Here is a 69,949-nt window from a genome sequence, read left to right as displayed (position 1 = left end):
CTTTCGTCTCTGTCTGGCACTTTCGGCCGCCGAAGGTGCCGCCGAATCTACCTGAGTTTCGTCTCTGTCCAGGACTTTCGGCCGCCGAAGGTGCCGCCGAAGGTGCCCTGTTCAGCCATTTCTTGCATGTTTTCATGTGATGTTTTCAGGATGTTTTAGGGGGTCTTTGGGGAGTATTTTAGAGTCATGTTCATGTATGTTTGGTGCCTCATTTGAGTCCACCTGTGTAGGTTCGGACCCGAGGAACCGAGACCCCAGGTTGTGAGATAGTCGTTCAGAGTTCGTTGTTAAAGCTTCAGTTACCATGTGAGTGGAACAACCCCTTAAGTTTTAAAGTAAATGAATAAATGAACGAATCATAAAGCATTGCCCATGCATCACTATGCCATGCAATATTAGGTTGTTTGCATTAGAATTCACGAATATGTTGCATTGCATACTTTGTTGTTGATGTGGATGAATGTTGAATGATCCATTAGCCCTTGTATGTCATGATAGCCTATGTGAGTCCAGGTGTGCCTGCTACGGCTCTACGCCCCTGGCACTATGACAGATTATGGAAGTCCGGGTGCGCCTGCTACGGCTCTACGCCCCCGGCATGTATAAGTAAGAAAGATAGGGGCTAAATGGTGACAAGTTCATCCTTGTTGTGAAATGTTTGTGTTATGGCGCATACATGAAAGCATGAATAAGAAAAAGTTAAATGATAATAATAATAATAAAATGAATAATAATATACCTAAAAATGGAGGAATTAAAACAAATGTTTTTAGTTTCTGCTCACTGGGCTCTAGTAGCTCACCCCACTCCCTTTATCCCCAGAGTTGCAGGTACAGGATAGATCAAGAAGTCGGCTAGAGTGAAGTCAAGTCATGTATGTTGTAATAGATAGTAGTGGACATGAACATGATGTAATGAGTATGTATGACCATGTAATGTAATGAATGATTTGATGATGTATTGAGGATTATAGTAGTGCTTGACCTAGAGGTGTGTGAATCCCCATTATGTACAGAGTGTTTAATGAGTAATGATGTTAATGACCATGATTATCCAAGCTGATATGTATGATGATGATACCCCATTGGAGTATTTGTTGAGGACTCCAGTGTGGGGTTTATGTATGATTTTGTGCATGCACAGGTTTTGCTTGGATAAGAGAAAAAGAAAATTTTTACAGACCATGTATATGTTGTTATGTATGGGATTCCACAGGTTTACAGCAGGTATGTAGGCTTGCTACGGGTCCCGGCGGCCTTAAGCCGATCTGGATCCTAGCGCCGGTAACGGGTCGGATTTCCGGGTCGTTACAGTTAGCATGTCAGAAGAAGAAATGGGAGAGTCCCAAGGAGGCACTCAGGCCTCGGGATTTGTTCACCCACCCCACTACCCACACTTCTCACAACATCCCGGGTATTCGATAGGAGGTACATCGGATTACCCTAGCTTCACCCCTTATCCCACACAGATGCCATACTCACCATACTACCCACCATATTCACAATACCCAATGTATCCACCCCCACCATACTATCCAAATCCAGCAGACCCTACCTCAGAAAATGTTGCACCACCTCCACCACCTACAGAACCAGCAACCCCAGTTGCTCAGCCATCTAGACCTAACTCAGCCAGTGGGAGCAAGGTTAAGATGACTGACTACATGAAATTGGGTGCTCCCCAGTATGAAAAAGGGGATGACCCATTTGTATATCTTGAAAGGGTTAAAGTGATCACAGAGGAGATTGGGGCTGATGACAGTAGAGCCATTCAGATGGCTGGGTTCACGCTTAAGTGCAAGAAGGCACGAGAGTGGTTCAAGAATTATGTGAACCCGAGAGTGGACAACATGTCTTGGGAAGAGTTTGCAAACGAGTTTGCAGGATGAGCTTTTCCCGATAGTTCAAGGGAGCTGAAGATGATAGAGTTTGAGCAGCTGAGGCAGACAGATGATATGAGTGTAGAGGAGTACACCGACAGATTCTTGGAACTGTTGCCTTTTGCTGGGCAGAGTCTAGATACAGATTCGAAGAAGTCAAGGAGGTATGTCATGAAACTTCATTCCAGGTATTCCTCCTTGATTCAGTCCGTGGACAGGGAAAGCTTTCATGCCATAGTAGATATGGCTAGGAAAATGGAGGCCAGTGCCATCATTCAGGGGACAGTTAAGCAGACAGTGGCACAGCCTTCTGGTTCTAAAACTCCGGGTGGGGGAAGATTAGATCCTTCTACCCTGAGTGCAGCAGCTTCAGGCAGTAAGAGATGGGGTAAGCCCAAGGGTAAGAAGAATAAGTTCTGGAATAAAGTCAAGTCCAGTCTGGAATTTGGGAGTGGCTCAAGCTCTGGTGCGGATAATGCAGTTTGTGCGAAGTGTGGTAGGCCACACAGGGGAGTATGTCGGTTTGGGATGAACGCCTGTTTCAGATGTGGTCAGGAGGGGCATATGGCTCGAGAATGTCCGAGAGCAGTCCCGATGGCTCAGTCCCAGCAGACAGCCTCAGGCAGTGTAGCGCAGCCAGCAGCTCCAGCCATGACTCAGGCCAGTGGCAGAGGCAGAGGGAGAGGGGCAGCCTCTTCTTCAGCGGGTTTCAGAGGTGAAGGTCCATCAGCTCCAGCACGGATCTTCACAATGACACAGCAGGAGGCAGATGCATCTAACACCGTAGTGGCAGGTAACTTAATCATTGGTTGTTCAGATGTGTATGCCTTGATGGTCCCTGGTGCATCTCATTCTTTTATTGCTCCGAGAGCTGTGGGGAGGTTAGGTCTGATGACTTCTGGGTTAGAGTGTCCTCTCTGGGTCAGTGGACCCAAGTGTGATCCATCAGTGGTAGAGTCAGTCTGCCAGTGTAGTCCTGTGTTTGTTGAGGGAAGATGCTTGTCCGCCGACCTAGTGGTTCTAGATTTGACAGATTTTGACGTCATTCTAGGGATGGACTGGTTATCTGCCCATGGTGCTACCTTGGACTGCAGGGACAAGGTAGTCAGGTTCAGAGGTCAGGATGGGTCTGAGGTTGTCTTCAGAGGAGACAGGAGGGGTACACCTAGAGGTCTGATATCAGCTCTTCAGGCTCGTAGGTTGCTCAGGAGGGGATGTCAGGGGTATTTGGCTCATGTGAGAGAGCTTAGCAGTCAGGTCAGAGAGCCCGCCTCAGTGCCAGTGGTTAGAGAGTTCTTAGATGTGTTCCCAGACGAGCTGCCAGGTTTACCACCTGCTAGGGAGATAGAGTTCGAGATAGAACTAATGCCTGGAACCCGACCGATCTCTATCCCTCCCTACAGGATGGCGCCAGCAGAATTGAAAGAATTGAAGGAGCAGTTGCAGGAGCTGGTAGACAAGGACTTCATCCGACCGAGTACCTCACCCTGGGGTGCTCCAGTTTTGTTCGTGAGAAAGAAGGATGGATCCCTTAGACTTTGTATCGACTACAGGCAGTTGAACAAAGTCACTACCAAGAACAAGTACCCTTTGCCAAGGATCGACGATCTATTCGACCAGCTAGCGGGAGCGGGTTGTTTCTCCAAAATAGATCTGAGATCTAGGTATCACCAGCTAAGTGTAACAGCCCGGAAACCGAACTGCCACCGGCACTAGGATCCAGATCGACTTAAGGTCGCCGGGACCCGTAGTAAGCCTGCTATCCTGTCTGTATACCTGTGAAATTCCATACATGATCATACAATTGCTGTAAAAACATAAAAGTTTTCTTCATTCCAAGGCTTAACCTGTGCATGCACTCTCTCTGTTCTCTACTCATCCCTACTAGAGCTCCTCATGGCTCTAGGCGGATCACACTCATAATGTTAAGCCTGATTTTGCTCATAAACATACAACAATATATGTAAACACAAACTGATCATGTGAAAAGAACAAGGGATTACAACGCTTATAGTCAAGCACCATTCTATACACTATACATAAACCTTATCTCTTTACATTTACATGTCCACACTAGCTATTACACCACTCTGTACTCTTCCTGTACTCTGCTGAGTTCTCTCTGACCTCTGAACCTGCACAACTGGAGTTAGGGGAAAGGGATGAGCTACTATAGCCCAGTGAGTAGAATAGTAAGAAAATCACAGGTGATAAAACATGCTCTCATGGAATGCAACACATATCACATCACCTCGGCCGGACGGATCAAAACTCCCTCTATCTCATCTGGGGTACCGGAGTACCATTTGCCTGGTCCCCGTAGGGCTGTTCCAGGTCTTTGTGTGCCTGGTCCCCGTAGGGCTGTTCCAGGTCTTTCCTCTGAGGGCTAATGAATCCTCACGAAGTCCGTGCCGTCTCATAGAAACAATGTACAAGGAGCAGTGCCAAGTACAAGGATAAATGCAATGCATCATCTTTGTGTACACTAATGCACTCACCCTATAGCATAGTCATGATGCATGAAGCATGATAAAATATGCAATTTTCATATTAAAACATTAAGTTAAGTTCCACTCACCTTTCGTTATCTCTGAACTGACTCTGCAGGTTCTGACACTGGACTCACTGCTGATTTCCCTGATTCCTCTGGTCCGTACCTACACAGGTGGACTCAAATGAGGGACCAAACTCACGCAAGAACATCTCTAAGAAACTCCCCAAAACCCCTCTAAACAATCCTCAAACCATCACATAAAACATGCAAAAGAAAGCTGGACAGGGCACTTTCGGCGGCAGGTTCGGCGGCCGAAACCCTACTCCAGAGACGAAACTCATGCATGTTCGGCGGCACCTTCGGCGGCCGAAGGTCTCGTCCAGAGACGAAACTCACACACTTTCGGCGGCCTAACTCCCTCTTTCGGCGGCCGAAAGTCCCTTTCTAAACCGAAAGCCTCTTTCTAAACCGAAAGCCTAGCTTTCGGGGGCAACCTTTGGCAGCCGAACTGCCTCCACAAGGGGTTCGGCGGCCGAACCTTCCTTCGGCGGCCGAACCTGGTTTTGCCCGAAGGGCAGAACCCTGCTCTGTTTCATGCAAACTTTGCCCAAAAACCTACAAACATGCATATCAACTACTTCCAACTAGCATATACACATATATATGCACAAAGGGGTCTAAAACTACCCTAAAACCCCAAACAAACATAGCACATAACACTTAAACATGCTAGAACACCACAAATCACCACAAACCTCACCTAAACCTAAACATGCATACTACCCATACAAACTTCATAAAACCTTTCAAAATCATCAAAGAAGCTCAGGATCTTCACTTACCTCTTAAAGAACTTGAGGATGAAGGATCCTAACGTGGAGATATGAAGAAAAGCTCTTCCAAAGCTCCAAGCTTCAAAACTTGGTTCTTTTGCTCAAAACCTTCATAAGTCACCAAAACTCTTAAAACTCTTGAAAGATTTGATGAAAATCATGGAAAACATGAAAGTCAACGTGGGAGAGGCTGAAACTCACCTCTGGCTGCAAGTGGAGGAGAAATAACCTCCTTCCACCGACCCTTGGCCCTTTTATAGGTGGCTGGCCAGACCACCTTCGGCAGCCGAACGTGAAGCCGCAACCATGCAATGTTCGGCGGCCGAAAGTGACCTTCGGCGGCCGAACCTTTGCATTTCTCCCTTGTTGCTTTTCTTTCAAAACTCAAGTCTTTTAACACTTCAAAACATGAAAACAAGTGAAAAATACCTTGGAAAACATATGTTACCCTTCTCGAGGGTTCCGACACCCAAGATTCCACCGGACGACATGAATACCGATGCCGGACTCGAGCCGGGTATTACATTCTCCCCCCCTTAAGAACATTCGTCCCCGAATGTCCCTAACACAACATAAACACATAGAAAAGGGGAAAAACTAACCTTAAAACAGATATGGGTATTGCTGGAGCATGGACTCCTGAGTCTCCCAAGTGCACTCTTCTAGGTTGTGGTGGTTCCACAGAACTTTCACCATTGGTATCTCCTTGTTTCTCAGCTTTCTGATTTGGGTGTCAAGGATCCGCACTGGCTGCTCTACATAGGTGAGATCACTTAAGATTTCCACCTCAGGTTCACTAAGAACCTTCTCTGGATCTGACACAAACTTTCTCAACATAGAAACATGGAATACCGGGTGAATTCTTTCCATCGAAGCCGGTAAATCTAGCTTATACGATACAGGCCCGATCTTCTGCAAGATCTCAAAGGGACCAATGTACCGTGGGGCCAGTTTACCCTTCTTTCCAAACCGAACCACTCCCTTCATCGGAGACACCTTGAGCAATACCATATCCCCCTCCTGGAACTCTAGCTGCTTCCTACGGATGTCTGCATAACTTTTCTGTCTGCTTACAGCTGTTCTGATCCTCTCTCTGATGATAGGCACTAACTTGCTGGTTATCTCAACTAACTCTGGCCCTGCAAGAGTTTTCTCTCCTATCTCTTCCCAGCAAACAGGTGATCGGCACTTCCTCCCATACAGAACTTCATACGGAGCCATCCCTATGCTAGCATGATGGCTGTTGTTGTAGGCAAACTCCACCAGAGGTAGATGCTGCCTCCAAGAACCGCCAAAGTCTACCACACACATTCTCAGCATATCTTCAATGGTCTGGATGGTTCTCTCTGACTGACCATCTATCTGTGGATGGAAAGCAGTGCTGAAATCCAACCTTGTGCCCATTTCCGTTTGCAGACTCCGCCAAAACCTGGAGGTGAACTGAGGTCCTCAATCTGATACTATCGACACTGGAACTCCATGCAACCTTACTATCTCGTCGACATACACCTGCGCCAACTTGTCCACAGAGTAGTTACTCCTGACTGGAATGAAGTGAGCAGATTTAGTGAGTCTATCCACAATCACCCATATGGAGTCTAGTCTATTAGACGTCGCCGGTAACCCCACTACAAAATCCATAGCTATGTTCTCCCATTTCCATTCTGGAATCGGCAGTGGGTTAAGCATTCCAGCCGGCTTCTGGTGCTCTAGCTTCACCCTTTGACATGTCTCGCAGGCTGACACGAACTGTGCCACTTCTCTCTTCATTGCTGGCCACCAATACACCCTTCTCAGATCTTGATACATCTTGGTGGCTCCAGGGTGAACGCTATACCTCGCATTATGAGCTTCCCTCATAATGTCTGCCTTCAAACTGCTATCATTTGGTACACATAATCTCTTACCGTGCCGAAGAATCCCCTCACCGTCAAATCTGAACTCTGAACTGTTGCCAGACTGAACAGTCCTGGCAATCTTCACTAACTCGGGGTCTTCGTGCTGTTTCAGAGCCACTTGCTCTAGAAACACTGGTGTCACTCTCATCTGTGCGATCAAAGCACCTGTACCAGATAACTGCAACTGTAACCCTTCTTCCACGAGCTTGTAGAAATCCTTCACCACCGGTCTTCTCTCTACTGCAATGTGGGATAAACTGCCAAGTGACTTTCGGCTTAAGGCGTCAGCTACAACATTAGCCTTGCCCGGATGATACTGGATCTTACAATCATAATCACTGAGCAATTCTACCCACCGTCTCTGCCTCAAGTTTAACTCTCTCTGACTTAAGATGTGCTGCAGGCTCTTATGATCCGTATAGATCTCACATTTTACCCCATAGAGGTAGTGCCTCCACATCTTAAGTGCAAAGATAACAGCTGCCATCTCCAGATCGTGTGTCGGGTAATTCAGCTCGTGCTTCTTCAGCTGTCTAGAAGCATAAGCTATCACTCGGTCATTCTGCATCAACACACAACCTAATCCCACTCGGGATGCATCACAGAACACTGTGAAATCTTCATCACTGATCGGCAGAGCTAACACCGGTGCTGAAGTCAATCGTCTCTTCAACTCTGCAAAACTCTCTTCACATTCCTCTGACCACACAAACTTCTGATTCTTTCTGGTCAGTCTGGTCATAGGAGCAGCTATCTTCGAGAAGTCCTGAACAAACCTCCGATAGTAGCCTGCCAAACCCAGAAAACTCTTGATTTCGGTCACTGTAGTGGGTGTAGGCCAGTTGGCTACTGCCTCTACCTTTTTGGGATCTACTGCTATACCTTCCTCTGATACAACATGTCCCAAAAAGGAAATGCTTCTTAGCCAGAACTCGCACTTGGAGAACTTGGCATACAAGCCATGCTCTCTCAAGGTTTGCAGTACTATCCGCAGATGCTGGACATGGTCCTCTGCATTCCTGGAGTACACTAAGATATCATCAATAAAGACAATCACAAAACGATCCAAGTACTCCCTGAAAACCCTGTTCATGAGATCCATGAATGCTGCAGGGGCGTTAGTCAACCCGAACGGCATCACAAGGAACTCATAATGCCCATATCTGGTTCTGAAAGCAGTCTTGGATACATCTCCTTCCCTGATCTTCAACTGATGGTATCCGGATCTCAGATCTATTTTAGAAAAACAACCTGCTCCTGCCAGCTGGTCGAATAGATCATCAATCCTGGGTAACGGATACTTATTTTTGATAGTGACTTTGTTCAACTGTCTGTAGTCGACACAAAGTCTAAGAGGTCCATCCTTCTTTCTGACAAATAATACTGGAGCACCCCAGGGTGAGGTACTCGGGCGGATGAAACCCTTAGCTACCAAATCCTGTAACTGCTCTTTCAACTCCCGCAACTCTGCTGGTGCCATCCTGTAGGGAGGAATAGAGATCGGTCTGGCACTGGGCATCAACTCAATCTCGAACTCTATTTCCCTATCCGGTGGTAGGCCTGGAAGCTCTTCAGGAAACACATCTGGGAAGTCTTGAACAACGGGTACTGAGGATGGTTCCCTAACCTGACTGTCTAGCTCTCTCATATAAGCTAGGAACCCCTGACACCCCTTCCTTAACATCCTACGAGCCTGGAGGGCTGATATCAAACCCCTAGGTGTCCCTCTCCTGTCTCCTCTAAAGACACACTCTGACCCATCCTGGTCTCTGACACTGACTACCTTGTCTCTACAGTTCAGGGTCGCATCATACGTAGATAACCAGTCCATCCCTAGAATGACATCAAAATCTGTCAACTCTAGAACCACCAGGTCAGCTGGAAGGTATCTACTCTCTATGCACACTGGACTGAACCGACAGACTGACTCTGCCCAAGATGGATCACATTTGGGTCCACTGACCCATAGAGGACACTCTAACTCAGACACCATCAGACCCAACCTCTCTGCAGCTCTGGAAGAAATGAAAGAGTGAGAAGCACCGGGGTCCATTAAAGCATACACCTCTGAACACCCAATGATGAGATTACCTGACACCACCGTGTTCGACGTGTCTGCCTCCTGCTGAGTCAGGGTGAAAATCCGTGCTGGGGCTGACGGACCTGCACCTCGGGAACCCATCCCTGATGAAGAGGCTGCCCCTCTTCCTCTTCCTCTGCCACTGCTTGGTGGTATGGCTGAAGCTACTGGCTGTACTACACTGCCCGTACTCATCTGCTGGGATGGTGCAACTAAAGTCGCCTGAGGACATTCTCGTGCATAATGTCCCTCCTGCCCACATCTATAGCAGGCGGTGGATCCCAACTGACAAGCTCCTCTATGCTGTTTGCCACACCTCTTGCACACTGGAAAATCTGTGCCAGAACTGGAGCCGCTACTCATTCCCAGACCCGACTTAAGCCTGTTCCAGAACTTGCCTCTCTTTCCTCTGAATTTCTCCCATCTCTTCTTACTTGCACTTGCTGTACTCTGTGAGGAGGAACCGGGTTTAACACCAGAAGACTGTGCCTTGACTACACCTTGACTTATGGCGCTGGCCTCCATCTTTCTAGCAGCATCCACAATAGAGTGGAAACTTTCCTTCTCCGCATGAAGAATCAAAGAGAAATACCTGGGATGAAGCCTTGTGGCATATCTCTTTGCCTTCTTCTGATCTGTATCATATGCCTGACCGACATATGGCAACAATTCCAGGAACTTATCTGTATATGCATCAACGCTCATCTCCTCCGTCTGTCTCAACTGCTCAAACTCCACAACCTTTAGTTCCCTAGAACTGTCAGGAAAAGCCCATCCAGCAAATTCGTTGGTGAACTCTTCCCATGTCATACTCTCAAGTTTCGGGTCCACATAGTTCTTGAACCATTCTCTAGCTTTCTTGCACTTTAACGTGAACCCTGCCATCTCAATGGCTCTACCATCATCAGCTCCCAACTCACTTGTTATCATTCTGACTGCACTGAGATACTCAAAGGGATCATCTCCTGTATGGAATTTAGGAGCATCCAACTTTAAGTACTCGGTCATCTTCACCTTACTTCCCCCTGAAGAACTGGGTTGCTGTGCTTCCACAACAGGGGCTACTGGTTCAGGAGGTGGTGGTGGAGGAACTGGTTCTCTCACTTCAGGCTGTACTGGACTTGGATGAACAGGTGGGGGTGGATACATGTGATATGGTGGATAGAAGGAAGGATAGGGCATATATGGCATGTAGGGTGGATATGGGGCAAAACTGGAGTAATCCGACGTGCCTCCCATCGGATACTCTGGGCCCTGTGGAAAGGGTGGATAGCCAAACCCCGAGGCCTGCATGCCTCCCTGGGACTCTCCCATACCTTCTTCTGACCTTCCTACACCCATGCTTACATCTCTACTCTGATCCTCTTCCATCACACCTCTTTCTTCTACTGCCCTTCCCCCTCTGCTTACTCCTCTCCTGCTCTCGTCAGAAGACCTTCTAGGGTCTCGTGACGTTCCTTCCCTGCTTGACCTGTGAGATCTTGCTCTTGGCAAGGCAGGTGGACGAGCAGCTGTACCCTCACTTACAGGTGGGACTCCAGTCAATCTCGCGGATCGACGAGTTCCTCGCATCTTCACTCTCTGGGAAACAACAAATCACATAATACATAAGCAACACATCAAAACATGCACATGCAGAAATCATGGCATTGCACATCAGTATAACATCCTATCCTCGTGGACATGTTTTCCTACGATGCTTGACCTGCTAAACCTCTCTATGAGCCCAACTCTCTCTCTAGAGGTCCGACCATATGAACCTAGGGCTCTGATACCAATCTATAACAGCCCGGAAACCGAACTGCCACCGGCACTAGGATCCAGATCGACTTAAGGTCGCCGGGACCCGTAGTAAGCCTGCTATCCTGTCTGTATACCTGTGAAATCCCATACATGATCATACAATTGCTGTAAAAACATAAAAGTTTTCTTCATTCCAAGGCTTAACCTGTGCATGCACTCTCTCTGTTCTCTACTCATCCCTACTAGAGCTCCTCATGGCTCTAGGCGGATCACACTCATAATGTTAAGCCTGATTTTGCTCATAAACATACAACAATATATGTAAACACAAACTGATCATGTGAAAAGAACAAGGGATTACAACGCTTATAGTCAAGCACCATTCTATACACTATACATAAACCTTATCTCTTTACATTTACATGTCCACACTAGCTATTACACCACTCTGTACTCTTCCTGTACTCTGCTGAGTTCTCTCTGACCTCTGAACCTGCACAACTGGAGTTAGGGGAAAGGGATGAGCTACTATAGCCCAGTGAGTAGAATAGTAAGAAAATCACAGGTGATAAAACATGCTCTCATGGAATGCAACACATATCACATCACCTCGGCCGGACGGATCAAAACTCCCTCTATCTCATCTGGGGTACCGGAGTACCATTTGCCTGGTCCCCGTAGGGCTGTTCCAGGTCTTTGTGTGCCTGGTCCCCGTAGGGCTGTTCCAGGTCTTTCCTCTGAGGGCTAATGAATCCTCACGAAGTCCGTGCCGTCTCATAGAAACAATGTACAAGGAGCAGTGCCAAGTACAAGGATAAATGCAATGCATCATCTTTGTGTACACTAATGCACTCACCCTATAGCATAGTCATGATGCATGAAGCATGATAAAATATGCAGTTTTCATATTAAAACATTAAGTTAAGTTCCACTCACCTTTCGTTATCTCTGAACTGACTCTGCAGGTTCTGACACTGGACTCACTGCTGATTTCCCTGATTCCTCTGGTCCGTACCTACACAGGTGGACTCAAATGAGGGACCAAACTCACGCAAGAACATCTCTAAGAAACTCCCCAAAACCCCTCTAAACAATCCTCAAACCATCACATAAAACATGCAAAAGAAAGCTGGACAGGGCACTTTCGGCGGCAGGTTCGGCGGCCGAAACCCTACTCCAGAGACGAAACTCATGCATGTTCGGCGGCACCTTCGGCGGCCGAAGGTCTCGTCCAGAGACGAAACTCACACACTTTCGGCGGCCTAACTCCCTCTTTCGGCGGCCGAAAGTCCCTTTCTAAACCGAAAGCCTCTTTCTAAACCGAAAGCCTAGCTTTCGGGGGCAACCTTTGGCAGCCGAACTGCCTCCACAAGGGGTTCGGCGGCCGAACCTTCCTTCGGCGGCCGAACCTGGTTTTGCCCGAAGGGCAGAACCCTGCTCTGTTTCATGCAAACTTTGCCCAAAAACCTACAAACATGCATATCAACTACTTCCAACTAGCATATACACATATATATGCACAAAGGGGTCTAAAACTACCCTAAAACCCCAAACAAACATAGCACATAACACTTAAACATGCTAGAACACCACAAATCACCACAAACCTCACCTAAACCTAAACATGCATACTACCCATACAAACTTCATAAAACCTTTCAAAATCATCAAAGAAGCTCAGGATCTTCACTTACCTCTTAAAGAACTTGAGGATGAAGGATCCTAACGTGGAGATATGAAGAAAAGCTCTTCCAAAGCTCCAAGCTTCAAAACTTGGTTCTTTTGCTCAAAACCTTCATAAGTCACCAAAACTCTTAAAACTCTTGAAAGATTTGATGAAAATCATGGAAAACATGAAAGTCAACGTGGGAGAGGCTGAAACTCACCTCTGGCTGCAAGTGGAGGAGAAATAACCTCCTTCCACCGACCCTTGGCCCTTTTATAGGTGGCTGGCCAGACCACCTTCGGCAGCCGAACGTGAAGCCGCAACCATGCAATGTTCGGCGGCCGAAAGTGACCTTCGGCGGCCGAACCTTTGCATTTCTCCCTTGTTGCTTTTCTTTCAAAACTCAAGTCTTTTAACACTTCAAAACATGAAAACAAGTGAAAAATACCTTGGAAAACATATGTTACCCTTCTCGAGGGTTCCGACACCCAAGATTCCACCGGACGACAGGAATACCGATGCCGGACTCGAGCCGGGTATTACACTAAGGATCAGACATGAGGATGTGCCAAAGACGGCTTTCAGGACCAGATATGGGCATTTTGAGTTCCTTGTGATGCCGTTCGGGCTAACCAACGCCCCTGCAGCATTCATGGATCTCATGAATAGAGTGTTTAGCCAGTACCTGGATCACTTCGTTATTGTCTTCATAGATGATATCCTAGTGTATTCCAGGAATGCAGAGGAGCATGCCCATCATCTGAGGTTGGTTCTACAGACCTTGAGGGAACATGGCTTGTATGCCAAGTTCTCCAAGTGTGAGTTCTGGCTGAGGAGCATTTCGTTCTTGGGGCATGTAGTGTCAGAGAATGGGATAGAGGTGGACCCCAAGAAGAAAGAAACTGTGGCTAACTGGCCTAGACCCACTTCAGTGATGGAGATCAGGAGTTTCTTGGGTTTGGCAGGTTACTACAGGAGGTTCGTTCAGGACTTCTCGAAAATAGCAACTCCTCTGACCAGACTAACCAGGAAGAATCAGAAATTTCTGTGGACCGACCAGTGCGAAGAGAGTTTTGAAGAGCTTAAGAAGAGGTTGACTTCAGCGCCAGTTTTAGCTCTGCCATCTAGTGATGAGGACTTTACAGTCTTTTGTGATGCGTCCCGTGAAGGACTGGGTTGTGTACTGATGCAAAGTGAGAGGGTGATTGCTTATGCTTCGAGACAGCTAAAGAAGCATGAGTTGAATTACCCCACACATGACCTTGAGATGGCAGCAGTAATCTTTGCACTCAAGATGTGGAGGCACTACCTCTATGGGGTAAAATGTGAGATCTTTACAGATCATAAGAGCCTGCAGTACATTCTGAGTCAAAGAGATTTGAACTTGAGACAGAGGAGATGGGTGGAGCTGCTGAGTGACTATGATTGCAAGATTCAGTATCATCCGGGTAAGGCGAATGTCGTGGCAGACGCCCTAAGCCGGAAGTCACTAGGCAGTCTATCCCACATCACGGCAGAGAGGAGACCAGTGGTGAAGGAGTTTTACAAGCTCATTGATGAAGGTCTACAGTTGGAGTTGTCTGGTACAGGTGCCTTGGTTGCTCAGATGAAAGTGACACCCGTGTTTCTGGAGCAGGTGGCTCAGAAACAGCATGAGGACCCAGAGTTAGTGAAGATTGCCAGGACTGTTCAGTCAGGCAAGGACAGTGAGTTCAGATTCGACAATAAGGGGATCCTTCGCTATGGGAGTCGATTGTGTGTACCAGATGACATAGGGCTAAAAGGAGACATTATGAGAGAGGCTCATAATGCAAGATACAGCATTCACCCCGGGGCCACCAAGATGTATCAGGATCTGAAAAAGGTTTATTGGTGGCCAGCTATGAAGAGAGAAGTGGCACAGTTTGTGTCAGCCTGCGAAGTGTGTCAGAGGGTGAAGCTGGAACATCAGAAGCCGGCTGGAATGCCTAACCCGCTACCTATTCCAGAGTGGAAATGGGAGAATATAGCTATGGACTTCGTAGTGGGGTTACCGGCGACGTCCAACAGATTGGACTCCATATGGGTGATTGTGGACAGACTCACCAAATCTGCTCACTTCATCCCTATCAGGAGTGGCTATTCTGTGGACAAATTGGCGCAGGTGCATGTTAAAGAGATAGTCAGACTGCATGGGGTTCCTGTTTCTATAGTGTCAGATAGAGGACCCCAGTTCACCTCCAGGTTTTGGCGGAGTCTGCAGGATGCCATGGGTACCAGGTTGGATTTTAGCACTGCCTTCCATCCACAGACAGACAGACAGTCAGAGAGGACCATCCAGACCATAGAAGATATGTTAAGAATGTGTGTGCTGGACTTTGGCGGTTCTTGGAGGCAGCATCTACCTTTGGTGGAGTTTGCCTACAATAACAGCCATCATGCTAGCATCGGGATGGCTCCATATGAAGCTTTATATGGAAGGAAGTGCAGGTCACCTGTTTGCTGGGAGGAAGTTGGAGAAAAGGCCTTGGCAGGGCCTGAGCTAGTAGAGATCACCAGCAGGGTGGTACCCTTAATTAGAGAAAGAATCAAGACTGCTGCAAGCAGACAGAAGAGTTATGCAGACATCCGCAGAAGGCAAGTAGAGTTCCAGGAGGGGGATCTGGTATTGCTCAAGGTGTCTCCAATGAAAGGAGTGGTTTGGTTCGGGAAGAAGGGTAAGCTGGCTCCGCGGTACATCGGACCCTTTGAAGTCCTACAAAGGATTGGGAATGTATCGTACAAGCTGGATTTACCTGCTTCAATGGAGAGAATCCATCCGGTTTTCCATGTTTCTATGTTGAGAAAGTTCGTGTCAGATCCGGGCAAGGTTCTTAGTGAGCCTGATGTGGAGATCCAAGAGGATCTCACCTATGTTGAGCAGCCGGTACAGATTCTGGACACTCAAATCAGGAAGTTGAGAAACAAGGAAATCCCGATGGTGAAAGTCCTTTGGAACCACCACATTATGGAAGAATGCACTTGGGAGACACGGGAGTCTATGCTCCGGCAATATCCTCATCTCTTTTAAGGTTAGTCTCTATGTGTTTTATGTGTATGTTGTAATGACTCTATGCATGTGCTAGTTAAGGAACATTCGGGGACGAATGTTCTTAAGGGGGGGAGAATGTAATACCCGGCTAGACTCCGGTATCGGAATTCCTACCGTCCGGTGGAATCTCGGATGTCGGAAGCCTCTAGTAGGGTAAAACCATGTTTTTATGAAATGTTTTAATGTATTTTATGTTTTAAGCATGAAAGAAAATGAGTTTTTGCATGAAAATAGCTTTGGAGGAAAACTCAGGTTCGGCCGCCGAACCTCAAGTTCGGCCGCCGAACATGCATGCGTTGCGGGTGTGCTTTAGGCCCCCGAAAGCATAAGTGAGGGAAGTCCAGGTTCGGCCGCCGAATCTCAAGTTCGGCCGCCGAACATGGCATGCATGCGGAGGCACATTCGGCCCCCGAACGTGGTCTGGCCAGCCACTATAAAAGGGTCCCTTAGCCGAAAACGGGCGAGCTTTTTCCCCATTTTCGGCCAAGGTGAGTCTCCGCCGCCCCTCACCCATCTTTGGCGTCTTTCCTCTAGATCTTTCAAGATTTTCATTTGTTTTAACTTTATTTTGAAGATTTGAGCATTTGAGCAAAGTTTTGGAGCTTGGAGGTTCAAGAACTCAAGCTCTCCCAACTTCGAGTTTAGGTCGTCTCTCTCTCGGTCTTCAAGAGGTAAGAGCCGATCTTAAGCTCATTGCATGTTTAAAGTAAGTTTTAAGTAGATCTATGGGGTAGAATGCATGTTTAGGTTATGGTTATGTTTATGGGTATAAATGTATGTTCATGAACAATGTGAGTTTCTTGATGTATTGTAGATGGGGTTTATGTTGGTTTGAGGCCCCTAGGAACATGTATGCTTGTGTTTGTGTGTTGTAGAATAGGTTTGATGCATGTTTGATAAGTTTGGAGGCGAAATGTGCAAAGGGAGCCAAGTTTCTGCCCTTTGGCAGAAACCAGGTTCGGCAGCCGAAGGATTTTCGGCCGCCGAACATGGCTAGGGAGGCAGCCTTTCGGCTGCCGAAGCTTGCCCCCGAAAGGGAGACTTTCGTCTCTGTTTGGCAGTTTCGGCCGCCGAAAGTGCTGCCGAACATGCATGAGTTTCGTCTCTGTCTGGGAGTTTCGGCCGCTGAAGGTGCCGCCGAACCTGCCTGACTTTCGGCTCTGGAGGGACTTTCGGCCGCCGAACCTGCCGCCGAAAATGCCCTGTCCAGGCCTCCTTTGCATGATTTTGTATGGTTGTTTCATGATGTTTTAGGGGGTTTTTGGGGAGTAGTTTATAGTTATGTTCAGGTGTGTTTGGTCCCTCATTTGAGTCCACCTGTGTAGGTTCGGACCCGAGGAACCGAGGACCCCAGCAGTGAGTTCAGCTGCTTCGGTATTGTCAGAGTCAGCCAGAGGTGAGTGGAACTAAACTTAATCTTTTAAATTAAATGTTTTATCATGTTTCATGCATCATGATTATGCAATAGGATGATTGCATTAGTTTCACGAATATGCCGCATTGCATCGATTGTTGTTGATGTGGGTGAATGTTGGATGACCCAATTAGTCCATGACAGGAAGACCAGGACCCCATTCTACGGCCTGGCACAGAGTAAGGAAAGACCAGGACCCCATTCTACGGCCTGGCACGGTAATGGGACTCGAAGACCAGGAGCCCAGAGGAGGCCCTAGGATAATGGTAAGTAATGTATGTATGACAGGAAGACCAGGACCCATGCTACGGCCTGGCACAGAGTTAGCTTGGACTAATTGGTGACAAGTTCACCCAACCCTTATGTGAATTGTCTGTGTTATGATGCATCTCATTGGAGCATAGTGTTATTATGTTTTATAGTTCAACTCACTAGGCTTTTAGCTCACCCCTCTTCCTTTTACCCCAGGCTTGCAGGTACAGGATAGAAGAGGAGGTCGGTTAGAGTAAAGCTTGTGTATGTAATAGATAGAATGTGGACATGACAAATCATAGTACGATGTAATGTAAAAAGTACAGTATAGTTATGTAATGATGTTTATGGATGTTAGAGGTGTGCTTGACCATAAATGGTTGTTATCCCTTTTATTACATGATCTTAGAGATTTTATGATGTTTATGTAAACCAACTCAACATATGTTATGTCACCCATTTGGGGGCACTGATGAGATCCCACAGAGGGATCAATGTTTATGATTTGTGTTATATACAGTGCATGCACAGGTTGAGTGTGGTTGATGTATATGGAAAGAAAAGTTTTAATTTTTATGTATGTTGTTGATCATGTATGGGATTAAGCAGGTTCACAGGATGCATGTTAGGCTTGCTACGGGTCCCGGCGGCCTTAAGTCGACCCGGATCCTAGCGCCGGTAGCGGTCCGATTTTCGGGTCGTTACAGTTAATCCCTTTTGTTCATGATCATTATGTAATGTTTTAAATGTTAAGAAATGTTAAACCAAGCTTGATGTATGATATGTTGACCCAACTAGAGTATTTGATGAGGGCTCTAGTATGGGGTTTGTATGTTTAATGTTATGGTGCATGCACAGGTCAAGCTTGGTGAATGGAAAGTTTAAAATTTTTATGTAAATGTATGATCATGTATGGGATTTATCAGGTATGACAGGTTGTATGTTAGGCTTGCTACGGGTCCCGGCGACCTTAAGTCGATTTGGGTCCTAGCGCCGGTAGCAGTCCGATTTCGGGTCGTTACACTTATGGTGATGACTCGGCCAAATATTGCTTTTGCAGAAGTGTTGTAAGCTAATTCATGTCTGTACCTACGGTGAAACATTGGGCCGCTCTAGAACAAATTCCATGCTATCTAAAAGGGACTTCTGGACTCGGTAGACTTTACAGAAATCATGGGCATACTGCACTTGAGTGTTTTTCTGATGCTGACTGGGTAGGATCCAATAGTGATAAAAGGTCGGCTATAGGCTACTGTGTATTTGTTGGAGGAAATCTAGTATCTTGAAAAAGTAAGAAGTAAAATGTGATATCCAGATCCAGTAACGAGTCAGAATATAGGGTCATGGCTCAATCGACTTGTGAGATTTTGTGAATAAATCATCTACTGAAGGAAGTTGGTATAGATGTTGCATCACCCGCGAAACTTTGGTGTGATAATCAGGCTGCTCTTCACATTGCTTTCAATCCAGTATACCATGAACGGACTAAGTATATTGAAATTGACTGTCATTTCAGCCTAGAGAAAATTCAAGAAAATTTAATCTCCACTAGTTATGTGAAGACAGGAGAGCAATTGGGTGATCTATTCACCAAAACTTTAAATGGGTCTCAAATAGAATATTTTTCTAACAAGTTGGGCATGATAAATATTTATGATCCAATTTGAGGAGGAGTGTTATAGGTTATAGGAAGTAAATATGTTAATATAGGAAGTAAATATTGATAGATGGATTAGTTACTTAATCTTAGAAATTGTATAATCATAGGCTTGATTTTTCTGTTTAGATATCGTCTCTTATGTATAAATAGGTTGTAATCTCTATTGTGAAATACAGTAAAATATTATCTTTCTACGAATAATATTAACCAATTACACTCTCAAGTTATCCCGTACATATACATGTTAGGTAGCTAGTTGGAAAGAAACCCAGTACAGGCTACAAAGTAAGGGGCCATGGCCAAGTGTTGAGAAGGAAATTGCTAAAGGACCACTTACTTTTGGCTACGTATGTAACTAACATATTGAATGTGCTCAGAATATGCCAATAATCATGCAGAATACTAGATTTCTGTTCTCATCTTCTGTATAAATAGAGATAGAGATGGAGTTTTGACACTGTTCATCAACGAAAGTGAGTTAACGTTTAACTCTTAGTTGTGTTATATTGGCCGGATAAAGTCTAAGAGGGAAGTTGAGAATCTAGCCCAAATGCTTATTTGGGTGTAAGCCCAAGTCTGAAATATACTTCTTTGCTTTGCAACATTATATTTATTTATTTCTTTTTTTTTTCTTAAAGATTAGATCCATTATAAAATCCATGGAGACCCAAATACAACCAACCACCACTCTCTTAGATTCCAAATCTACTACCGAAGGAGTAAGTGCTAAGAGTGATTCATGAGAGATTCAGTTAACAGTTAGCCTTATTTGACTGTCATAGCCTGATGAAACTATTGAAGATAAACGTGCTATTTTATTTTTAAATTTATTGACAGAAGTCTGCTGATCTGTTCTGATAGATCAAAAGAGTAAGAATGGATAGAGAGGGAATCTATCAATAATAAGAGGAAATCCCCTAGTTCAAACCACACCAAATAAGGAAAAAAGCCTAGCCCTGAAAATCCGGCCCACAGCCTACAAGTAAATCAATCCAAGTCCAAAGCCTAACCTTACCTTGCTGAGGGGAATAAGGGTCAAAGGCAAAGGCTCATCAAGTCCTTTGTGCCTCCAATATTCAGCAAGTACAAATGTTAAGTATTATTATTTCAACAATATCAAAGAAGGATATTAAAGAATCTTAAAATGATCCTTCTCACTCTTGCGATTCTCTTGGATCATGATAATTTATAAAGATCAAATCGTTGGATTTTTTAAATCGTATGGGTGAATTTATAAATTTGTATAAACCTTGAGGAGGTTATGGTAAAACGCCCAATATTTTATTTACTATTGACTAGAGAACTCTCCAGTAGCGACTGTGATAAATCGCAGCATTTCAGCTAACTAGAACACATAAGCGCCGTTTCGCTTCCACCTGTCAAGCGTCTATTGGCGAGGTCTCCTGAAGAATGACCCTCGTGCGGCAAGAAACACGTGGAAATTGTTTATTCATTTTTTTCTAAAATGGAAAAATCTTTGAAGAAATCATAGTTAGCCAGAGCAGACGCACCATCTCAAAATAATGAAGAACCCAGAATGATTGATTCCTGAAGATCAGAATATTCCTTAAAACAACCTCAATTACCATAATACCCTTTGTAAATTCAAATAATAAAAAATAAGTCACACTTCTCTCTTGTTGACGTGGCAATACAACTCGGTTTTGAAGCTGAATAATTCATTTCACATGCCACCTACTTGTCATTTTGTAATTATAATTAACCATTAATTATTAATTTTTTTGAACTTATCTAATTTCTCTTTCACACTACAGGGCAGAGGGTGCAGTCTGCAGGCCATGTTTTATTTTTACATGACATTGATATTATCTAACTTATTTATCATATGCTACTGATACTCTACTGGAGAAATTAATCATATAATTTAATATTTTATTTAATTTTATTCCTCTAATTTCAAATCCATGGAATGCAGCACTTGGTTTAGTGACAGTATGTCTAAAGTAGTTGCACTAAAAAATCTTTAGAAAAAATAAGCTCATAACAAAAAAAACCCATTTATATAATGTAAAATTCTTTTTTTTAATTTATATTTAATTAGAATTTGAATTCAAAATTTCATTTTTCTAAATAATTTTTATATTAATTACAAATTAAAATTCATAAAAAATTAATCTCATCTACTATGATAGAGATGTGATGCGAGATGGTGGCTTCCAATCCATCAGCAATATCAGCCACATCAGAATCTGGTAGTTTCATCTGCTAATATCCACGCTAATAATTTCTCTGTCCCACAAAGCTGCAATAATTTAATTTTGCTTCGTGTTTAAGCCACGTCATATCTTTGCTAAACACGTTCCAATCACTTTACTTTCCCGGAAAAGCAACTCACGCGGAAAATAAAAGTAAAAAAGAATGACCAAAAGCAACTCGGCTCCAAAATTAAACGTGCAATTATTAAATTTTGAATCTTTTGGGTAATAAGTTGGGATCCGAAGGGCAATTTTGATTGCGTTTCGAGTATTTATAAAGTCCTCAAGGGCTAAACCCACACCTTACGCACAAGTTGCAGATTCCAATTGACCTCTGGCTTGTTCAATAGCCGCCACGCCATTGATGGAAGCGAAAGAATTTATTGAGCTCTTTGATTCGTGCTGGTTTGAGATGGAAATCTTCAAGAAACAGTCATGTTTGTCAAAATCATTAGGTGTTGATGCTAACCCAGATCACCGAAATCAGGAAGAAGCACCAAAATCGGAGCTTTACAGAGTCCCAACCATCATTTCAAGGTCTATGAGCGATGAATTGTGGCCCAAAACGAGGTTTGGTTCTGATCTCTCCCTCTCGCCGGACTCAGTCCTCCTCACGCCAAAGCTCCATACAATCCTTTCAAGCAAGGAGATCACAGAAGAAGAGGGAGCAAATTTGATGTCGATACAGACACAGAGAGTATATGTTAAAGAGACACCTACGATAAAGTCGAGAAGCAGGAGAAGAGCGAAGAAGAAGTTGAGCAAAAGCTTGTCAGAATTGGAATTTGAAGAGCTAAAAGGGTTTATGGATTTGGGTTTTGTTTTTTCCGAGGAAGATAAGGATTCAAGCCTGGTTTCAATAATTCCAGGGTTGCAAAGATTGGGAAAGAAAGAAGGGGAGGAAAATGGTGGTGTTGACGAGGCTACAGTTTCAAGACCTTATCTTTCTGAGGCATGGAATGATCTGGAAAGGAGAAAGAAAGAGGATCCACTTGTGAATTGGAGAATTCCTGCTTCGAGCAATGAGATGGACATTAAAGATAATCTTAAATGGTGGGCTCAAACTGTTGCATCAACTGTTAGATAACAGAGATTTCAGATTCAAAGGTTGACAGTTTTGTTTCTGTAATCAGATTGATTTGTTTAGGCAAATGTTGTGCTATGATTTTAGTTGTTTTCTGCAGCAGTTCTACTACTTGTAATTGTAAATAAAAGTAGATTGTTGATCATTTCCATTTCTCCAGAAATATCTCCAAGCGGTAGTTTGATGAGTCAAATAATAAGAAAACAAAAGAATAAAAGTAGCAACAATGATTGGGATTTGATGTACAAAGCAATTGCTGAATTGGGATTTTTTTTTTTTAATTGCGCTTCGTGCAGGCAGAGTTTACACTTGTTCAACTGGTCTTGGGTTGTTTCAGTGATTAGGCTCTGGATGAGAAGGGAATGGTGGTGATAGAGCCATGAAGGAAGCAAAACATGCAGCATGTTCGGATGTTCCACCTTGGTGGTGGTGGTGATGTTTGATTTGGTGGTTTCTGTAGCTTGGGCATAACCAAATACGCATGTTAATCACACGTTATAATTGGTTGTGTGGTCCATAGATTGAAGTCCAGCTGCTCGATCATTGTCAAAATTCTCTAAAACAAGAAATAAGCAAGAGATTGAGAGTTCATTACAAGGGAAGATTAGTGAAGCAGTACTTATTTTGTGCCCATTATCACACAAATTAAAAAAAAAAAAAGAATATTATTTAATTTTCTACAATGATTGATTGTCTGACATTAACATCTCAACTCAACCAACTCCAAAAACAATTATTAATGCAGAGGCGTGATGGGATTAATATATCCCACTAATCTCGCGTAAAATATGTTTCATTGACTTATTCAGAAACATGATTTCTAGAATTTTCCTTAATCTCAGAGATTCGGATCCTGGATCGGGATAATAAAAGCATCAAAATAAAATATCTCCATTCAAAACCTCCCTAACTTCGCGACTGCTGTTTTAAATTTTCCGGTTGTTTTTTAATATATATTTAATTATACAAGTTGCTCTTCTCAGGTTCCCAAAATACAAATAAATATTAATTAATTTTAGACTTTATTTAATTTAAATTGATTATTTTCTAAATTTTTTTTAAAAAAGTATTTTAATTAGATAAAAGAAAATAATTTACTTTTCTTCAGGAAAGAAGTCAAATAAAAATACCAATTAAATAAGCACAATTTTAATATTTTTAAAAAATTAAAATTATCTAATTAAATTATCCTCGACTAAATAAGGAATTAGCTCATTAGTATTCTATTTTTTGAAATTAATTAACAATAAGTAATTTAAATTTGTATATATAGAATAAATAGATTCTATAGTTATAATTATATATAATAGAGTAAATTATATTTTTATCTCTAAATTTTAAAAAAATTATCATATTAGTCTCTCAATTTTTAAAATTAAATACTTAAATCTTTATATAATACAACTACCTAACTATACAGTTATTTTTTCCATTTTTAAAATAAATTAATGTTCAGTTATTGACTTCTTCCCTTAATAATTGAATAAGAGACTTGAAGTGATATGTATTTGATATTTATCAAAATTTTTCTTTATAAGTAGTAGGGATAATTTTCATTTATGGTCATTAAATTGAAGTCGCTATTTTATTACAGTCACTAAATTTCAATTTGTTTCAAAAGAATTATCAACGTTTAAATATTTACCTGAAATAATTACTCATGTGAGTTTCTAGCAAATTTTCCAATGAAACGCATATATGACATGTCTTACATAGCTAAAAAGAAGAAAAACAAAATCCATTGCCATGCTAGAGTTTTTCAATTTAAATTTAACCATCCAAATCTCTCATTAGGACCTATTTTTCGACAAGTTGACGTCATTCTTATTCTCTCCATTCTGCAACTACGGAAATGTCAGTTCTCCTTTCTTCGACTCTTTAACGGTGCTCCATGATTACCTTCCATCAAACGAGTCGAACTCGTTGAGCGATGACTTGGACTCGCCTATGGATGCTTTATTCTATGATCATGATCATTTCGCATGTATGAGTTCAAGGTGAGATGATGCGCATGTGGGAGATCACATAGCTGGACGGAATGGCTACTAAGATCCTTGCAAGTATCATTACTTTGTTACGGCTTACCTAGAATTTCGTAAGGGTGGATGCAAGAAAGAGCATATGCAACTGCAATGATGGTAGAGGAGGCAAAGGATGAAGTCAATGCTTTAATACAAGGAAAGTTGTAGACCATTCATCAACAAACAACAGAGTATTTGCCTTAACGATCGACGGTCACAATTTCTTGTGCCCCGTCGCTACCATCCCTTCTGGACCCATAACCAGGTTCTTTGTTGAAATTGAAGATGACGACAATGAAGTGGCAGATGGAGACTAGCGAGGATATAATTGCTTCAGATTGAAGGAATTACCGAAACAAGAGAATAAAAAGGGATTGCAATCACGAACAAGATTGAATGGATTGTAAAAGGGTTAAATAATTATGTCATGTCCAGGTTACCAGCCTCACTGACAAATGAATTATTTTTCCTTTTTTTTCAAAACCATGTAGGATATGTTATATGTGTGTTTCATCGGAAAATTTATCAGAAACTCACTAGGAGACTATTTCAGATAAATATTTAAATATTGATGATTTTTTTAAAACAAATTAAAATTTAGTAACTGCAATGAAACAATGACTTAAATTTAGTGACTACGAGTGAGAATTACACCAAGTAGTAGAGTGAATGAAGGGTATTTCAAGAATAAAATATTATTTTCATAGGTTTTTTACTATTAACAGTTTTTAAATTCACAAAAAAGTAGATAAAAGAACCGTGTTGTTAGATAAATCTATTATATAAAAATTTAATTGTTGGATTTTAAAAACTAAAAAATCAATTTGTTAATTTACTTAAAATTCATAAATGAAAGTGTGATTTACTTTATATAACAATATAAGCTCAATTTTTTATGTAAAAATAAATTTCAAACATTTATTAGATTAAGTATTTTTAAGAGGCCCTTCCATTTTACCTGATTGGTTCCTTTTTTTTTTTTTTTTTTTCCTATTGGAGTGATACACAACATATGATGTTCTCCAAATATGACAACGAAATGAAACTACAGAAGTTAAATTATTTTTCATAAAAAAAATGAAGGAATACCTAAAGACATTTATAATACTTTAAAAAAAAAACTTATAATTACTGTTTTTATAAAAAAAAAACCTTGTAAATTGCCTTATTCCACCCCACCTTTTGTTTTTTCTACTAATAATAACTATTGAATAGGTCTTGTAAACGATTTTTATATGTAATAATTGGATAATCATGATAAAAATATTATTTAGTTTAGATTTAAATACGAAATAAATAGGGAGAATGAAAAATAAAAGAGAATCTTCACTTTCTTTTATTTGAAAAATATTTTCTCATTTGGATGAAAAATAAAACAATTTGTTTTCTCTTTCCAAATACAAGAGATAAAATTATTTTCCTTTTCCCATTTTCCTTCCTCTCTTTGGAAAAAAATCAAATGCAAATTTATATAAAATTATTTCAGCCAACAATATGTTGTGGCTTTGGCCGAGTGGTTAAGGCGCTTGCCTGCTAAGTAAGTGGGGTTTCCCCGCGTGAGTTCGAATCTCACAGGCCACGTTTATCATTTTTTCTCTCTCTCTACTCTCTGGTCTTGTCTATTATTGTCCATTTTTTGGAATAATAAATGGAAAAGGTCGAACAGATACGACACTGCAAATAATCAAAATGCAGGCTTTAGCCTTTTTACCATGTCTAGTCTTCCCAAATCAAGTTCACATGCAAATTGCCTTATCATTTCTTCTTTTGACTTTCTAATTTGATTTCTTAACAACCACAGCAAAACGACACCACCTAGCTTATGAACCAAACTAAATAATGCCTTATTCTTTCCACGCATGTCGTTTCTGCTTATTTTTAGAGTCTCACGTTGAGTAAATGAACCTTCTACGTGAATCACATGACAAATCACTGTTAACTATTTCTAATATTATAATGCCAATTATGATAATAAATTCAATAATATAATTATTTGATGATAACTTCTAAGTTAATTGCTTCAGTTCAACTATATTATTAGCATCCATTTATTTGCAAAAAATAATTTATATTTTATAAAATTATTTAAAAAATATATAAATTAACTTTAAAATGTGGTTATAAATTACCATTAAAAGGAATTGAGGACTATTGTTAAAAAAAACAGGGCAAAAGGGTTTAGGGCAGTACTATTTGATTCAGATTGAAAAAATCGACTAAACCGAATTAATTTAAAAATTTAGTTTGATTTTTTATTTATTTCGGTTCAGTTTGATTTTTAATTTCAAAATTTTCGGTTATTTTGGTTCGGTTCGGTTTTAATCAGAAAAAAATTAAAAAAAACTGAACCGAATCGATTTAGTAATAATAATATGTTATTTTCAATAATAGAGAGAAATTAAATCATATTAGCATTAAAATATTTTAATTAAATTTTAAAATATTAAAAATAATGTGTAAAAAATAAAAAATTTATTAAAAATTGAAACCGATTAAATAGAATTGAATCAAACCGAATCAGACCGATTCAGTTCGATTCGATTTCTGATCAAAATCGATTCGGTTCGGTTTTGATAAATACTAAAATTTTAGTTTTTGATTTATTCAGTTCGGTTCGATTTTGAACCGAACCGATCGAATGCTCACCCTTTAGGTTTGTTAACCGGATTTTAAGCCCAAATAGGCCCAAACCAGTCCTCTTTGGGCCCAGTTCACTTCTCGCTGCAACACTGAGGCCTCGGCAACGAAGACGAGAAAAAGAGAACGAGGGGCCAAAGAGTGAAGACTGGCGGCAACCAAACCTTTGGTTGATCGAGAGAAAAGGGTGAGAAGTAGCCATGTCGGAACCAAGACGCTTGAGAGGTCACAAAGCCACCGCAACTTGCTGTATCGCCTCACGTGACCGTCCTGGCATAGTCGCCACCGCCGGCGAGGTACTTTATTTGTGCCTCACTTGCCTGATATTGCCATGAAAGTTTAATTTTTTTTTTTTCCCCCCAATTTTGGAATTCACCATTTGAGGTTTCGAGAATGATGAGTTATGACTCTGAATATGAGTAAATATTTTTTTGGTTCTTAATTTTGCCTTTCTCATTTAATTTGCATAATATAATTAGGATGGTTGCATTTGCTGGTTTGATATGCGATGCAAAGACGCACAATTCGTTATGGAGGTTGGACCGGAACCTGTCTCTTCATTGTGCTTTAAGCCAGGTGATTACTCCTTCCATTGGTTTACTTGCATTTTATATTAATATAAATGACATAAGTGCAATCTGTTTAGATAGTGTAGATGGGTATAGCCACTGGCGGTTGCATACCTGCCCCAAAGTGCCATCATTAGGCTGGATTTCCAATACCTGCTCTCTTTCCCCCTTCTATGTATCCAAAAAGAAAAGGAACTTGGATATTTTGAAGAATCCTTTAGTTGTGTGTATGAAGTCCTAGAAGGCTAGGATTTAGAAATAAGAGCTACAAGGATGTTTGGTTGCAGGGACATTGCTTACAAACCTCAGGATATTTGTACATCCATTCAATAGAATTTTATTAATTTAAATATCAATATGGGACTTCCTATGATTTTAGCAAATATGTTATCTATTCACTGGCTAGATGTATATACCCAGGTGTCTGCAAGAATTATTCTTGGTTGCAGTTTTAAATTGAGTGGGAATATTTTTATGAAAGTGTTGTCGTGTGTTATCTACATTGGCAATTCAGTTGGTTCATTGGTGCATTTTGAAAAATTTCTTTTCGGTTCCTCCCTTCTTAATCAAATGATTAATTAAATTCTCAGGAAATGAAGACATTATTTACGTTTCCTCAGGAAATGAAGTCAAGTGTTTTGATGTGAATATGGTAAGCTTTAGACAATACTTTGTTAAACCATTTGCCTCATATTTCCTTATTTCTCAGTATTGAATGTTAAACTCTTGTAACTTACTTCAAAGAGCTCATTTGTGTCCTGTTTTATTTTCACTAGAAAGCATTGCATGTTAAACTCTTGCAAATTATTCTAAAAGCTACGTATGTTCCATTTTATTTTCATTAGAAACGTGAATAGCGCAAGGTACAGGAATCGTCTAATTTGTCAAATTGTTGGTTCATGTTTCTTCTTTCTTTCTTTTCACTATAGTTTTTATTTCACTTTATTTTACAATATCAGTAATCTTGGTGATTATACCTCGTGCAATTTTTACTTGAAGGCTACGTCACAGAAGCTGTTGCAGAGCTACCATTACAACAAGGAGGAAATAAATCAGGTAACTTTTGTTATCATATACATCAGCTTTTTAATTTATGCTCACTTTTATAATTATGGCCAGATTTGACTTTATTTCATCTGATTATTGGTTTTATTTGCATTTTAGTTTCTTATCGTAGCCAGTTTTAGCAAGTGGTTGCAGTCAGGACATTAGTTTTTTATCATTCTTGTTTGAATGATCCAGGCCTTTCTTTATGTGGTTGCTAATTCTTTGAGCCAAAAAACAACTTCCTCCTTCCAGTTACCTTAAAGCATTTAGTCAAATTTATTCATGACATTTTATAGATTTTAGACGTGTAGTCAACCTTTTCTAGCAAGTAAAAAAGCTTCATATTTCATATCTCTGCAGATTGCTTGCAACTCAAAGTCAACATTTCTTGCTTCTACAGATGATAGTGGTGATATTAAGGTACTATGCGTTCCTCAATTGATTACTTCCCATTTTCTATTGTGGAACAAGCCTGTGCTAGAAATATTTATGTTCTGTCCTTTGTAAAAACTGGAATGAACTGGGAAAAACTGTAAAATGAAGTTGGCTGTGTGGAATTCTTTTCGAAAGCAGCACAAAGTGCTTCCGCATGTGTGATGTTGGATAATTGTAAAGTCACAAATACAGAGACAGAATATCCAATCTCCTAAATCCTGGGATATTTCAGCTATAAATAACCTCTAGATGAAGAAATGAACTTCATTAGATGCAAGATTGAAGAATAAGGATGATTCCAGTAATACTTACCCTTTTACCAACAACCTAGCAGTTAGGGTGACGCACCCTCCTCCTCCTTTTCTAAACTAATAATAGGTGGTCAGACTCTCAAGGAAAATAACTCCTGCTAAAATTGTTTATCACATTCGTGCCAACTTCTGAAATGAAGTTCTCCACTACATTGGGATGAGGTTTAACATGTAATTTGAAGGATGGCATGGAATACGTTATTTATCAGGCATTTTGATCATGCTATGACTACCTTTTGATACATCTTTCCATAAAATTGGGATGCATTTAAGATCTAAAGAGAGATTTTGTTTCTGCATACATTAACTGCCTTCTTTTTGGTAATATAGGAATATCTTGGTATTAGTACTCCAAGTAAAAGAAAGCAGTAACTTGACTTTTCTTCTTCCCCTGCTCCTTATGATCTGCCAACTTTTGTAGCTTTTTCTATGCCTTTACTCTTCCTTCATTAGTTTTTTCATCTCTTTCTCTCTCTCTCTCTCTCTCTCTCTCTCTCTCTCTCTCTCTCCATCTGGGGCAGTCCTCTTATATATATATATATATATATATATATATATATATATATATCCTTCTGCTTCTGTTTTTTTTGCATTTTGGAACATTAACAGCTGGTAATCTAATCTTTGTGGCAGATTATTGACATGCATCAGCATTGCCTTTATAAAACACTGAGAGCTGGTCACACAAGCGTATCCTTCCTTATTATTTGACAAATTTTGAAATGACTTTCAATATATGCATGGAAGTATGATGTATGTGCTTTAAGCTATGCCTTATTTCCATACTGTGTCAAAGCTTCTGGCTAATTCACTGTCAATCTTCAACCTTTAGAGACTCTTAACCATGCCTTAGATTTGTAGCAGTGTTCAGTTCATTCCTTGGAGAGCTTGGGAAGGTATTTCTTTAGCTCTTAGTTCTTTTGGTTTGGAGATCCTGATCCCTCTTCCCACCTTTTTTCTTCCAAGATGAATACACTGCAAGTGTACTTGCTCACGGCCAAAAGCCCAACCATGCATATGTTCATGGATAGCATCAATGATCAGATAAATGAAGTAATTTAATGTCTATTAATTTAGGTGCTTTTATCAAGTAGACTGTACACCATACATTCATCTGCTTGAACAGTGATTACATGGTTCATTGTTCAACGTAATGCCTATAGAAGTATGTAACTGGGCGACTAACCTGCCAAATTGGTCTGTTATATATGATGGAGCAGAAGACCAACCAGTGAAGGAATATTGATGGGAGAAGTGGTGGTATTCTTATGGACAAGCTTAAATCGAATTGTGGAGGCTTAAGAGTAGGTGCCCGCTTTTTGTTAAGACAATTGGAAGCATAAACCTCAAGTCTATCTTACCTGGTGTATGATGGAAGTGCATGAGAATGTTGCTTTTATATGGAACTCTTTTTTAATACCTTTATTAGCTTGATAATGGTGATTATTCTTGCTTCTATTAGGAGCTTTCTTGTCCCGGGGTGTATTGATCACTAATACAAATTTTGACAGTTATTACTGGAGGACTTGACTCAAAGCTTATCATTTGGGACTTCTCCAAAGGACGTCCAACCAAAATTGTGGATTTTGGTGTGTCTCCCTTGTTCTGTTTATAGATATCTTATTTTAGCTCAGGCATGACTCAAGCATATTGTTCTTTCACCTGCTAGATATGATTGTTGTTTTTTCTTTACTGCAGGTTCACCTAAAATGAAAGGAACCAACATGGCACAGAGTTTCAATCCTGCATTTGTTCATGCTATAGCAGTTCCAGATTATGATATGTTAGACACGTCAGGCAATATATGTGTTGTAGCTAGGGGTGATGGTGCCGTTGATGTGATCAACATTGAATCAGAGCTTGCTGCTACTAGGTCAAAGAGTACGACCAAAGTTCATAAAGGATCTCAATCAACACCCCCAGTTGCAGAAGGAAGCAGGTTGCATTTGGATTACACTTTGGGTGGTCATGTTGCTGCTGTGTCCTGTGCAGCATTCTCACTTTTTGGAGAGAGGGGGAAGTTTATAATTACAGGCGGAAATGACAAGTCAGTGAAAGTATGGGAGTGCTCCAGATATCTTGATGTTGGGCAAAGTGGTAGCAATAATAACATTCTTCATCTTAACATCAATTTGAGCAAAAAGGTAAGTTCCAAATAGCAATAACAACATTCTTCATCTTAGCATCTATAATCACTTGTTCTAACATTTAAATCCAACTTCCATGTTGGCAGGTAAACTGGCTATGTACCACTCCGACTGCATCAGAAAATCTTGTTGTCTGTGATACTACCAAAGTAGTAAAAGTGTATTCTGTTTTATAGATTAAAACTTGAAATCTTCATTCCCGAGTCTCTGGGAGGGCCAGCCCATTTCTGGCGCAGGACATCGTTTCCTTTACTCTCTTGTGTCGCGTCCATGCTGAAGAGTGTGCTTGTTCATCCAAAGGCAACTTCACTCTCTTGGGATTAATGGTTATTTTGTGTGCCACTCTCACTTGTTGAATAGTTTTATTTGTTGCAATATCTTTTTGGAATGTAAAAACTATCATCTTCATCATGATATGAGAATTAGGGGTGTCCCCAGTTTTCAAGAGTTTCAAAATGAACGAAAAAATGGTATTATTTTGATTGAAACCGTATCAAACTATTTATTTTGCTGTTTTGCTTCAAGGTTTCAAGTTCGATCTTCGCTTCTGTTGCCCTTAAGTGGATTTTAAATAATAATCAATGTATGAGATTTTATAATAACTTTTTATATAAAATTGATAGAAAAGAAGCATTAAACATCATTAGAAATAAAACATTGAAAAATTAAATTTGAACCATATAAAAAATTCAGTTCAGTTATTTCGGTTGAATTTGAACCAGATATATATGGATTTTCAGAGTATTGTCAGTTCTCATATTTTATGTTGTATCAATTTGAATAGTCTCATTGGTTAATGTTGTGAATTGTGAAGCATACTCCAAGTTTATTCTGCTTCAGATTGACTATCAACTTCCTCAAGCTTGTTATGTAGTGAATTTACTGAGTGTAAAAGAAATATTGCAGTGCTGTTGAATATATTTTAATTCCTTTTAGTTTTAGCCATATGAGCTCTTTGCTACTGTAATAAAACTTTATTTCTGTTGAAAGAAAGGATACATTCTGCCTCTCTCCTAGTGGATTCCACATCATACTCGGTCTAACCTCAATGATTAATTGATTCCTTCGGTTAACATGTCACTTTCTTAGCTGCTGACAAGGACCAAGGAGCCATGCTTGTTCAAGGACTATAAAAGATGCAGCTATCCAGTAGCCGGAATTTCTATGGCTCCCAACGGTCAGTCACATGACCATTGTCCTGAAATTTTACCGTTTCTTCACCACTGAAATGGATTGTTACACATGGAAAATTTTTTCTAACACCTGTACTTTTTTTTCTTTTGAAAGGTAAGGTCAGCATTGATACAAAGAAAAAGGTATTAAATATTAGGAAAAATTACTTTTTAGTCTCTGAGATTTAACGTAATTAACACTTCTATTCCTCTATTTTGGCGACCCAGCACTTAAGTCGCTCACTTTCTTTTCTATCCAAATTCGTAGTCCTTTTGTCCAAAATAGCCGTTTGAAACATGTGAATTGATAAAATTAACCCTCACTAAAAATCCTGCTATTTCAAAATCATAAAATCCAAATCCAAATACCTCTTCCTCTTCTTCTTCTTCTTCTTCTTCCTACCCTTTCTGCAACTTCTTCTTTCTTCTTCTTTCTTCTTCTTCCTACCCTTTCTTCTTCTTCCTACCCTTTCTTCTTCTTACCCTTTCTTCTTCTTCTTCTTCCTACCCTTTCTGCAACCGGAGAAAACATGAAAAAGAAAAAAAAAAAGAAATTTCACATTGAGATAAGGGTATTTTTGGAAAAAATTATCACCTCTCACCTTTGACTCTTTGACCAAACGGTTTAAATGGATGGAAGGACTACGAATTTGGACGGAAGAGAAAGTGAGAGACTTAAGTGTTGGATCGCAAAAATAGAGGAACAGAAGTGTTAATTACGTTAAATTTCAGAGACTAAAAAATAATTTTCCCTAAATATTAATGTTAAAAAACTAACCCAACTCAGATAGGCTAATACAGATCAAGACCAAATCCCATGGTTTTGTGAGAGAGAGAGCATAATCTAACATGCTGATATAAATGAATCTAACGACTTTGATTCGATTTTTTTGTAAGAAAGATTTCTGGGGTCCAATTCTTTTTCCATTTTTTATAAAAAAATCTATTTTAGGATTCAATGGTTTCTTTGGGAAAGTTATTCTTACACCCTTTCTCTTTCCTTTGCGGCAATAAATGCTGAGAGAAACGTAAGACCAAGGAAACCAAAAAGAATCCCAAAAACTTGGTTCTCACTGCTAAAACCTAAAATCAAGAGGAAAAAAAATACATGCTTGCTATGGAAGTTTCATACCTACATATGTATAATTGGGAGTGATGAAATTAATTTTGGGCAATGTTAGTTATTTCGGTTGAGAAAGTGATTGTTCTATATATGTAACCCAAAAATTATTAGTATTTTTTCCCCTTATAATTAGTTATAGTTTTTCTATTCTTAATTATTATTTATTATATGCTTCCATTTATAAGACGAAAAATATTAGATAATAATTATAAGTGATTATAATTAACATTTTTAAATGTCTAAATTAAAAAAAACATTACTCTTAAATATAATTTGACTAAATCTATAGTTTTAAGATTATATTTAAAAATATTTTTTTAAAAAAAATAATAAGTATTTAAATGTTTTTTTTTAAATTTAGGGATTTAAAAGTAATTTTATTTTTACAAAAATTATGTGTTTATTAAATTACTATTAAAGTTGAAGAATCTGATGGATAAAAATGTTAAAATATAGATGTATAAATATGTATTTAATCTTTTTAAATTATTTTTTTTGTATTTAATTTAATATATTTTAAAATTTTCATCAAATTAGTAAAAAAATATTAACTTGAGTGCAATTTATTCAAAAATAAGAAATTGAGAAATTAGTCTTTTTAGCTAAATCAAGAAATTTACTCCAAGGGTGAAATAGATTATTTAGTCATATGAAAACAAGTCTTGATTGAAAAGAAAATGAAGAACTAAGTAAGTCTGGCCTAGTAAATCAATATCTTTCTAAATAAATATGAGGTTATGCACGTAAATAATAAAACTAAATAATTTTAATTTTTTAATAATTGATTTTAACATTTTTAAAAATTTAAGTTTTTTTTTTTGTAATTTTTTAATTAATTAAGTTAGTTTTTGAAAGGTTTTGTTGGAACCAAGTAAGGAGGAAAAATAAAAAAGTATATATACATACAGAGGGGGAAGACAGCCAGAGCCAGAGCCAGAGCCAGAGCCAGCCTATGAGTTATCTCGAAACTGATTATGTCGCTTATTCTTTTATTACTCTCATTATGAGCAGAGTAAGCTGAGAACTTTGCTTGCTGGCTACTTGAATCTGTGTTGTTCTGGCAATTTATTTGGCCAACTTCATGTCGCCCATGGGATTATCAACTATTTACAATTTTAGTACCAGCATTTGTCTTGGCAGCCCACAAGATTAAATTGCATTTCTGCAAAATTATGACAAATCCAAGGGCATAGAAGTACTCTCAACTCTGCACCCTGTGAATCTAATCTTGTTCACTTCCCCCTGTTAGCTTCTTCCACTTGCAAACAACAGTGGATTCTAACATACCTCACAGCCTCAAACTCCCATCAACCTGCTTCTCTCTCCACAATGTTACCCTCATCGTCACCACCAAAGCCACCATTTTTCCTCTCTCTCTCCCTCCTCTTCCTCCTCCTCTCCTCCTCCACTAAAGCCGCCAGCAAAACCAACACCACCACTACCACTGTTGTCTCACCCACTCCTTCCCCTATCTCCTCTCCCACTCCACGTTCCACCACTTCTTCTCCTACCTCCGCCCCCACTACTCCCTCTCCTTCTACCCACTCCACTTTAGACCCTAAACAACTCAGAGCACTGCAAACTCTAGACATTCCCACTTCCAAGGATCCTTGCATTCAGCCCTCTCCTCACAACTCCACCATCTGTGACTCTGCCTCTCCCTTCCGCCACCTCGTTTCTCTCCGCCTCTCCAACTGCTCCTCTGACGTTTCTTTCTCCTACACTGCCTTAAAATCGCTTTCCACTCTGCAATCTCTCACCTTCACTAACTGTCCCATCACCCCCATTCGCTTCCCTTCAGATCTTGCCTTATCTCTTCACTCCTTTACGTGCATTAACTCTCTCAAACGACTCACTGGTGTCTGGCTCTCTCACTTTGTCAATCTTACCGATCTTACAGTGAGTAATGTGCCAGTCAATGCGAGCGGTCTTTATGTGATTCTTGGCAATATGGACGAGCTTAAGTCTCTTTCTATCTCTAATGCTAATGTCACTGGCTCCATACCAAAACATCTGCCTTTCAATCTTACCCATGTGGATTTTTCGGGTAATAAGCTCAAAGGAAGGATACCCAGTTCTATTTCAATCCTGGAAAATCTCGAAACGCTCAATCTTTTCTCTAATGCTCTAACTGGGGAAATGCCCACTAATTTTGGTGACTTGATTTCATTGAAGAATGTGTCTTTGGGGTCTAATTCGTTATCTGGGTCGATTCCAGATTCTTTGTCAGCAATTCCAGGTCTGGTTCATGTTGATCTAAGTTCAAACCAGTTCAATGGGACAATACCAAGATTTTTCTCAGAAATGAAGCATTTGAGGTACTTGAATCTTGCGAACAATGAGTTTCATGGTGTTTTGCCTTTCAACCTTACCTTTTTGAAGAGATTGGAAGCGTTCAAAGTTGGTGGGAATAGCAATTTGTGTTATAATCATACAATTTTGTCATCAAAATTGAAGCTCGGGATTGCTCCTTGTGATAAGCATGGATTGCCAATGTCACCACCACCAGCTAAAGATTCATCAGGAGGTGACAGTGAAGGTGATTCATCAGATTATGATGATAGTTCGAAGGACGATTCAAGCAATAAGGGAGGGAACCATCATGGGCCTAATAAGGTTGTTCTTGGAGTGGCAATTGCGCTATCTTCTATAGTCTTCCTCATTGTTTTCCTTATTCTTCTATCAAAAAGGTGTGGTTGATTGGAAGGGAAAATTTTCTTCTTCAAGAGTTTAGACTAGGGAAATTTGCTAATCAGAAACCAATTTTATTGCTTAATTTATACAATTGATTATGGAGAGGAGTGGCTGTAGAGGAGAAATGAAAAATAAAGAAGAAACAGAAAGAGTAGAGGGAGGAATAATTATATTGGTGTGTTATCTTTTTTGCTGCTTTATTATTATTATTATTATTATTTTGTCTTCTGCTTTAGTAAGTTGGATGGAGAGAATAGCAGTGGTTGCTTTTGTTTTCTTACCACCTCGCGGTGGAATATTGAATGTTTTTGAGGGAAAAGCAGGTTAATATTGATGATGTTGTATCACGAATTATGTACTTCTCTTGAGCTATACAAATATTAATTGATCACACTTTTATAAATTTGAGGCTTCTGTGTATGGTATCCTAGACTTTTGCTATTTGGTTTAGTTTGGTCTGTTCTGTGGCTAAAAATCATTTGCATGTAAATACTAATATATTCCGCCATCCCCACTATGCAGAATTGGTGCTTGTTTCAGGTAACGCTAATGGGTAATATGATTTTTCCGGTTGCAGCATTGCTTGATAACTATTTAGGGGGCAATGGGCTAAGTTGATGAAAAATTAAAATGGAAAGAACAATCAGTCGTTAGTGACAAATTCAGCAACCATGTATGGTTAAACAGGGTGAAGATAATGATTTCATCTCATTTTTTCCTGAGGTGTGAGAGAGGATTTATCATACAGGGCTAAGCAAATGGGATTGTGGATGATAAAGAAGGGCATAATTTCTACAGCCATTATCATACTCTCATGCTTCACTTCCTCAATATTCCAAGAAGACAAATTGCCTAATACATATGATTAATCAAGTTATGGAAATATGACACTTTTTGACACTTAAAAGGGTCATTCTTCCAACCTTTTTCAATTGATGGTTATAAGACTGAAACTCAAATATAAAATTTTAAATTCTTAAAAATTATTTCAGTATCATTAAATTAAAGCTCATCAGTAACTATTAGCTAGCCAGTAGCACCTGCATCATTTTGAATCCAGTAAGTTCTGGCACTGCATCACATGGAACTATTCCCATATTCCATCTTGAAAAGCGTGTAAATCTAACCTCTTTTACTGATTATTTATGCCCTGCCTTCCCATGAAAACCATTTCATTTCATCTTGGAGATTCTCCTTCAATCATTCACTCTGTCAAGAACAATAAAGAATTCGAGTCATACAGCATAAGCGGGCAATAGCTGGAAAAATTAAGTAAAAGAATTGGGGCAAAAATGCCTCTTATAATGCAAACAGGTAGAATCAAACAGCAATGGAGCACAACACAAGAATGCCATTTTTGTAATCTCCATCATTCATTATCTCTCTCTTATTCATGAAAAAGAAATGGGATGGCTTTCAGTTTCTCAGTAATATACAATACAAATTTGAACTGATGATCAGTTTCCCCAAGGTTACAACAGGGAACCTACTTAAATTCCTCATCTGCAAAATGGTTATCTTGACCAGTATATACGACACTTTACTGACCAATAAATAAGAGTAAACCTCCAAGTAGCTATGATAAGCTCTGTTACATTCAAACTCCTAATCCCACATGATTTACCAGAAACCTCTGCAAGAACAAGCACCATCCTTAAAATGATGAAAACGATTGGAATCTCTCATTACAATCTCCCTTTTCGTTATCTTAGACATGAACTTCGCCATTTCATGACAGTCCCCACAGACTCTTAAATTTTTGGTTACTCGAATCGTTTTGCCAGGCGGTAAGTTCAATATTCCAAAAGCCATGGCCAATTTCTCACTATGCCCACACAGAGCCATTTCCTTCTCTAGGTCATCTGCGTTAATCATAGCATATTTCATTTTAGGGAAGTAGCCTTCTTCCTTCATCTTTGATCTTAACTCATTCAATAGAGATTCCATCTTCTCGGATTGTGGGTGTGAACCATCTCCGGCAACAAATATACAAACTTTGCCCTTGACCTCTATCCAACTGCAGCCAGGATTTTTCCTTAAACCCCGCCTACCAATCCTCTCTCTTAGTTTTTTGACTTCATCCCATTTTTCAGCCTCAGAATAGATATTTGATAGAAGTACGTAATATCCTGTGTTACCAGGTTCTAGTTCAAAGACATGTTCAGCTACTTTCTCTGCTAATTTAACGTCATGGTGAATCCTGCATCCACATAGCAAAGCACCCCATATTGTGGCATCAGGTGCAATTGGCATTGACTTTATGAATTGATATGCCATTGACAGTTTCCCAGCACGGGCTAGAAGATCCACTATACAAGCGTAATGCTCCAATTTTGGCTCAATATTGCATTCATGTTGCATAAAGTTAAAGAATCTCCACCCTTCATTTAGTAACCCAGAGTGACTGCAAGCATACAGTATAGAAATGAAGGAAACTTCATCAGGCTCAATCCCTGCTTGCCTCATCTCACTGAAGGCAGCAATAGCTTCCTTACCAAATCCATGCATTCCATATCCAGCAATCATCACTGTCCATGAGATCAGATCTTTAGTGGGAATCATATCAAATAGTAACCGTGCAAGAGCTAATGCCCCGCACTTCATATACATGTCAACAAGTGCATTGGCAACATGTTGATCAGAAAAACAATCATTTCTCAGGACAAAACCATGGATCTCTCTGCCTCTATCCAGAGCAGCAAGGCTAGCACAAGCTGGAAGAATACAAGCCATTGTTCTCCCATCAGGTTTTAATTCTTGTAACATTGCAAAAAACAGACTAAGAGCTTCATTGGGAAGACCACTTTTAGAATACCCTCCGATCATAGTATTCCATGAGATAATATCCTTCATAGGCATCTCCAAAAACACTGAGTTAGCATCTTTCATGCTTCCACATTTTGCATACATATCCATGAGAGAATTACACACAAAGATATTTGATTGCATATCGTTTTCCTTGATGTAATTATGCACATCCTTGCCATTTTCCAGTGACCCGCTACAAGCGCAAGCATGAAGAATTGTTGTAATAGAGAAAATATCTGGTCTAAAACCTTCACTTCTCATTTTATGGAACAATCTAATAGCCCCTTCAGACAAACCTTCTCTAGCATAACCTGCAATCAAGGAAGTCCAAGATACAACACTTCTTTCACCCATCTTCTCAAAAACTTGAATTGCAGCATTCAAGTCACCACATTTAGAGTACATATCAAGTAACGTATTAGCAAAGGTTATTCTCCTATCAAAACAGGCTTTTAAAGCTAAAGCATGAACTGCCCTACCCAACTGAATATTACCATAATTCACACAAGCTGCAAGGACACTGATTACAGTAGCCAAATCCATGTCAACTCCCACATGCAACATCTCTTTGAAAACCAGCAGTCCTTTCTCGGGAAGATCATTTTCCACGTAACCACTTACCATAGAGTTCCATGAAATAGTATCTCGGTTGCTCAATTCATCAAACAACTTACGTGCACTTTCAACTTTTCTAATCTTGAAATAAAAATTTATTAGAGAATTGACAACAACAATATGGCAACCAAAACCCAATTTCAACGAATACCCATGAGCCCATTCACCTTCCTTAAGATTTCCTAGTGCTGCAAAACACTTCAAAATGCTGGAAATCGTATGCGAATTCACTTCAATTCCCAAATCCAACATCTTCCTGAATATATGTACGCTTTCGTCAAAATCGCCGATTCTTGCATACCCAGTTAACATTAAATTCCAAAGAAAAACTTTCTCATTTGCAATCTCATCAAATATTAACCTCCCTTCTCTTATGTCCCCACAACTTACATACATAAATACGAGTTTTGTTCCCAAAGCACCAACAACTGGAACCCCATTAGAGCAAATAATCGAATGAACTTGTTTGCCATCTTGTAGAGAGTTAGTCTCAGCACAAAGCTGCAATACTGAACAGTAAGTACTACATTCAATTTTGGTTTTTGGAGACATGTGAAGCAATTCTATGGCTTTCCTAAGATTACCCACTTCAGATAATTCACAGATTTTTCTGTTGCAATCAGATATTTTATATTCTTCTGCTTTAGTAGCCAAGGACGATATGGATACCGTGGTACAAGAACTGTGTAAATGGGATGACAAAGGTGTAGAATTTGAATATGCTTTACCAGAAAAGAAGACCTTTTGAGATTTGACAGAGCTGTCTCTGTGGTTTTGGCTATGTGAAGAGATACAGAACTTTGGTGGTACCGTTTGGGCCATGGAAATCAACATTGGATGGAGAAAAAAAAGGAGGGAAACGAACTTTAAGAAGAACAACTAACGAGTGGAACTTGCAGCTGTTGGGAAAAAGAGGAAAAGGAGACGTGTGTTTGCGTATATAAACTGGCCATGTGGCTTGCACGCGCTGAGGCAAGACGTGGCCTGGATACTTCAGCAATAATAGAAACGCAGATCATCTCATGTAAGGGTATCTGTAAATCAAATCCAATTGCATAATCAATCTTAAAAGGTTTCCTTGAAAACATGAATGCAGTTATTTCCTTCACTCAGTCTTCTATCTTCCTGTTAAAGCCGGGAGAAGCCGTTTACACTCTGAATTTAGGTATTTCATACTGTGACCCTCCTAGAATTTTATCTCCATGAATTTCAATTGGTAACTGTAAAGATGTTATTCTTTAATAATTAGTTGATTCTTTTAGTTTTAGAGATAAATCTGCTCAATGCTTTTGCAAGCTTCTCAATTTTTGGAAATTAGAATCTCTCTGTGTTGTTACATTTCCTTCTTTCTGTTGATTATATTAAAAAGAGGTGATTTCTACCTGTCACGAATGAAACTCTGAAACAAACGTGAAGATGCCATGATCATGGCAGCAATAGCATTTAGTTGAGATTTACCGTAGGACGTCGTCAAAAAACCCTTCTATTTGTATCTTTCTTTTTTTCTCTCAGAAAATATGTGATTGAGAACGGCATGCAGCTCTCATAGGCATATATTTGAGGTATGCAATGAAACTAAAGTGTTTCACTAAATCAACGAATCTTCCCCATCATACTTTGAATCCACATTTGACTTACAAATGTTGCATCAGATTTAAGAATGAAGCAGCTGTCACACATGAAGAATAAAGATATATTAATCCCTCGATTACTAGAAAAACAGGGACAAAGGATTTTTTATATGTGCCGTTATTTAGCCTACAGAGTTCGGAAAATACTAAAATTAGTCCCTCTAGTTACCCTCTTTATCACGCTCCTCCTTCAACCTCTCTTCAACTAGTAACGCAACTGCTACATAAAGTGCATAGTTTCATCAATCATTACAGTGAAAAAAATTGCAACAAACATGTCCCAAATTTCCAAGTCTGAAAAGTTCTCCGTTTCCAACTGTGGTGGCATTTAGAACTTGCGTTCCCATCCCCTGCAAGTTCTCACACACAACCATAAATCATTAACTAAAAATTTTCCATTGCAACCAAGGGTGCCCACTGATCGAAAAGGTAATCTGCCACCTCAATTAACCAACCAATACCATTCAGTTCGCAATTACCATGGTCAGATAATGGCAAACAGCTGACAGATAAACCAAACGATGCTCAATACTGGATTTTTTTTTTCGAACTCACTACTGGATTTTTTCTTTTCTTTTTTTTTTTTGTTTGTAATGGCTAACAATCACTTCAGCATATTCTGCTCACAAATAATAAAGCATAATTTTCACAATTTTAGCATAATCTACTCATATAAATAGAGAACCCACAGTAAAATAATGAACCAGAATTAGTATTCGAGCTAGTAACCATTCAAAAAAAAAAGTTTCTAATTCCAAGAAAACAAATATTGTCCAGCCAAAACATGACAACTCGCCAAAACTTAATATAATCCAACCACTTCTAAGCTCCAATAGCTTGGGACTTGTTAAGGATGACACCTTCGTATTTCACTTGGAACCACTTCATGGCATCCTCCTTTGTCACCCTGTGTTGGATTCCAACACGTGACTTGCATCTTCGGCGACGACCCACACGGTAACCTGGGCGCTCGAGAACAACAAAGAAGTCCATACCATAAATACCAGTTGATGGGTCATACCTGAAAATAGTTGCAAAGGATTCAAGTCAGTTTTCAAGTTCAATTAAAAAAGCAAAGCATTGATCCTGGAAGAGATAGAGAAAAGCGAAGCCTTTTAACTCCATTTCAACATCACCAGTGCAAAATCTATGGTAACTACAATCAAACAGAAGGCATACCAATTCCCAACGACTCCATAATATGAATGATCCCTAAAAGTAAAAAAGTGAGAGAGTTGCATATACCCATTTTCTCAAGAATGAAAAACTGGCAATAAAATAGTGCAACACCAATAAATTTGCGATGAACCCCAAAACTGGATCCATAGAAGGATAAGAAAAGATAATAAGCAGATGAGAATTACAGTGGAACTGAAGAGTCCAAGTTTATTGCAATTCCAACTTCATCAACCTAGGTTCTGACTCTACACGGTAGCATTGGGCATGCTAACACCCATGCGACCAAATCAACACCTATACTTCATGCAACCATCCCAACTATCTAAGTTGACAAACTGATTCTAGCTTAGGACCAATAGTGCAAAAGTGAACGAGTATCAAAGCCCATTCATATCACCATCATAAACAGAAAACGCACTTGCAACTTCAATAAATACGAGCTACATTAAACATAATCAACCACATAAAACTTACTTAATTCCAAGATCAATGTGCTCCTGAATACCAAATCCAAAGCAACCGGTATCACTGAAGTTCCTTCTTAAAAGTTCATATTCCTTGACCTTCAACCCGCTCTCAAGCAGCTGCATGGCCTTGTCTCCCCTCACAGTCACATAGCAAGCAATCTTCTCATTACGCCTGATCCCAAAAGATCTAACAGTGTACCTAGCTGCTCAATGCAATTACCAACAAAAAATTAAAATTAGAAAAAAAATTAAAAATAGCACACAAGTAACACAGTTATGAAATCATACCCTTAGAGAACACAGGGGTCTGACCACTGAGTTGCTCAAGCACCTATGAACATATAATGCTATTTAGATAAGCATCGACTAAGGAACAATTTAATTTTCGGCTTTCCTTTTGGAAAGCAATTTAGAGAGAATGGAAGATATAGAAAAGAAAAGGCAAACCTTGGCGGCACGGGTAAGACGATCGCCACTTTCGCCGACGGAGATGTTAAGTACAAGCTTCTGCACCTTAATCTCCCTCATGGGATTTGAGAGCTTCTTCTCCGAAGCCTAATTTAACAACCGCAAACACAGTCAGTACATCACATAAAATAGCCCTATTCAGAAACAGAGGAAGAGAAAGAAGAGAGACCATTTGTTGCAGTTTAGACGCGCGCTTTGATGCAGAGAAGAAGAGGCTGTGGAGAAGAACGTCTAGGTAACATCCGAGGAGTTCGTTTATAAGCGATGAAGACAGGGGCTAGGGTTTTCTGAAGCGCAGCATGTAGGTAAATCAAATGACTTAAATACCCTTACATGTGGTAAAGGCCAAAAAGAAAATAATTTTCCGTTGACGGGAATCGAACCCGGGTCTTTCGGGTGAGAGCCGAATATCCTAACCGACTAGACTACAACGGAATTATTGCTTTCGTCTCTTACAACTCCACTCTTCTAAGGTAATAGACGAGGTAAAGTTTCGAATAACTAGTGTGATTTGAAAAATCTAATAATTTTAGTTTAAAACTAAAAGAAATGTTAAATGAAAATATTCATGAACAAACTCCAGGAACTCATAAATAAATAAGTTTTCAAGAATTAACCAACCAATTTTGCAAATTAAAATTTAGCTTATTAATTAAATAAATTTAAATTTTGATTTTGAACTCAACTCATTTAGAATACAGTCAAATTGAATTTTATTAAGCAAGTCAAATTGATTTTTATAAGTAAGTTTCAAATGCTTTATAAGTAATTTGGTTGATTTACAGCTATTTTCATTATAAATATTTGGGTAAACTGGAATTTAATCTTTCTGATTTAGTGAAATGTAACCTTTTGTCCCTCTGTTTTAAAAAATCTTCAATTTAGTCACTGTAATTTTTAAAACCTATGACATTAGTCATTCCCGTTAGATTCTCAGTTAAATCACCGTTAATTTTAGTTAAAAAGACTAAAATACCCATTTTTCTTCCCGATCTTCTTCTTCCCATTCCAAGCAACCTCCACTTCTTTCATGGAGGAGACTGCCTAGGCTTCCATTTGGCATATAATTGTATATAAGCAATCTTGTGTTTCGATTCCAACAGCAACCCAAGAATCTGACAATGTTCTTGTGTCGGATAGAACCTAGGGTTTTTACTTCAGTGGAGAAGGAATCCCGAACTCCCCTAATGTCTAACCTGTCATTTTGAGAGTCTTTCTCTGCAGCCATTGTTGTTGGCCACAGCTTCTTAACTGCAATGACTTCTCCATTTTCTAGTTCTGCACGATACACTATTCCTGAATATCCCTTCCCAATTACATTGGCTTCCACTAGGCATTTCAGAACTTGTTCTACTGAAAAATTTAGCTTCTGAAATGGGGTGAAGTGCCAAGGCCATGAATCCCCTCCCATCTCGGATTCGCAATCATCTCTCATCAGTTTCCGAGCTCTGAAAACTGCAATTGCTCCAAAAACTGCCATTGCTATAGTTAAGGTGATAAGCAATGCAATGACAAGTTTAAGTCTATGTGATCTCTTCAATTTACTGTTATTTGACATGCTCATCGATGTGGCTTTTCTAAGGAAACATGAGTCTCGACCCTTAGAACACAGTCCCTGGTTTCCTGCCATTTCTGTTTCTGATAGCTGTTGGAAAAGCTTATTGTCGGGAAGATAGCCTGTGAAATTATTGTGAGAGATGTTTAGAGAAACAAGATTTTCGAGTCCTGCAAGTGCCATTAGATCTCCTTCCAGTTCATTGTGTGAGAGATCAAGAATGGATAATTTGTTCAGAGCAGAAATCTGGGGTGGAATCGTCCCAGTGAGTGCATTCCAACTCAAATTCAAAGAAGATAAAGAGCTAGGCAGAGTGCCTCGAAGGGTATTGTTGCTTAAGTTCAGCATCTGCAGCTCATTGCAATTGCCAATTTCTGCTGGCAGCGTTCCACCAATATGGTTTTCAGACAAGTCGGGGAAACTGAGGTTTTTCAGGAGCCCGATTTCCTTTGGAATTTCTCCACTGATTCTGTTATTAACAAGCCGAAGACGAATAAGAGAGACACAGTTTCCCACCTCACCTCAGGAGGAATCGAACCGGAAATGTCGTTAGCAATTAAGAGAAGCTTTGTCAGGTTCTGAAGCTGAAACAGGCTTGGAGGTAAGCTACCAGTGAGGGCATTTTGTGACAAATCTAACGCTTCAAATCCCCAAACCTCTCTCTCTCTCTAAACTGATTCTTATCTTAAAACTCAACCCAGCACAGCTTCCTTTGCAAATAAGCAAGAACAAGAGAGAGAAACCAACAAAAACAAGAAAGATTAAAGATTTTCAACCACTCCACCATCTTCACCTCGGGGTTCTGTTCTTGCTTCATCTTTTTGGTAGGAGAAGAAGAAGAAGGAGGAGATCGGGAAGGAGAAGAAGAAGCAGAAGGAGAAGGAGAAGGAGATCGGGAAGGAGAAGAAGAAGAGGAGGAAGAGGAAGGAGAGATAATGGGTATTTTAGTCTTTTTAACTAAAATTAACGGTGATTTAACTGAAAATCTAACGGGAGGGACTAATGTCATAGTTTTTAAAAATCACAGTGACTAAATTGAAGATTTTTTAAAACAGAAGGACAAACGGTTACATTTCACTAAACCAGAGGGACTAAATTACAGTTTACCTTAAATATTTTATTAGGGTGAAATTTAAATCCATATATTCATTTAACAATATGGGTCCAAAATGATAGTTTAAGGAGGAGTAATTTTGAAAAAAAAAAGAATTATGCACGAGTTCAATAAAAAGAGATTGAGATTTTTGAGTCGAGATGAGCTGATAACTGGGAGCAAAAGCTTACCTGATGATATTAGTCACAGCCACAACCAGCAAGCTGAAGATGTTAATAAATAGGAAATGAACAGCCAAACTAATATTTCCTTCTAATTAATTGTATACTAATTATTTGTATATCTATATCCACCAATTTGTGATCTCTGTAACTCTTTAAATAACACTTTCCCATCACATAGACAGGAAAAAGAAACAGTAAAAATAAATAAATGGAAGAAAACAGAAACCCCTTCTCTCAATATTAGAGACCTGTCCTCAACTTTGTCTAGAAAGTAAGCGAGCAACTATACAATCTCACAGCAGAGTAAAATACCGTTCAAATTATGGAACTCTGTCGTTGAAATTTGAAAATTTTCCAACTTGAGGACTCCAGTATTTCAGGCCAAAACATGAAGACAATGGAGAATGTCTTGGCAGGCATTGTAGAGCACAACGAACATTGCAAGCAAGCTCTAGACAGGCAAGCAAAAGAATTCTGATTGCAAGAGAAGAATCTTTGAGAACTCTTTTTGCTCCTTGTTAAAATATATTCACCCGGAAAAACCATGGGAGTACGAAAGCTATTACAAGGCAAGACATCAGGAAGTTGCAAAAGGGTTGTCCCCGCCAACATCCTCTGGCTCTGTCTGATGAACTACTGCTGCTCCCAATAAATCTCCTTTGATTCCACTCATCCATAAACCTGTTGTCCCCAACACCTGTAATATTCTTTGCTGTCTCCCCACAAATTTCGCAAACTCTGCATGAATGATATTGAGAAAACCATCATAGTGTCGTCCAATGCAATCAAGAAATGAGACAAATAAGAGGCTGGATGTAGAATAGTGAAATACTTTGTTGCAAACTATGAGTAAATGATAAGAAAGTTAATGATGGAATATCAACAAAGATCAATACAAAAATGTTGGGGTTTTGCTCATGTGCTTATGGACACCCCTGATTTGTCTGTAAACATCATGCTGCCAATGCAAGTTCACAACATTGAAGTAATGTGGACTCACAGCAGAATTTCTGTGCTCTACAAATGCACACGCAGTCATAGACAGGACCCTCCTATGGGATGAAAGATTTTTCATGTACCATGTTACATAAGATATCTTGAAGATTAACAAGTCGAATAAAAGCAGAACAGCTAAACCAGAGAAATTGTAATTAGGACTAATTTGCTAAAGTAGGGCAATCAGACATATCCCAGAACCTCTACAACTCCGATAGCACAAACTGCCTTCATGAATAGCTGATGAAAAAATTGCACCTTTCTTGTTTCCACTGGCATTTGGTATTTTATAATTATAATAAAGGAAAAGTTGCAATGGATTGGACGTTGCTCTAGCATACAAAGCAAAGGATTCATCCATATTCCTAAATTGAAGCCATTATTCGAGCTGCAAACTTATGAAATGACAATTGCTGAATTCAAAGTTCCATGCACAGAAACTGAAAATTCAAGGAACTCGGAGGCAAATCATTTGCCAACTTTAAAACAAATATATCTTGGTGGTAGTCCTCGATCGCACTTTAAGTCCATGAAAACTCTTGTACATATTATTTTACTTCTTGGATAGTGAATATCAAGGTTGAAGGAAGAAGATGGTAGGTATAAAACTTTTTTCCTTCTATTATCAGGACGACTTTCTCTTGCCTTGTCCCATTTTTAATTCTTCACCAGAATGTCCAACATTAATGGAAAACAGAATAAAAGGAGAAAGTTTTGATCTTTCAAGCAGTTTACCAAATTTGAACTCAACTTTGCTTGAGATCATGAGACTGTAAACAAGCTGTTTAAATCAACTATAAATGCATAATAGCAACACGGCTTTCATTAGCAAGCACAAGATAGTATGATAATCCACTAAAGATTAAAAATCTTAATCCGATTCAATCTATATCACATATAAACAGGAAAACACAAACTACACACCAAGACTATGTTACTGATTAACAAAAACATTTACCTGTTTCCTTTCAGCTTAAACCAGGCCTCAGCACAATAAGCATGTGCAATGCCGAGCTCATCTTTGCACACACAACCAAGCTGGATTAGATCCATAGAAGCAGTGGTTTCAGTAGTTTCTGCCAACCCCTCAGCACCCAAGTGACAAATCCGACAAACCCTTTCTCCATCCCCATCCTTATGACTGCCTCCTCCTCCACTAGGACATTTCATATCAATCACACATGATTGCTTCTTCTCTTTGCACACCTGTGTCTTTGATTTATCCATCATTACTTTACTCGATTCCAAGCCACAGCTCTTGACTTGCGACTGCTCGTTTCCTTCTCTAATAGCTATATTCTCTTCAGAATTTACAATTATTACTGTCTCAAGAACAACTCCATCAATTGAAATACTGGAGACCCTAAGACTTTCTTGCTCAACTTTATGCAATGCCTCGCTATTTCTTTGTGTAACAAATGCTTCCTGATCTCTTCTCTGAATATCTCTACCATTTAACCTCGGTTCATCAATTTTTCTAGCTGAATCCTTATTTGCTCCACCAATACTCACGATCTCCCCTGAATTTATCACAATCATTCTCTCAAGCACCACCTCATCAACAAAATTAAGTGAATTCCGGCTGGTTCCTTCATCCAATGGCTCACCAATTCCCTTTCCATTGCTTGCTTCCTTATCTCCCACTCTCTTAGCTAAATCGAGTCTGTTCATATTTGCATCAAAATCCCGATTTTCCCTCCTAGCACTCACTCTTTCTCCCAAATTTGGAACAGATGGATTTTCCAACACAATTCTATTATCCGAATTGCTTGAATCTGCACTTGAGGTTTCACTTGTTCCTTGATTGGATTGACCCAAATTTCCAACAATTGCTTTAGTTTCATGCGTTTCTTGATCCATTAATCTGTCTTCGCCAATATAGTATCCACTAACACCTCCAAAAAGAATTTCTATACAATTATCATTTATGCAAACATGTAGCAGCTATCTATCCAAGCCCACCATAATATCTTCCAGCGAAAGAAAATCAACAAACCAAACGAGGCTGATAACACCAATTGAGGTAAAAAGGAGATCTTTTGATGGGAAAAACAAAAACCCAGATGATTACCTACTCCTGAAGAATAACTTAAACTCCACGTATAATCCCCCCAGTTATCTCTCAATAAAAGGGTTTACTTTCACTAAAGGAGTTGTCTACAAGCTACCCACATCAAATACTGTATCTACACATATTCATGGCTACAGGTCATGTGAAAGAGATAGCGATTCAGTGGAGAAAAATGAGTGGAAATAGCAAGAGGTGGAGTGGGAATCGGGAATGAGTTGATTACCATCTGTTAAATAGAAATAATATCTTGTATTCTAATTAGTAATTCAGGGGAAGTTAAGGAATCTAGTCTGCATTAAGATTGTCCTTTGGTTACTGTTTTAGCCGTAAATCTTCCATAAATACAAATTTTATTGGGTATGAATGCTAAAGGGTAAATGATCTCCATTATCTCTAAATATATAGAAAGAATTCAGGATCCAATGATTTTTTTCTTTTTTTCTTTTTTAATGGATAATAAAGGACAGAAACTAAGAGACAATCTACAGGTGAGCCATGGTGGAAGAGCGCTGTGTCGTTTTTGGGTTTGCGGTGTGTTTGGACACTTTCTTTGTAAGATAGTCTTAGGTTTCCTCTAGGTATAGAGATTGAAAATTACCTGTATTTCTTCTCTTTACAGATTTAGAAAAAACAGAGAATAATAGTAAAACTATTAAAAAAGATAAACAACTCAGTTTTTGTTGATGGGTTTTCAATATTCTTCAAAAGTGTTAATATTACCCTGTAAGCGAAGGCTGTTACCTTCACTGTCCTTTCAGTGGCACAACTATTTCCATGTATGTTATTAATATTCATTATATATATATATACATAATTTTTTATATATTTATATTTATTATATTTTATATAAAATAATTTTTAAATAATTATTAATATTATAAATAATAAAAAAATATCATTAATAAAATATAAATATTAATATAAAATCTTAATTAATTCAAATTTTTTATAAACTTTAAAATAAATAGTAAAATTGTCCTTTTCAAATGAATATTTAAATGTATTAAATTTAAATATTATAGTTTCAATTTTTATTTTTTATAAAAATTAATAGTTATAAAATTTATAATAATGAAACAAATATAAAATATATAAAAATATAATTTATAACAAAATATAAAATTTATTTTGAAATTATATTTTTTCATTGGCTAAATCTATTTTTAAATTATATAATCGAATTTTTTATATAATTTTTATCAAAATTATATATTATCGATAAAAATAATTTATATATTGATTTTTTTTTTCGTACAAATTAATTATAAAAGTAAAAACAAAATAAACAATGTCGAAAATAATTAATATTTATAAATTAAAATATTATGTTAAAAATTTTTAAAATAAAGAGATATATAAAAAATAATAAAAATAATAAATATAATATAATATTTATTTTAAATTTTAATTTAGCATATTAAACATAATTTGTACTGATATAAACTATTTTTATTACTCTTTTAAATATATATAAAAAAATTAATTATAATATTACTTTATTATCTTATTCTTTTTTCTAAAAAATAAGATTAATATTATTAAATTTATTGATTATTATCTTATAAATTTAAATTTTTTATTTTATAATTTAATGTTAAATTATTAATTTAATATTTTAATATTTTTAAATAAATATAAAATTATCATAATCATTTAAATAAATTCTATTATTGCTTTATTATCCTTATAATCAATGTTTTGAATTAAAACACTTATCTATCAATTTAATATTATTAAAGTTAAAATTTATTTTAAAAATTTTATTTCAAAATATCTATTTTACATGTATTTTAAAATTAAAATAATAAAAATAATAACTTATTATCTTATAACATAATATTACTAAATTTATTAATATTTTATAATTAATTTTTAAAAAAATATTAAAATATTAACATTTAAAATTAAGTTGATTCTTAAAATTATAATCTATTATTATAATGATTTATTTATTTATTTATAATTTTAAGTTAATTTTTTATTATTTTTCAAAATTTATCAATATTGAATGTATTATTTTGATAAATTTGCATTGAAATTTTAATTATTATCTTATAATTTTAATTTTATAAATTTAAACTTATTATCTAATAATTTAATATTATTACAATTATTTTAATATTTTAATATTCTTATTTAAAAATTAATTTATCATTATTTTTTAATATTCCTATATATCCTAAAATTTGCATACTTAATTATCAATTCTAAATTAATTTTGATAATAGCAATTATTTTTACTTTAAAAATAAAATATAATTATTATAATTAAAAGATTAACCCATTATTTAATAATTTTATATTATCAAAATTATTATTTTTAAATGATAATACTAAATAATTATTAAAAATAATTAATTATATCAACACTCGTTAATTATAATTACTAATGAGTGTTGATATAATTATTAATAATTAGAAGAATCACTTATTAATTTTTAATAATTATCCTATATAATCATTAAATAAAATTAATTAAACTTATAAATAAGATTTAAATATTAATTGAATTAAGAAATTAGTTTTTTTTTTTTTGAAATGGAGAGAAATTAGTATTTAAAATCTATTAAAGGTTTGAATTTTATATATTAAATATTTATTCTTTTAATATGTTTATATAAATAATTAATTAAATATGAATATATAATTTTTATCATAAAATTTATAGATTCTTTTATATCTTTTGATTTAAAAATAAAATAAAAGGATACCAAAGTTTCTTAAGAAAGTAATAATTAAATTTAAAATTAATTTAAAATAAATTTAAATATTAAATAAAATAATTAAATTGGAATGAATTGATTTTGGTTTGAAGGAGTGGGGAGGGTTGATGGGAACTTGGCGCTCACCGGCCCATTAAACGTTGTGTCCTTTGTCAAAAATTGCATAATTGAAACAGCAAAAATAGACAAGAGATTTTGTTTCAGTCATAGACAAAATTTGCAATAGATTTTTCATCTAATGAAATTTGACCTAGTGCTGATATTAAGTACACAATCGTGTTTTTAACAAAAAGCTATGGGCGCACTCCGAGGCCTAGCCTGGTGGAAAGTGTATCCTTGTAGCCTTGAGAGGTCTAAGGTTCCCAGCCCCCTATTTCAAAAAAAAAAAAAAAAAAAAGAAAACAAAAAGCTATGGGCATCGTGGGAAAGATGGCATATCAACCCGTCATGAAGAATAATTTTTCGGCTGCTAGCAATGAATGAATTCGATGGATGGTCAATCCGTGGGTGTCGTTTTCTTTTATTTTCTTTTGCGTTTTAAATAATAAAAATACTAATTAAGTTTTCTTTATTTGCCAAAAATATTTTTATATAAAATATGAGAAAAATAATTATCACCATTTTTTATACAATTATTAACAATATTCTTAGCATTTAAAAAAATAAATAAATTATTTATTTATTTATTTTCTTAAATTATTTGTTGATATAAACTTTATTTATAGTGTTCTATAATTTAAAATGAATAATATTGGTCAGCCTTGGATGCTTGTCTCAAGTTCGGCCTGCACAGGAGAGAATATAGCTATTGGAGGAAAATTGAGGTAAGATTGATGGATCCTGTGGATCTACCTGAGGTTAAAATTCAAAGGACCCACCACCATTATTCCCATTGCCATGACAAGGAGATTGTCGCCTGTCAAGTTTCTATCAAACATCACCACTGCTACATACCTCACTCACATATGATATTTCTGATTCATTCCTAAAAATTAATATTTATACAATAAAAGATAATATAAAAGTCAAATAGTGTTCTAATTAAATATATTTAAATATATTTTCCCCTAATTATTAGCATATAAAATAAAAACTAAATCAAATTGCTTCTAGTTCAATCAAACATCTGGATTTCTACCTGAAGCAATTATCATTGCGTGGTCTATCAGGATGCTTAAGAATTTGCATAATGAAATTTCATTGTAAAATATGAAACTGCTACAACCCAGGAAGCTCTCATTTATCTCGGTATCAACAACCAAAATTTTTAGAACATGTAGCTTCACCACCCTGATGTATTCCTACTTTTTTCCGAGAAGTAAAATAGTACACCAGAATTTTGTGCGTAATATGGATCCTTCTAAATATAGAAAAATTCATTTACAGTTGAATTCAGAAAGGAAAACTTATTTACCGAGGTCCAGAAAGCTCCATTGCTTCAATGATGAATGAAGATTCTTCATGGATATCACTGTTATGCCTTGAGAAGCTGCAGACCCTTGCCTCGTACACATTGGTTCCACCTTGTGATTCTTCTGTTCCTGACTGCTCAACCAGGCCTTCCAAGATTTTCAGGACTTCAGACATCTTTGGACGGAGGTTTGGATGCGACTGAGTACACTGCATAGCCAATTCCACTGCCTTTTCTAGCTCTTCTGCATCAAAACATCCCTTCAGATCCCTATCAACTAGAACTTCCAATCTCTTCTCTTCATGCAAGGTTCTGACCTGCACAACTCAATCATTATTACTTGGCCAGCATAGAAAGTAGACAAACAGTTTTTGCTAAGCAGAGGTCAATTGCTATGCAGAGATCAATCTTACAAAATGGTTATTATTATGACCTACAACATTTGTACTGGCTGTAACCCTTTTCAGCAAGTACCATAAAACATCTATCCCCCAGTTATCAAATTACAAGTGATCATGGGCAAAGCAGCTCAAATATGTAGAAGCAATGCACTGTCCTTCCTACAGCAGTTTTTTTGAATGAACAATGCATGGAGTTTATATAACCTTGATTTTTTTATTTTTTGAGTTGGATAAACTGTTTGCCAGTTCTCAATTTGAGAAGCATTGTCCAGTTCAAGCAGTTTATATCAGACAAATTGTTCATTGAATCTAGAATACCATCATAGCTAGGTTATGGATTGATGACTAAAGAATTGAATAGTGATAACACTTTACGCAGGTATCTACAGGTTTACAGGAAAGTTTTGCTGCAACATTATCAATCAGCAGCTCAAAAAAAAAGATGGAAGAGAACCTAGAGCAATATATGAATTACTTACCCAGTCAAGAATCATTCCTTTCTGAATCTGACCATTTCCTGCATCTAATGCTTTTTGCCCTGTTATGAGTTCCAAAAGTAGTATACCAAATCCAAAGACATCTGTTTTTTCAGACGATTGCCCAGTTGAAAGATACTCAGGTGCAATGTGGCCTACAGTACCTCGCACTGCAGTAGTGACATGTGAATCTCTTTGATCTAATAGCTTAGCAAGACCAAAATCTCCAACTACAGCTTCAAAACTTTCATCAAGTAAAATATTTGCTGCTTTGACATCCCTGTGAATTATTTTTGGATTACACTGTTCATGCAAGTATAGAAGTCCGCGGGCAGCTCCAAGAGCAATATGAATTCTTCTGTTCCAATCCAGTGATGGTTTTTCTCTGCAAGTCTCTGTTATAGAGAATAAAATCAATGAGCATGTGGCCCAAAAGAGAACAAGAAGAAATTGCTACACCTATATTTGCTTTCTGATTTTATTTAAATGTTGGAACAAGGAAAATAAGTAACGAATTCCAAAGTCCAACATTGTCAAAGTCCAAGCATGAACTAACTATTTTTCATTTGACAGTTGCTAATACTGTTAAATATCCAAAATTAAGGTTTAAATATGGAAAAAAATGGGATTGTCCTTGAAATAAAAGTACAAAAAGATTTGGTGTGATTTGTAGTTGAAGAAACATACTGCTTCAACTAACCACTGACCAATTGAAACTGCAGGCCTGTTCAAATTGACATGTATTATAGTTATTTGCATTTATTTTTATGCAGGGAGGGAGGGAGAGAGACCTCTCAAGCGGTCAGCAACACTGCCATTTGGCATATATGGATACACAAGCAGCCTTTCATCAGGTGTCATACAGAAGCCATACAATCGTAAGAGGTTTCGATGCAATGCCAAGCCAATCATTTCAACTTCAGTTTGGAACTGCACCTCTCCAGTGTAGTTTGGATCTTTCAGCCTCTTAACTGCTACCATTGTCTTATTTGGAAGACATCCCTTGTAAACCACCCCAAACCCACCTTGACCTAAGATGTTTTTAGAGCTGAAGTTTCCAGTAGCAAGTTGCAGTTCACGAAATGAGAACCTCTTTAAATGCCCAATGTGAACTTCATAATCTTGCTGCACTGCAAATTGGAATTATCACAATTTCTCATGATATTTACCTTCATCTATATGCTTGATCTTGGCCAAAAATAAAAGGAATTTATGTTTAGGAAGTACCATGTGATGTAAAAATTAGGCGAGACCTGTGCCAGTGAACCCAACAAACAAGCACTATTACAAAAATCACAAATGCGCAACTGACACCTATAGCAACAGAAAGCACCCACCGATGGTGATTGCTGGCTTTCTGAGATGAAACTGTATCTGCAATAATACATTCATTCATAGTTTCATTCTTAAAATGAAAGTTTAACAAAACAGTTCAACAGGTTAATTCCATTTACCGTTCCCTGGCTTTGGAACTCCCATGCAAATTTGTGCAGGTGAGGAGGAACAAAGAAAGCTATTCCCTGTAATGCTGCAGCATAAACACATAACCCTTTATATAGACTTGGACTCAAACATGAGAAAGAATTTCTGTTCAACAACTCCTGAAACCAAAAACTGTAATAATTGCACACTATGCTAGACACAAACGGCTAGAAAGTTCTCAGCTACCAATGAACCATTGCTAACAGTTCAATATATGCATATATAATAGTGTTTTTCAAACATAATTAAAAAAATATGAAACAAACATGATAGCACGGTAATAGCTCCTAGGCTAATCTCCAAATGAAGATTAATAGTGTTGTATCAACTTCTAATCAGAATTCATGACAAATTGTAAAACAATAGAACTCGATTATTACAAGGCATTGGCAGAATGAAGCTCAACCAACAATCAACAGAAGGAGCTGCTGAATTGGACAAATTAAGGTAATTGATTATGGATAAAGATGAATGCAGTTCCATTAAATTATCTCACCTGTAGCCTTTTGCAAGTATTTTTGGGGTGGGACCGCTGAGATTGTTAAATGATAAATCCCTGCATTATATTGGTAAGATAAAAAGTATCTTCCAAAACCGATTCAAGAAAAGAATAGCAGATGTCTGATGGAACATACAGAAACAGAAGTCCAGAAAGATTGGCTACAAGTTTAGGAATCTGTCCAGATAACTTGTTCCTACTGAGCCTCCTAAAAAGAATTGGCATGTTAAATGGTTAAACAAAATTGTTCAGAAGAAAACCCAATGCTGGAACCAAAAGGAATGTCAATGCCAATTACAAAGATGAAGTCACACTCACAAGGAACTTAGATGGGTCAGAAAACCCAAAGAGCTTGGAATATCTCCAGCAAATTGGTTACCTGAGAGGTCCAAAGTCTGAAGGGCTAAAAGCTTTCCTATCTCTGCTGGTATGGGACCAGTTAACTGATTGTTCTGCAATAGCCTGCAAGTAAATAGCACAAAGGAAGAAGCAACAGACAGTATCAATGCACCAATTACTTCCTTCACGTCCAGCAAACAGAACTTAAACAAACTAACAATATCCATAAACCCGGAATCAATTCAAATAATTATCAAACATAAAAAAATTCACAGCCAAAAATCAACTGCGGTAGCAATCAAGTGAAGAAGAAAATGGAAATAAAGAGAAAGCAACTTACATTGTTCTCAAGTGACTCAAATTCCCAAAACTCGGTGATAGGGTCCCTGATAAACGCTTGCTTCCCATTTCACTGCCAACAACAAGAATAAATAATACCCCACACACGACAAACAAAATGACCATAGAAAAAAAAATGCAGAAACAGAATATAATGAATATTGAAGCTGGAGAACCAAACAGGAATTTGATCGACTTACAGGGAAATGACAAAGCCTTCAGCAGAGCAGCCGACCATATTCCAAGTGCAAGGATCAACGGAGTTTATATCCCAACCGTCCATTACCAGGAACTCATCTACCATCTCTCTCTTCACCGCCATCAACGCCGCAACTGATTTTCACATGCGACCAAAAACAGAACCCTGTTAGCAGCCAGAAAAAGCTCTTCTCATTATTACTGACATTAATTTTAGTAGTAGCATCACCTTCATAGTTAACACCTTTGGGGGAGAGCACAAGACCATCAGAGGCTAGAGTAACATCCACTAAAAACAGCAAAGAACAGAACAAGATGGAGGCCATTACAATTCACACCTCCCAATGACAAACAGATGAAAATCTTTACTGGGTTTCTGACTGCACAAATCTAAATTGTCTGGTTTTAGAGTAAAGGTCTGAACATTAATTAAAGCAGCAGCAGCAATGGCTGTACCACAGCTACTGAGTTGGACTTTCTTGCGAGTTCCTTGACTGGAATAGCTATTTTTTGGAATCTTTTTCTTTGCCTCGAGAAATGGCATTTGAAATTGCACACAATAATAACACAGTAGACAGCCTTTTTCTTTTTTAATTTATTATCGTTTTTTAGTTTGAAAATTTTTAATTGTAGATCGTAAGACTAGAAAAATTGCTAATCAGAATTGAGAATTATGAAAATGATAATCTCGAGATTTCGAAATCACAGGTGGTCCACATGCCTCTTCTTCAATCTTCACCAATTATTACACTTGATTGCATTATGGCCGTTGATACACACAGATTAATTTGACCATCAACGGCCAATATGGACCTAAATGAATAATATTAAATTTCGAGTCCTGGGAGTACTCGCCAAGTGGCGAAAAGATGGGCGTGTTGCTAGGCATTGGAAGTCTCATATCGTCGACAAGTTCCCTCTAATATAGACCTGTGGTTTTCCCGCAAAATAGGCAGAGATGGGAGAGCCGGAAACAATGAACCGAACAATTCCACACCGGAAATATCAAATGCGGCGAAACTTTGGAAACCCAGAAATCCTAAGAGAAATTGTAAGGAGTGGAGTGGTACTACAAGAGAAACCGATAACATTACTTTGCACAATCAGCCAGTGATGACAATTGTCTGCTTAAAAGTCAGCCACCATACCACAGAGTCATCAAAAAACTAATACAAAACAACACAGCAAGTAAACCAAACCCAACATCCAACGACATGCCCAACCCCTCCTTTTTTTCTGGGCTTTCTATTACGGGCCTTCTTCCTAGCTACGCATAACACTTTCTCAAGCTTTTTACTTCTGCTAGCAGCTATAAGTCCATCTCAGGCTATCTTTACTTTCAAACATGTACATAAACAAAATGGCTTTCGAGCAAGGAAAGGGGATGATAAGATATGAGAAAAACGTGGAGAATATAACATCAAGAAGGTGCAGCCATCCAGCCGCCTGATTCTGTACGTTGTCCAGATAGGTTGCTTGTCAGAGCTCAACGCTTGATGATCAAACACAAAAGATGGAACTCCTTCGCATCAATAGAACTGGCTAAATATCAATTATATTATCACTTGTATTTTATGATGTCCCAGCCAACTGCAAAAAGTTTAGACCCATTTGCCTTTTAACATGATCCGGTATCAGCTTGTTAACAAGCTCGGGAGATGCCCCATTTAACTGCAGCCAAACAAAAAAAAAATGAATCAGGATTTACAGCAATTTGGGCAGGGGAATGAAATTAATAACCTACTTTAACTACACAAGAAATTTCAGCTACTATGCAGTCATTATTTTAGTTAATGGCTGCATTGTTCACACAACTAGATGAAAGAAACCGAGTTATTAAGTTCTCAAACATACTTCCTGTCTAAAGTTGAAGAGTGGTGGTAAGGGACGGCCATTCGGCAGGCGAGCATTGGGTTCTCGGAGCTCATCAAAGAAAGGGTGTGCACATGCTTCTAGCTGAAATCAAAGTTAAATTCTCATCAGAAAGAAGTGTTGCACACTTGCATATGAAGAAAAAAGATTCAAATTTAAGAGGCAAAAATGACTTGTTACATATTTCTGCATTGATGAATCAATTGTTGCACATGTTACAAGTTTTAGCAAGGATGAAACTTTAATAAGAAAATAAAGCAATTTGAACCCACCGCTGTGCATCGTAAACTTGGTGAGTATTGCAGCAGGCGTGAAGCAAGATCAATTGCCTCTGGAGGCATCCTTTTGTGGAAGACCTAAAAGCAAGAAGTAATTTAAGTCAACGAGAATCTAATTTAAATAACATAAACCATGATTATATACATAGCATCGAATAATCAAAAAAAATTTCATCTTCAAGAACTTTGATCCACATACATCCAAAAACCAGGCTGAAGTTAACCACTTAAAAAAATAAAAGCCACTTTGAAGGCATCGGAGAGATGCTAACAAGGGAAAAAGCAAACCTTGTGCCACGGGTGTGCTTTTATCTGCGGAAACCTAAAATCAGTGTAATTTGGGTTCATACAGCGAATTTCTTCTCGGGTTGGTGTGCCAAGCACCTGTAATACAGTACATAAGATATTGATCAACACTTTATATAAACTGCATCAAGTTATGACAAGCAAATCATACCTTAATGATCTCTACAAGCTGATCCACTGCATTTTCTCCAGGAAACAATGGCTGTAAAAAATGCTAAATAATAAAAATTCTGCACAACATATATACTAAAGAACTTGATAATTATGTCAGAGCAATCTTAAAATGCCATAAATGTTAACCTGGCCCAGAAGAAGCTCAGCAAGAACACAACCAGCAGACCATATATCAATTGAGGTTGTATATTCTGTGGCACCAAATATAAGTTCTGGAGCCCGATAGAACCGAGAACATATGTATGATATATTTGCTTCACCTTTCACCTGAACACAAGTGCATTCATGATCAACGTGTGAAACATTTCATGGAAATAAAGGGGGGAATATATAGATTCTAGAACCATCAAATAGCAAAAATACAGATAATCAAATTAACTTCAAAGTTGGGAAGAAGAAAATAAAATAAAACGGAGTCACCATACCAGCACTTTTGCACTTCCAAAATCACAGAGCTTAACTTGGTGAGTGAGGGGATCTACCTGCAGATAGAAAATTTTATTTAGCCAAAAAAAGAAGCCGGGGAAGGAAGGAGAGAACCAAACTACAATCTTTTTAGTCACAAACAATAACTGTAGAAGCATACCAAAATATTTTGAGGTTTCAAATCCCGATGGCAAACCCCAGGAACAGTGTGGATATACGCGAGTCCCCTGAAAATCTGGAAGGTGCCTCATAGTTATTATCAGAAAGAATATGAATAGCACATCATCTTAGACAACATTTTTTTTCAATACCTGATACATGTAAAGTTTCACATAGACGAGTGGCATTGTCTGTTTTGCATTGCTGTAATGCTTCAAAACCCTATACATGCTCTCCGGAACATATTCCATGACCAAGTTCAGAAAGAGTTCATTGTTATTAGTGGTCGAAAAGAAACAATGCTTCAAAGAAATCACATTAGGATGATCCATCACTCGCATCAGCTGCAGTTCTCGGTTCTTGTATCTTTTGTCCTGCAAAACCTTCTTTATCGCTACAGTCTCCCCAGTTTCCAAGCACTTGGCCTAAAATAAAGAAAAATATTTAGCTCATTAAGTAGGATTAATTAAAACCATGATGCAGAACAGCCTGCAGACCTTAGAAATAATGATCAAATTTGATGCTTTATGAAGACTAAAATGAGCAGGATAGATGAGGAATTTAAAGTTTGTCACTGGTACTGAGAAGAGAAATTGAACAAGAAGAAAAGACTTATGGGCAGCGAATAGCAGTATAAAAGGCTTAGAAGGGGATAGGTTGGGAAGTAAAAATTAGTACAAGAAGCAGGACTCCAAGTGCTCTTGCCAGCAAATCTGAAATTAAAAAAATTACTCAAGAACACATGGAAAACTCTAAAAGGACTAGAAGGTACTCCATAATTTCTTAATAAACTTTTAACTGAAACATAATCCCAAGTTTCTAGAATATTTTGGCTATGGATTTTCTTGAATTCCATGCCTGCATCAAATCGTAATAAGTAAACAGATAATATAGATTGCAAACCTGAAAAACGATGCCAAACGACCCAGTCCCCACTACGCGCTCTGCCATGTAACTGATGGTCTATGAAAAGCAAAGCATCGAAAAGGGGAGAGGGGAAACGCTTAGTCAGCTATAAAATTCTCCTGAACTTGGATCAAATCCATCTCTTGATCCTCATAAACATTGATAAGCAAGTAAACATAAAGGATGTTCACAAAAATCATTACCTGCTTAGGTTCTCCATTTTTACCTCCTATCGTGGTGGATATGATGTGACCTGTGACTGGATCATTCCCATCCACAACTCGCGCAGACATTTCCTGCAAGAGACACAGATTCACTTGTGTTGAGAATGGAATATTTAGGACGGCACAATTTATAGCGTAGGCCTTACAGTTAGTACCACCAAACTAAACTAGCGGGAAAGAAATAAGTTATATGAGCTTATGCAATAAATAAGGGAAAGCAGCAGAGAAAACACAAAGAGAATGCGAACATTAGGTATGATCTAGAAATGTATGCCAAACCCAACTCAGAAATGAGATCAAGTTGTTCAACAAACTCAATATCTATAGATTTAAAAGAAAATTCTAAGTAATCAAAAACAAAGTTCGGCTTAGACTCAAATCAGTGCTCAGGATTTACAACATAAAGCATAATTTCGTTCTCTGAGGGGAAAAAAAGGTATAAGGGGGTGAGAAGGCTGAGATCTCAGATCGAGACAAGGGGAAAATTTAGCAGAAACATAATCTTCAGGTTTACTGCGAGCTCAACGAGCTAGATCGCTTGTAACAGAACTTGTTATGCCCAAAGGAAAAAAGAAAAATCCGTCTGGGAGCTGGGAAAATCCAAAACCAGATCCTAAAATCTGATAGAACTACAGGCTTCTCAGCAGTCTAGACACCAAAGAGTCAGATATAAGAAGCTGGAAAAAAAAATGCACAAAGACGACAACCAAATTTCTAAATCTTAAAAAAAAAAATCCCAACTTCCTCCAAAATTCTCATCCAAAATGAACACCACAATCAGAAGAGATAAAAAGAGCTATTTTGCTCATAACAGAGCCAAAAGCTCTCATGAAAATGCAGGAACGATACGGATAAACTAAAAACTGAGGTAGAAATTGAGAGACAAAAAAATTACCTTATCATCAGCCATGGTTAGAGACAGAAAGAGATGGAGTCAGTAGTTTTCTTAGTCAGATAGAGAGATCATAGTGTGGCGATAGCCGATAGAGGAGAGGAGGAGGAGGAGAAGGAGGAGGAGGATGAGGCAGGCGATGGAAAGAGAGAGATAGAGAGAGACAAGAAGAAGAACAAGCCCATGTGATTCCAGCTCCCTCTTTTTCCTTTTGAGAGTTTTCTTGGTTTGGTCTTCTCTCTTTTCCTCTCTCTCTCTCTCTACTTTCCGTTCTCCTTGCCCCTTTTGTTTTCTATTACCAGATTGCCCTCCTGTTTTGCGAATAATTACGAGAATGGTATTTGAATTTTGGACGTTGCTGCCGACTGCAAAATTATTGGAGTGGACGTCATTTCCCTTTCCCTGCTGCCCCCGCCCGCTGTTTCTCTCCTTTCCATTACCGTTTCGCCAAAACTGTTTTTGCCTTTTTATTATTATTATTATTATTATTATTATTATTATTTACAAAATTAACAAAACTACCTTTTATAAATAATAATAATTCCTTAAAAAAATAATAAATTATAATTTCTAATCAGGACACGGTATTTTTTTAAATAACTAATTTGTAATATAAGTAGCCTCAGATGGTCTTATCCTTTTAAGAATTTCTCAATTATATAAAAATAAATAAATAAACTGATATGTTTAAGAGTTTTAAACGGTCAATAAAAAATAATAAATTTTAATTTGATTTGATTTTTATTTTTTATACGATAATAAAATTAATTTTAATTATAAATGTATTAGATGAGCTTTAATGATTTTCGAATTATTTGTCTAATAATAAAATTATTTTGGAAGAATTATATTCCACAAAAAAAAAAAACAAAAAGAAATTAATGAGAATGATAAGAATAGCAAAATAGAACATTATTAAAGGAGATTGAAGGTGATACCCATTAGCCAGCAGGCACAAGCAAGGTGGTCCAACACCAACCATCTACATTAGCTGCCAGCATGGCTCCTACTTGATAAGGTTTTGGAGGTTCATTCAATTTCATTGGATCTTATTCCATACAATAATTTCCCATTTAAATATTGATTAATTTCTAAATATAAAAAATAAAATTTTTAAAAGGAGGTGATGAACTAGCTAAGATCTCATCATTAGCTAAATTTTTTTATACATTAAAATAATAGACGAGAGACCTTTTGGAAAAGGATATGAAGAAGGTTGACCATGCACAAAGACTAATTGTTATTTTAATACATAAACTAACATCTTTTTTAAATAACATTTATATTTTATTAACTATCTTAATTATTATTTAGGTCATTATATACTCTCAATTAATATTAATGAATTCTACAGTTATTTGAAATAGAAATAATATATTTAAATTTTAAAATTTTTTTTTGAATTAATTATTAAATTTTTTATAAATACATTACTTTTCAATATAATTTTAAATGTGAGTATTGAATTATGTATGCATATATGCAGGGGCGGAGGGAAGGTATGGCAAGGGGAGCACGTGCCGTACCGGCAATCGAAAAATACTTTGAAGGGGATGAAGGTGCCGCAGCGATGCAGCCGGTGCCCTACCAAAGGGAAACTTGTGGGTCCACCACTACATATATTTATATATTTATAGTATGATGTAAGATGAGAAATGAGATTTTATAAAACGAGGGGAGTGTGAAGGAGTGATGCATCATGCATGTGAATACCATTATTTTTTAAAGAGTGCACATACCATTTGCATGATCAAAGGACGAAACGTTTAGCAGTTTTTGTTGGTTCATGTGTTTTTATTTGGTAAGATGCTCACACCATTACACTACATGCACACACAATATCAACACAATAGCTTTAAACTAACCCAGTAGAAACCATTGTCTCTTTTAGTTGAAATTAACTTATCACCGTAAAAAAAATATTATGCTTAAAAGTGGAGAGGAGAGGAGAGGAGAGGAGAAAATGAAAATGAGAAAGGAGACAAAGGCCCATAAGATATAGGCTTTTTTAGGAGAGTAAATCATGGTGTTTGTAAGCATAAAAAGACAAGACACTATGGTTGGTGTTTGGTGTGCAAGAAAAGCTGAATGAAATTAATCTTATAAATAGAAACCCTTAAACCCATTTGTCACCCTTTTTCCACGGAAGGTAAATATCACTATCCACGACAACGACCTTCACTTCACCTCACCACTCTAACAAAAGGCGTGCAAAAAGCTTTTCCCCAAGGCAAATTTTCCAAAATAAAATTCTGGGCCAATTTTTACCTTTCGGTCACCTTTCCTTTTTTTTTTTTTTTCTTCTTTTGATTTTTTCCCCTCATCTTTCTGCTGAGAAACCAATGTGTGAAAAAGGGTTACTGTTTTGGGTTTTTGAGTGTCTTTGACCGCAATAGGTAGGATGTTGCGTCGGTGGTGGTTGGCCAGGCCAGGTCAGGTCAGGCTTTTGGGGTTAGGGTTTTGGGTTGTGGGCTCACTGTGCATTGGGTCAAAGTCAGAGATGGTTAGTGTGTTAGCAGGTCTTACTGAACTCTGATTACTTGATAAGCTTTAGTGTCAGATCCTCTTCCCTGCAATGCGCTCTCGTACAGTGAGGTTAATATCACCATCAAGATGTTGACAAGTTTCAGGAATTTTAAGTATTGGATTTTAACCTTTCATAAAAATAAAAAAATAAAAAATCACGTTGAGGTTACAGTGTAATCAGTCAAAAGTGAACTAAAATTTCAAAATTACAATTAAAAAAAAAATAGAAAAGGTTAAGCCCTGTATGGTTGCAAATTAAAGAAAAAAATTTTAATTCATTTTGTATACGTTGTTTTTTTCTCTTAAATCAGTAACTGTCGGTAAGAGTGTTTTCTTAACGATGTAAATTGAATAGTTATGGTGGACGGAATACTAATTTGAACACAAAAATCAAATTAAGAGGAAATTAAAAATATTTAAATATATTGTTACGAGAGTTTTCATAAAAAAAAATATAAAAAATAAAAATGCAAAAGAAATATAGACTTGCTTGAAGAGCAGGGGATCATTGTCCAGTATCAAAAAATAACTCAGGAAGAAAACGAAGAAGCAGACTTGATCATTAAGTTGTTCGCAGAAGAATTAGAATAACTCTCAGATGTAGTATATATGCAACAAATAGATACCCCTACCTTCGAAAGGCCTGCCCCCGTCATGCAGATCGAAGAAGAATGGAGTTGGATGACCCCATACCTGGAATACTTGGAAGCAGAAAAGTTACTCGATGATAAAACAGAAGTTCAGAAAATCACAGCTAAAGTTTCCAATTCCCGAATGGCGAGGAGAACCTTATACCGAAGGAGGAAATCCAGCCCATGGCTGAAATATGTAGGCCCGAAAGAGGCAATCATAGTAGTCCGAGAGATACATCAGGGGGGTCTGCAGGGTTCATGAAGGGGCAACTACTTTGGCAAATAAGATCTCTCGGCAAGTATACTACTGGCCCATAGCAAAAAAAGAAGCAGAGCAGTTTGTTAGAAAATGTGACATCTGTCAAAGGTTTGCTAATGCTTAGCCCATGGCCGTTCTCACAGTGGGGGATAGATATCCTGGGCCATTCCCTAAGATTGTAGGGCAGAAGAGATTCATGATAGTGGCAGTAGAGTACTTCCCCAAATGGCCTAAGGCAGAAGCTGAAACAGCCGGGCCTGAACTGGCCCAAATAACTTTTGGGCCCACTTTCCACTTGACCCAAAATGGTTAACCCAAGTTATTTAGTAGTTTTGTGCTAGCTATTATATTCAATTTCAATTCCTTATCATTTCCCGATGTGGACGGATTTGCGCCGCAAATCCGCAAGCAAGCAAGTCACCGTTACACTCGGTCCCGCTAAATTTGCAACGTCCTCGTTGCAACTGAATCGATTATAATTGCTAACCAGGATCGAACCCTTGGGTATTGTGGTTCGCTAGTGTCTCGGGTGGCTTCACCTCGTCTCTCTTGGGTAGCCCTTTCCTCGCAAGCCCACTAGCTCCACACAATTTGTCTGACTCAGGGTGGCTCTGATACCAATTGAAACAGCCGGGCTCGAAACTGGCCCAAATAACTTTTGGGCCCACTTTCCACTTGGCCCAAAATGGTTAACCCAAGTTATTTAGTAGTTTTGTGCTAGCTATTATATTCAATTTCAATTCCTTATCATTTCCCGATGTGGGACGGATTTGCGCCGCAAATCCGCAAGCAAGTAGGTCACCGTTACAGAAGCTATGCCCACTATCATAGCCCGGAAGTAATAGACTTCGACTAGAGCAACATTATATGTTGATTCGGGATACCCAGGACGCTCATATCGGACAATGAAAAGCAGTTCAACTGCAAATTTTTCAAAGACTTCATGAGGAACATGGGCATACGGCACAAGTACTCAGTGGCTCACTCGCAGACAAATGGTCAAACTGACGTTCCGAATTGGGTTATCCTCCAAAGGCTAAAGAAGCGCTTGGATAGTGCTAAAAAGAACTAGGCTTGCCGAACTACATAGCATCTTGTGGGCATTTCAGACTACGTCTCGGACACCAACAGGGGAGACACCATTCGCGTTAGCATTTGAAACAAAAGTTGTAGTCCCCATAAAGCTACAAATTCCTATTCACCGAGTCCAATTCAGTAATGAAAGAACCAATGGGGAGAAGTTGAGGAGCAATCCGGATGCCTTAGAAGAGATCAGAGACGAGGCCCAAATAAGAATAACTGCTTATCAATAGAAGGCAGCCCGGTATTACAATTAAAAAGTCCGAGAGAGGAACCTGAAGGTTGGAGACTTGGCTTTGAGGAGATTTGAAGCAATGGTAAATAGGGCAACCGTGGGGAAGACTTGCAATGGGAAAGAAGGCCCCTTCAGAATCACCAAGGTAATCAAACTTGGAGTGTATCAAATTGAAGACTTGCAAAGAAATCCGGAGTCTCACGCTCGAAACATCCAAAGAGGTATTTCCCATAAAGGCATGCAATGTAATCTATTATTTTTTGGAAGCATGAATAAAATTGCCATCTATCCCTTCCTATTAGTATCTCTGAGCAGGTATAGAAGCCTTCAGTGAAGTAAGTGACCGGTCTCGGAACATGACTTCCGGCACCACAAAACCATTTGGAGAGAATAAGACCCCAGTGAGGTAAGTGACTGATATCAGAACATGACTGCCGGTACCACAAAACTGACTGAGGAGAAAAAGACCCCAGTGAGGTAGGTGACTAGTCTCGGAACATGACCGCCGAAATCACAAAACCGACTAAGGAGAAGAAAACCCCAGTGAGGTAGGTGATCTATCTCAGAATATGACTACCGGCACTACAAAACCGACTAAGGAGAAGAAGACCCTTGTAATACCCGGCTAGACTTCAGAATCGGGATTCCTACCGTCCGGTAGAGTCTCGGATGTCGGAAATCTCTAGAAGGGTAAAACCATGTTTTTATAAAATATTTTAATGTATTTTATGTTTTTAAGTAAAAAGGAAATTGAGTTTTGTATGAATTTGACCAAGGAGGCATTTCCAGGTTCGGCCGCCGAACCTCAAGTTCGGCCGCCGAACGTGGGATGGTTTAGGGGGGCATGTTAGGCTTCCGAAAGTCTCAAAAGGTTCGGCCGCCGAATCTCATGTTCGGCCGCCGAACTTGCATGAGATGTGGGGGCATGTTCAGCTGTCGAAAGGTGGTCTGCCAGCCCTATATAAGAGCTCCATGGACGAAACGGGCGAGCTTTCTCCCCATTTTCGGCCACAGTGAGTTCATGCTCTCCTTTGGTTCGTTTTTGATGTTTTTCCTCCGATCTTCCATGTTTTAACAAGCTCTATGTTGATTTGAAGAGATTTGAGCAAAAAGAGCAAGTTTTGGAAACTTGGAGACCAAAGAGCGGATCTCTCCCATCTCCGAGTCGGATCGTCTCCCCTCTCATTCTACAAGAGGTAAGAGTAGATCCATAGTTCCTTTCATGTTTTAAGTAAGTTTTATGAAGTTTCTTGGGGTAGAAATGCATGTATAGGTTTATGTTGAGTTTTTGGTTAAATGTGTGTTTATGAACAATGTATGATAATTGTGTATGTTTGATGTGTTGTAGTTGGGGTTTAGGATAGTTTGAGACCTCTAGGTGTTGTTGTATGGGTGTATGCATGCTTTGAGAGAGTTGGATGCTTGTTTGGAAGGTTTGGGAGGAAAGTGTGTATTGAAGAGCTGAGTTTCTGCCCTTTGGGAGAAACCAGGTTCGGCAGCCGAAAGGATTTTCGGCCGCCGAACCTGTCTGTGAGGCAAGCCTTTCGGCTGCCGAAGCCTGCCCCCAAAAATGGACTTTCGTCTCTGGAGGGCACTTTCAGCCGCCGAAGGTGCCGCCGAAGGTGCCGCCGAACCTGCATGACTTTTGGCTTTGGAGGGACTTTCGGCCGCCGAACCTGTTGCGGAAAGTGCCCTGTTCAGCCTTCCTTTGCATGTTTTCTATGGATGTTTTGAGGTGATTTAGGGGATTTTTGGGGAGTATTTTTAGAGTCATATTCATGTTTGTTAGGTTCCTCATTTGAGTCCACCTGTGTAGGTTCGGACCCGAGGAACTGAGGACCCCAGCAGTGAGATAGCTGCTTTCGAGTCTTGTCAGAGGTAGCCAGAGGTGAGTGGAATAACTCTTTATGTTTTAAAATAAATAAATGGAAGTTTTAGCATGATTCACGCATCACGAATACCATGATGATATACTAGGGTGTTTGCATTAGAATTCACGAATATGTTGCATTGCATATTATGTTGTTGATGCGGATGAATGTTGGATGATCCATTAGCCCTCATATGTTATGACATGATGATATGATATGGAAGTCCAGGCGTGCCTGCTCTACGCCCCTGGCACTATGTAAGGAAAAGTCCGGGTGTGGCCTGCACTACGCCCCCGGCACTATTGGATATGTATGTTATGTTATGGAAGTCCAGGCGTGCCTGCTCTACGCCCCTAGCATGATTAGACTGTATAGAGGGCTAAGTGGTAACAAGTTCATCCTTGATGTGAAATGTTTGTGCTGTGATGCATTCCATGATATCATACGTTTTAAATGCAGTGTTTTATTATTCTGCTCACTGGGCTCTAGTAGCTCACCCCTCTCCCTTAACCCCCAGGTTTGCAGGTACAGGGTAGACCAGGAGGTCAACAAGAGTAATGAAGTTATGGTCATGTAATAGCTAGTGTGGACATGATAAATGTTGATATGTAATGTTTAGTACAGTAATGTAATGATATTATTGAGGATAGAATTGTGCTTGACCCTAGTATGTTGTTAATCCCTTTGAGTATATGATTTTTATGATGCTTATGTAAATCAAACTCAAT

The 69,949-nt window shown here is 38.3% G+C and overlaps 8 protein-coding genes and 2 non-coding genes across 11 annotated transcripts; 4 read left to right on the top strand and 6 right to left on the bottom strand.

The window, feature by feature from the left end:
• The first annotated feature begins 21,487 nt into the window (after window positions 1–21,487).
• Window positions 21,488–22,434, top strand: LOC110604488. Its single transcript, XM_021742668.2, has one exon. It carries the CDS (start codon window positions 21,570–21,572, stop codon window positions 22,290–22,292), a length of 723 nt encoding a protein of 240 aa, XP_021598360.1. The 5' UTR covers window positions 21,488–21,569; the 3' UTR covers window positions 22,293–22,434.
• A 3,375-nt stretch (window positions 22,435–25,809) lies between these two features.
• TRNAS-GCU lies at window positions 25,810–25,891 on the top strand. Its single transcript has one exon. It is a non-coding gene; the product is annotated as a tRNA-Ser (tRNA).
• Window positions 25,892–27,059: 1,168 nt separating this feature from the next.
• On the top strand, window positions 27,060–31,944 carry LOC110604500 (WD repeat-containing protein 53). Of its 2 annotated transcripts, XM_021742682.2 has the most exons (10): window positions 27,060–27,243; window positions 27,427–27,523; window positions 28,107–28,168; window positions 28,516–28,572; window positions 28,924–28,983; window positions 29,943–29,999; window positions 30,163–30,205; window positions 30,821–30,898; window positions 31,008–31,453; window positions 31,543–31,944. In XM_021742682.2, exons 1-10 carry the CDS (start codon window positions 27,148–27,150, stop codon window positions 31,630–31,632), a joined length of 1,086 nt encoding a protein of 361 aa, XP_021598374.1. In that variant the 5' UTR covers window positions 27,060–27,147; the 3' UTR covers window positions 31,633–31,944. The 2 variants fall into 2 exon arrangements, with proteins under 2 accessions (XP_021598374.1, XP_043808226.1); XM_043952291.1 differs by lacking the exon at window positions 28,107–28,168 and having other exon boundaries at window positions 27,102–27,243.
• A 2,747-nt stretch (window positions 31,945–34,691) lies between these two features.
• On the top strand, window positions 34,692–36,848 carry LOC110604661 (receptor-like protein 51). The gene has a single exon (XM_021742920.2). The coding sequence runs from the start codon at window positions 35,081–35,083 to the stop codon at window positions 36,449–36,451; it is 1,371 nt and encodes a 456-aa protein (XP_021598612.1). The 5' UTR covers window positions 34,692–35,080; the 3' UTR covers window positions 36,452–36,848.
• A 930-nt stretch (window positions 36,849–37,778) lies between these two features.
• On the bottom strand, window positions 37,779–42,048 carry LOC110605299 (pentatricopeptide repeat-containing protein DOT4, chloroplastic). The gene has a single exon (XM_021743751.2). It carries the CDS (start codon window positions 40,700–40,702, stop codon window positions 38,066–38,068), a length of 2,637 nt encoding a protein of 878 aa, XP_021599443.1. The 5' UTR covers window positions 40,703–42,048; the 3' UTR covers window positions 37,779–38,065.
• A 142-nt stretch (window positions 42,049–42,190) lies between these two features.
• LOC110605300 (60S ribosomal protein L11) lies at window positions 42,191–43,935 on the bottom strand. The gene is made up of 5 exons (XM_021743752.2): window positions 43,783–43,935; window positions 43,593–43,700; window positions 43,434–43,476; window positions 43,153–43,348; window positions 42,191–42,520 (listed from the first exon to the last, which is right to left on the bottom strand). Exons 1-5 carry the CDS (start codon window positions 43,783–43,785, stop codon window positions 42,322–42,324), a joined length of 549 nt encoding a protein of 182 aa, XP_021599444.1. The 5' UTR covers window positions 43,786–43,935; the 3' UTR covers window positions 42,191–42,321.
• Window positions 43,936–43,975: 40 nt separating this feature from the next.
• On the bottom strand, window positions 43,976–44,048 carry TRNAE-CUC. The gene has a single exon. It is a non-coding gene; the product is annotated as a tRNA-Glu (tRNA).
• A 2,461-nt stretch (window positions 44,049–46,509) lies between these two features.
• On the bottom strand, window positions 46,510–50,102 carry LOC110605641. Its single transcript, XM_021744278.2, has 2 exons — window positions 48,401–50,102; window positions 46,510–47,184 (listed from the first exon to the last, which is right to left on the bottom strand). The coding sequence occupies exons 1-2, from the start codon at window positions 49,300–49,302 to the stop codon at window positions 46,965–46,967; spliced, it is 1,122 nt and encodes a 373-aa protein (XP_021599970.1). The 5' UTR covers window positions 49,303–50,102; the 3' UTR covers window positions 46,510–46,964.
• A 3,305-nt stretch (window positions 50,103–53,407) lies between these two features.
• On the bottom strand, window positions 53,408–58,207 carry LOC110605356 (probable LRR receptor-like serine/threonine-protein kinase At5g45780). The gene is made up of 11 exons (XM_021743868.1): window positions 57,611–58,207; window positions 57,384–57,516; window positions 57,185–57,256; window positions 56,824–56,967; window positions 56,642–56,713; window positions 56,503–56,562; window positions 55,979–56,052; window positions 55,752–55,898; window positions 55,316–55,654; window positions 54,528–54,919; window positions 53,408–53,964 (listed from the first exon to the last, which is right to left on the bottom strand). Exons 1-11 carry the CDS (start codon window positions 57,705–57,707, stop codon window positions 53,647–53,649), a joined length of 1,848 nt encoding a protein of 615 aa, XP_021599560.1. The 5' UTR covers window positions 57,708–58,207; the 3' UTR covers window positions 53,408–53,646.
• Window positions 58,208–58,445: 238 nt separating this feature from the next.
• LOC110605357 (shaggy-related protein kinase eta) lies at window positions 58,446–62,878 on the bottom strand. The gene is made up of 12 exons (XM_021743869.2): window positions 62,622–62,878; window positions 61,706–61,798; window positions 61,500–61,559; window positions 60,749–61,021; window positions 60,598–60,672; window positions 60,437–60,493; window positions 60,138–60,278; window positions 59,989–60,039; window positions 59,820–59,915; window positions 59,526–59,609; window positions 59,236–59,337; window positions 58,446–59,052 (listed from the first exon to the last, which is right to left on the bottom strand). Exons 1-12 carry the CDS (start codon window positions 62,634–62,636, stop codon window positions 58,954–58,956), a joined length of 1,146 nt encoding a protein of 381 aa, XP_021599561.1. The 5' UTR covers window positions 62,637–62,878; the 3' UTR covers window positions 58,446–58,953.
• Window positions 62,879–69,949: the final 7,071 nt, after the last annotated feature.

This window comes from Manihot esculenta, chromosome 17 (genome assembly GCF_001659605.2).
Source record: "Manihot esculenta cultivar AM560-2 chromosome 17, M.esculenta_v8, whole genome shotgun sequence".
In the NCBI taxonomy this organism is placed as follows: Eukaryota; Viridiplantae; Streptophyta; class Magnoliopsida; order Malpighiales; family Euphorbiaceae; genus Manihot; species Manihot esculenta.
The sequence above is the reverse complement of the archived record's forward strand: the minus strand, read 5'-3'. Positions and strand labels throughout refer to the sequence as shown.

Excerpts from the sequence above, each read along its gene's own strand:
- LOC110605356 (XM_021743868.1), bottom strand. The coding sequence starts at position 57,707 with ATGGCCTCCATCTTGTTCTGTTCTTTGCTGTTTTTAGTGGATGTTACT. Across the intron at positions 55,899-55,978 it reads AGTTCCAAAGCCAGGGAACG|ATACAGTTTCATCTCAGAAA; the intron begins GTAAATGGAATT and ends GTATTATTGCAG. Across the intron at positions 55,655-55,751 it reads CCTAATTTTTACATCACATG|TGCAGCAAGATTATGAAGTT; the intron begins GTACTTCCTAAA and ends TCCAATTTGCAG.
- LOC110605357 (XM_021743869.2), bottom strand. Across the intron at positions 60,040-60,137 it reads CTGAGCTTCTTCTGGGCCAG|CCATTGTTTCCTGGAGAAAA; the intron begins GTTAACATTTAT and ends CATTTTTTACAG. Across the intron at positions 59,610-59,819 it reads AAGCACACCCGTGGCACAAG|GTCTTCCACAAAAGGATGCC; the intron begins GTTTGCTTTTTC and ends TCTTGCTTTTAG.
- LOC110604488 (XM_021742668.2), top strand. The coding sequence starts at position 21,570 with ATGGAAGCGAAAGAATTTATTGAGCTCTTTGATTCGTGCTGGTTTGAG.
- LOC110604661 (XM_021742920.2), top strand. The coding sequence starts at position 35,081 with ATGTTACCCTCATCGTCACCACCAAAGCCACCATTTTTCCTCTCTCTC.
- LOC110605641 (XM_021744278.2), bottom strand. The coding sequence starts at position 49,302 with ATGGATCAAGAAACGCATGAAACTAAAGCAATTGTTGGAAATTTGGGT. Across the intron at positions 47,185-48,400 it reads TTTAAGCTGAAAGGAAACAG|AGTTTGCGAAATTTGTGGGG; the intron begins GTAAATGTTTTT and ends TCATTCATGCAG.
- LOC110605300 (XM_021743752.2), bottom strand. Across the intron at positions 43,349-43,433 it reads GACCCCTGTGTTCTCTAAGG|CTAGGTACACTGTTAGATCT; the intron begins GTATGATTTCAT and ends TGCATTGAGCAG. Across the intron at positions 42,521-43,152 it reads CACATTGATCTTGGAATTAA|GTATGACCCATCAACTGGTA; the intron begins GTAAGTTTTATG and ends AACTATTTTCAG.
- LOC110605299 (XM_021743751.2), bottom strand. The coding sequence starts at position 40,702 with ATGTTGATTTCCATGGCCCAAACGGTACCACCAAAGTTCTGTATCTCT.
- LOC110604500 (XM_021742682.2), top strand. The coding sequence starts at position 27,148 with ATGTCGGAACCAAGACGCTTGAGAGGTCACAAAGCCACCGCAACTTGC. Across the intron at positions 28,573-28,923 it reads ACAAGGAGGAAATAAATCAG|ATTGCTTGCAACTCAAAGTC; the intron begins GTAACTTTTGTT and ends ATATCTCTGCAG. Across the intron at positions 30,206-30,820 it reads TCCTTGGAGAGCTTGGGAAG|TTATTACTGGAGGACTTGAC; the intron begins GTATTTCTTTAG and ends AAATTTTGACAG.